The 64,758-nt window shown below is 39.3% G+C and overlaps 1 protein-coding gene and 1 long non-coding RNA gene across 2 annotated transcripts in view; one reads left to right on the forward strand and one right to left on the reverse strand.

Annotated features, from left to right (window-relative positions):
• LOC138167214 (large ribosomal subunit protein uL4-like) overlaps positions 1 to 429 on the forward strand; it is a 1,956-nt gene extending 1,527 nt beyond the window's left edge. The window contains exon 2 of the mRNA XM_069095978.1: positions 1 to 429. This exon is cut by the window's left edge and continues 104 nt beyond it. Within this exon, the coding sequence (XP_068952079.1) occupies positions 1 to 359 (359 nt within the window). The 3' untranslated portion in view covers positions 360 to 429.
• A 25,502-nt stretch (positions 430 to 25,931) lies between these two features.
• On the reverse strand, positions 25,932 to 54,725 carry LOC138167360 (uncharacterized). The gene is made up of 3 exons (XR_011169870.1): positions 54,454 to 54,725; positions 28,014 to 28,122; positions 25,932 to 26,907 (listed from the first exon to the last, which is right to left on the reverse strand). It is a non-coding gene; the product is annotated as an uncharacterized lncRNA (long non-coding RNA).
• Between the last annotated feature and the right edge of the window lie 10,033 nt (positions 54,726 to 64,758).

The following is a 64,758-nucleotide window of genomic DNA, read 5'->3' on the forward strand; positions in this document are numbered from 1 at the left end:
AAAAGATTCATAGACAAGTACTCAAGAAGAACCCACTGAGGAACTTGAGAATCAGGGTGAAACTGAACCCATATGCCAAGACAATGCTCCGGAATTGGAGAATCAGAGAAAACAAAAGAGCTGCTGCACTAAAGAAGATTATGGAGACAAAGAAAGCAGCTGAGAAGAAGAAGCTTGCAGGTAATAAGAAGGTTGCAGGAGCAAAGAAGGTTCCAGCGCAAAAGAAACCAGAAGAAAAGAAGCCTCCAGAAGTAAAGAAGCCTATGGAAAAGAAACCTGCAGCTGAAAAGAAACCTGCTGCACAAAAGAAGCCAGCAGCTGAAAAGAAGCCTGTCCCTGAAAAGAAGCCTGCTGCATAAATTCAGCATATCAGTTTATCCATTGGGCCACAATCCATTATGGCAATATTGTGAATTTCTAAAGAATAAATATTCAAAGTGGCTTTGGGGAAAAAAAAAAGAATGTCCCAGTAAAATATTCATGATTATTTTAAATTAGAATGATCAAAATTATAGGTAGAATTAAGTTTATATATTATAATTATATGATATAAAATTTAAATTGGAGCTTTTGTGGGGCAAAAATTATCATTGTAAATGTTCAGTGAATAAATCTAAAAGAATATTATGAGCAATATATTAAATTACCCAGGGGTTCATAATATGTTTTTAGTTATTGGTGAAAGGACGTCATGAAACAAAAAACATTGAGAACCACTACATGATGCTATCTAGATGCTTCTAGGCATTCAAGAGACATTCAATACATATTTGTTGAACAAATAAATGAATGTTTGGAAATTAACCTAGAATACTGCGGGTATATTTGAGATTTTTAGATCAATTCATGTTTTTAAAATGTTTAAGAAAATATATAATCCACAATTACAATTTATATTCATTTCATTGTTATCAATTAGGATCTGTCCTATAGAAACATCTGGAACTGAATCTGAGCAACAAATATTTGTGGAGCATGTGCCCTGTAGGAAGGCATTATGCTGAAACGCCTTTGAATATGAAGTTTCCTGTGCTGAATCTCAGGACAGGGTTGGCTGACGTGAGAAGAGATTTGAATTGACCTACTTGTGAACCTTTCAGTTATATCTGTGGTATCTGACTGAAGAAAAATGAGTTTCCTATTTCATCATTGAACTGTGACTTGAATTCTAGACGGTGAATCATATAAACTTAATTAGATGGCTAGCAGTTAAAATTCCAATTAAAGGGCTTTAAGATACTGAGGCTCCTTTTTTTTTAGGGATCGGATTTGAGGTAAGATCTAGACATGAGAGAAGTGTTTATACTCTCCATGACCCCAATTCTACAATTTCTAAAGTGATCAAGGGACACCACAAAGATAGAGGATAGTTTTCCCCGATTAAGCTGACTATAAAAATATATCGTCTCTCTTGTGAAGGTTAAAACAAAACAGATTTGCACATATAAAGTACAATGTCAACCTGTAAGTGCTAATGACAGAAAGCTCATCAGGTGTCTCACCTATGGGGCAATTAGAGGGTGACTCAGGAGAATATTTTTTGTTCTGCATTCATTATAGGAAGCAAAGTAAATTCCCAAACAGAAACTAAAAAATCCCTGCTAGAGAAGGGCTGGCAAGGATGTAGCATTCAATCAATGTTTGTTTCTTGACTCAAGGTAGGGTAGTGTGTAGTGAATAGGGTGTAAAGACCCGGGTTCCAAATAATCTCCTAGATACTTAACCCTAGGCAATTCACTTAATTTCTCTGTGCCTCAGTTTCCTCATGTGTAAAATGGAGGTAATAATAACACCTTATTCCCAGAGTTGTTGTAAGGATTGAATAATTGTAAAGTCTTTAGCACATAATACATGCAATATAAAGGTTACTTACTATTATTGCTAATTATCTGTGTATATATTTTTTTGAACTGACTCCACAACTTGCACTCACAGGTCAGGTCCTCAGAGGGTGATTCCTAGTGCTCTCCTCAGGTTACCCCCTGAGGTTTCTGGTACTGTTATGCTCCTCCTGCCTTTACATACAAAATTGGGGGCTGGACCCATTGTCTTCTAAGTTTCTTTCTGCTTCTAAATCTATGATTATATGATCAAATGGTGATATTAATAGCTGAAATTTATAGAAAATAAATATTATGATTCCCATTTTATAATTGAGGAAACTGAGGTTCAAGTTCACAAAGAGGTGGGATTCAGATTCAGGTCTTTGGGATTCTAAGCCCAACACTCTGTCATGCCACACTGTACTTTTTAGGTGAAATCTTCCATGGCCTCGGGTCAGATGCCATTTAGAGGATAGAATGTTGTAAAAACAAAACAAAACAAAACAAGAAATTCTGAGAATGTGCCTTCAAAGGTGAGGAGAATTTTTAAAATAAATTATGGTAAAAAATGGCAGTTCCCTGACCACTACCACCCCACCATCTGCTTTTCAGCTTTATTTTATGTGTTGCCTTCCCCATCAAAACGTAAGCTCAATGAGGGCAAGGATTGTCTTTCTTTTTGCTTATTTTTAAAATTACCACATTCAGCACAGTGCCTGACACATAATAAGCACTTAGTAAATGTTTCTTGCCTTGCCCTAAAGCGCAAGATTTGGAGGCTCTTTCCATTGCTGCAGAGACTGATGGAGGACTTGTAATTCAGGGAAGCACCCATTGGAAAGTGACACCTTCAATAGCTAAATCAAAAAAATGATCTGTTTCATCTACTTAGTCCACCAGAAAATTCCCTGACCCTAACCACTGTGGTCCCTCAGACTTTTAGAGTTCCTTGAGTCACTTTTTTCCCTTTTCAACTTGTTTTCTTGTTGTTTTTGTTCACTTTAACTTGATTTCACTTCTATCAGTATGTCTGAAGAAAAAGTATCAAAGACCTAACTCTATTGGCCCTGATACTGGGGTCAGCAGAAAGAGCTAACAGCCACATTAGAGGCTAAGCTAAGCAGTTGATGCAGGAAGGAGCCACAGACTGGCTCATCTGAAGGGAAGGGAGGGAGAAAGGTAGTCAGCCACCTCCATCTCCACCACTATCTCTTCCTTCCTCTGTCTTCTTTGCCTCAAGTTCTTTCTCTTCTATCTCCTTCTTCTGTTTCCTTTTTAGCCATATTTTCCTTCCCCTCCATTTATATTCTCCTTCAGCCCTTCTTCCTCAGTCTCAGTTCACATTTCCATCCTATCTCTTCTTCCACACTCCCATCTTCCAAATCGTTCTTTTTTTTTCATCTCCTTCTACCCTTCTTTCATCTCTTCCTTTCCTCATCCCATGAGGAAGCTGAAACAAAATCCATGACCATTTCCTTACTGTTTTGTCATTATAATTTAATATATGCTTATGTAGAGAACTCCAGGCATATCTTGGTCCACCTCCTTATCTCCATCTCTTCTCCTTCAATATATATCTCCCCCATTCCTACTTTATATCTCTTCATCTTCTTTACCTCCTCTACTTCTATGGGTTCACTTTCCATTTTCATATGGATATTTTATGTTATTTATCATTTTATATTAATTATTTAGCATTTAATTATATTTTCATATCATAACATCCTTTTTCTGATAATTGAGTACCTCTTTGGTCATGTCCTCTTTATTAATAAAGGTATTACTATACACATAAAATTATAATTAACAATATAAGATAGTTATTGTCTGGGCCAAGTGAGTGGTATAAAAAATAGAGGAATCCAGATGCTCTTACTATGGTCTGGGGTGGTCAGATAATGCCCTCTGTAGAAGCAGGAACTTGATCTGGGCCTTGGAAGAGGCATAGCGTCCAGATAAATAGAGAGAAGATAGAATAGAGTTTCAGGTGGCAATATAGTGAGAGCAAAGGCATGTTTGGGCAAATAGTGAATAAAACAGTCTGTCCAGGACAGAAGGTGCATTTAAAGACTAATAAGAGATTTTTAAAAATACATATGTGTGTATGCATACATACATATATAAGGGCCATATATAAGATTTTGGAGGGCTTGGAATGCCATATTAAGGAGAACCATTGCATATTTTGAGTAAGAAAAGGTTATGATGAAAATGGTCTCTTAGGAAGATTAATCTGGTAGGGTGTGCATGATGTACATAATGAATTCAAGTAAGGAGTAAGGAGGGAGCAGTGGCAAGGAGACCAGTTACTTGTTGGCTGTAGCAAGAGTTCAAGCATCTGGTTGGCTGTGATCAATCTGGCTACCATCCTCCAGAAAAACAGACAGGTCAACAAGTACAACTTCCATATTTGGTCATGAGAAGAGGTATAATTTCTTGCTTCTTCAAAGCTCAGGGCAGGGACCCCAGCCAAACCAGAGCTGTTTGCTAATGTACATGGGCCACTGCCATTTTTATGCTGGTCAGTCTACACTCTGTGGCTGCCCAGCATCCTGTTTTCTGCTTTAGAACCTAACTCTGGATAGTCTCAATTAATAGCAAAGGGCAATAAAATGAAATACAGCACCACTCTGTCTTTCTCTACCCACTATGGAGACTTTTTGAGCTAGGACCAATTTTTTTTTTCCCCTCTGCAGTCAGTCTAAAGTCTGGTTTATGTAATCTGTGGCTAGTTAATTCAGTTTCATAGTGTAGTGGAAAATACCTGGAATTCAGAGTTAGATGTCTTAGATTTAGATTCCTCCATTTTTAGTTCTATGCAACCCAGAAAAAATAATTCAATCTTGCTGAAACTCAATCTCCATACCTATAAATGGGATATAAAACTACTTGCCCTACTTAATTCACAGATTGTTATACGAATGAGATCATGCGTGTAAATGCTTTGTAATGAATAGCATGTTTCAATGTTGGTCCTCTGGAATCATGTTTGGTTATTGTACGTCAGAGTTCATGACAGAGAGTTAATGGATGTAGGGTTCAAAATGAGACAAATATATATGTGTATAAGTGTATACATGTATGCATACATGTTATATATACACATGTGGACTGTGTATATATATATTTGTATACAGCCATTGAAGGTAATTATTTTTTCTTGACTTTGTATGTATGTCTGTTACAAGAAATTTGTAGGGGGCAGGAGTTCCAATAGGGTGGAGGATATGAAGGAGAGAAAATAGATTCCTATTGGGTTGTTTTGTTTTGTTTTTAAAAGAGAGATGAAGAGGTACTGCAGAGGTGAAATGTTGCAGGAATTATTGAATGAAGTCATTGCATTATTAATTTTATTTGACCATTTTCTTTGTTACAAGAGACTTCTCATAACATGGGAGTAATCTGTAAATATATGTAATATAAAATATGACAGTTTTAAAATAAAGGACTTTATAACAGTAAAGTATTATATGCATATAAGCACTTACTTTTACTGCTGGTTAGCAAATTGTGCTAATGAAATCAGTGTCATTTGAGCCTTCTCCCACATAACCCAGTCAGCTTTTTTCCCCCTCTGGCCAGAAACTGCATCCTAGACCCAACCATCATCTTGTTTCATTTGGTGACAAGAGAAGCTGATTTGAGTGCATAACACTGTAAATTCATCCCCATTGCTAGAAAAAGAACTCAAAGTTGGTTTTGGTAGGGTTGGCCATCTTCATATGTGCCAAAAGAGTAATTGATAAATTTCGGTGAAATACAGACACATATTTTTTCACCATTCCATAACTAACATAGGTTTAAAGAATTTTCTACTTTTTGTTTCACTGAATCTATGTAATATCAGTGGTTAAAAGATGACTCTTTCACTCTTTATTTTTGTCAAATCTTCAAAAGAAAAATTCATAAGTCTAAACTTCAATGAAAATTCCAGTCTATTTTTAATCTCTCATAAGCTCCTTAATCATTTACAATCTATTCTTTTAAGTCAAAAATGAATTTTCCCCTTTCACTCCCACCCTTACCCCACAGAAAATAAGGGTGCTTTTGTTTATTCTTAAGAGATAATAATGTGTCAGATTCTTTAGAATTTTGAACTTCTTTAAGACCCTTTTTCCTCACTTCCCAATCTATCTTCATATTTTATTGTTTCCCTATCAACTAAATAATCAATAAATATTTATTAAGTGCCTACTATGTGCCAGGCATTGTGTTAAGTGCTAGAGATATAGAAAGAGGAAAAAACAAACAGTCCCTGCCTCAAGGAGCTTTCAGTCAATGCAAAGAAACATATACAAAGCAAGCCATATGCAGCATAAATGGGAAATAATTAACAGAGGGAAGGCACTGGAATTAAGAGCGGGTGGGAAAGACTTAAAGTAAAAGATGGGATTTTACTTAGATCTTAAAGGAAGCCGGGGTGGTCAGTAGTCAGAGTATAGGAGGTAGAGCATTCTTAGCATGGGGGATAGCCAGAGAAAGTACAGAGCCAAGAGATGGAGTTATCTTGTTCCTGGAAAAGCCAAGAGATCAGTGTGGCAGGATTGTAGAGTGCATGTAAGGTGTAAGAAGACTGGAAAGGTAAGAGGAGGCTGAGTAATAAAGGGCTTTGATGGCCAAACAGAGCATTTTGTATTTGCTCCTACAAGCAATAGAAAACCCCTAAAGTTTATTGGAGGGCAGGGAAGCGGATGACATGTAAGATATTAACATCTCTATCACCTCGCAAAATTTCTCTTTACCTAATCATTCAACACACATGTATTAAGTTCCTATTATGTGTCAGACACTGTGCTAGGCTCTAGGGATACAAATGAAATAATTCCTACTTTTAAGTCTATCTAAGATTGATTTCCCTTTTCAGATAAACTCTACTTGAGACTCAAGTGAATTTAGATATTGTCATATATCTTCATCGCATTCAATTTTCATCCTCCAAGCCTTCTGCTTTGTCTTTGTGATAGGGACACTTTTTTTTCATATATCTCCTACATCTTTAAAAGAGGTTAGAAATGACCTTTGAACCCACGAAGCCTCATAAGGAACTAAACAGTAAAATACAGTGCTACTCTTATCAGTGCTGGTTAGGGTATATCCAGAGTATCATCTTCAGTTCAGGCTGCTACATTTTAAGAGGGACATTGACAAATATGGAATACTGAACACTGACCAAATTAGATATCCTTGAAGCACTGATAAGCTGCTTCTAACCCAAACTCAAGAGGCAGTATGATCTAATTTCAAAAAATACACAAGTTAGGGGGCAGCTAGATGGTGCAGTGAGTAGAGCACAGGCCCTGGAGTCAGGAGGACCCGAGTTCAGATCCGGCCTCAGACACTTAACACAAAAACTAGCCGTGTGACCTTGGGCAAGTCACTTAACCCCAATTGCCCTCCAAAAAGCAAAAAAAAAAAATACACAAGTTAAATCTGAGTCAGAGAGCCTGGGTTCAAAAGCAGACCTTGCCACTTGCTACTTGTGTCATATTGGGTAAATCATTCAATCTTTCTGGACCTCGGTCTTCTTATCTATAAAATGAAAGGGGACTGACTGAATAACTGTTATGGTCCCCTTCATATTTAATCTACAGTACTATAAGTTTGAGCTGGAACCAGTCCGGTGTTAATATTGTTGCCAGCCAAATGCTTTTTTGACCCATGACATCAGACACTATGGCCATCTCTATGTATTTAGGCTTCTTGCCAGTCAGCAGGGAAGTTCTTACCCTATCTCAGATAACTATCCCTTTTCTCCATACTCTCCAGAAAAGAGAGTTTCACAAGCTCTTCTAAGAGCAGTGATTCTAGGTCTTTTGGGTAGTTGCTGCCTCTCCCCCATCAGTGTCTGACTTTGTGATATCATTATCACTATTTACCTCCTCCTAAAGCATGTGCATATGACTATATATAATGGTATAAGATTATTATAATTATAATATAATATTATACATATTATATATATATTTAAACTCAGTGGCTTTGGAATGCTCTCTTTGCCCAGAAGAACCCCCAGCTCCATTCAAAGTCCAGTTCAGGAGCCACTTCTATTCAAGGTTCTTACTGCCCCAACCCCACAGTTCTTACTGTTCTACCCACCAAAATAATTTTGTATGTGCTTTGCATATACTTCATATTTAAGTATAAATGTACATATCCAAGTTACCTGTTCCTTCTAGTTTAGCCTTAAGTTTAAAGAATTATAGAATAATTCCAGTGGAAAATGACCTCAGGGTCCATCTAATCTATCTTCCTGGCCAATTCAGTAATCTTTTCTACAGCAAACTTAATAGATGACCATTCATCCACTTCTCCTTAAATGGTTTGCCTCCTGGATTCATGGTATGTGTGATAGGATTATAGGATTTAGAGCTAAAAATACCCAGGACATCATCTAGCCCAGGGTTCTTAACCTGGAGTCCACAGATCTAAAGGTCCATGGATAGATTTCAAGGTGTCTATGAACTTGTAATGGAAACAAATACCCACATCTTTATTTTCACTAAACTCTAACTGAAATTTAGCATTTTCTTGAATTATGATTGTAGGCAATGAGCATTCATCTGAAAAGAGGCACATAATTGGCTTCACCAGACTACCAAAGGGATCCATAACATATAAAAGGTTAAGGATTCCTGATCTAATTCAAGCATCTCACTTTCTATAGATAAGGAAACCAACATGACTTCCCCAAGGTCAAAGTAGATGTAATAGACCCAAATTTAAAATTCATATCCTTAGACCAAATCCTATGCTCTACCTGAATGTCCTTTCTTCCTATATTAACTAACCCTCAGTTCTGAATTCTTTATCGATGATATATGGCACTATTTGCCTCACCTGAAGGCTGAGTTCCCAATCCTGATCTCTTCCAGACTGCCCTGTCCCACTGCCTAGTCATGCCCTGGTACTGCAAGTCAGTGAGATTCAGTAGGAAACTCTCTACCTTACACATCTCTCCTGGCAAACCTAACCAGTCTGCCACTGATCAGGACTCCTCATGCTAGGTCACTTACCCCTGGCTTAGAAACTGGCAGAATCTGGTTTGATAAATTACAGCTCAATTAACCTCATGTGTCTTTGTCAGTTTTACAAACTAACTTGAACTGCTTTTTTCTTGGCTAACCACTACTTGATCTCAGGAAATGTGCTTCTTAGAGATGAACTTGGGCAGTTTTGCAGCATGTGATAAGTCATTTGAAGGTAACAATTGGAATGATGTTTTGCTTGAATATTTTGTAACCAAATGAGTACGGGAAATAACTCCCTGAAAAGATTCTTACATTCACCAGAAAGGTCTGGGTTAAGATGATTTCATGGGTTGTTTCACCTCTAATTTCTAGATTGCAGGATAATTTCAATAAAGACTAAGCTGTGTAATTACCGAGTCAGTCCCACATGTTAGTTACTGACTTTGAGCTACTTTTACAGCAGAGGGAATAGGTGAGTCACATTTTATTACCAAGTATTTATGTCTTGGAGAGCTTCATTCCATCAGGAAAGAAAGAGAAAAAGGCATTAAGAGGGAAAAAAAATATATACAAGAAAATCACAGTGGGTTTGGGCAAGGCGAGAGATATAAAAGACTGGGAAAGATTCACAGCTATCCTCCAGTGATGTATTTTTGCTAAACTAATCAAAACCCTAAAATATGAATGGCTGAGAGGCCAAAGATTCTTCTCTAATTAGGAGTGTGTTGCTGTTCTTTAAAGGAAGAGACAAAAGCTAGTTATTTCTAGTTCACAAGGAAAGCATTGCCTTGTGTTTATACCATCTCAAGGATATAAAAATGGTTTTCTATTCTATAGTTAGGTCCAAACCCATTAATGAGAGTAAAGAAATAAGATTAGATGTTGGGACTGAAATGGGCTTTCTTTGCTACATAAGTATAGTGACTGAGACCTTGAAAGAATGCTTACGGGACACTCTAGAGGGCAAAGCGGTTTGGATTTAAAGTAAAAAAAAAGCTGGATTCAGGGGTGGCTAGGTGGTACAGTGAATAGAGCACTGGCCCTGAAGTCAGGAGGACCTGAGTTCAAATCCAGTCTCAGACACATAACACTTACTAGCCAAGTAACCTTGGGTAAGTTACTTAACCCCAATTGCACTGCATTCCCTTCGAAAAAGAAAAAAAAAGTTGGGTTCAAATTCTGATTCTTTTATTCTATTCTATGATCTGGGAAAATTACATCACCTTCTCAGCCTCAAGATCTTCATGTGTAAAATCCAAATGAATGAATTGGACTTCCTGGGTCCCTTCTAGCCCTAAATCTATGATTCCATGGGCCCTTTCCCATTCACAGGGGCACACTCTCAAACTTCCCCTCCAAAGAGAATTCTCACTATTATGTTTGGTAGGGGGAAAAAAATCACTGAATTTTCAAGAACTGAGTTTAAATCTTGACTCTGCACTTACTGTCTATATGACCTTAGACAACTCAGTCCTCTCCAGGCCTCAGTTTCCTCATCTGTAAAATGAGGGTTCTATATTAAATGATTCCCTCAAGTTTTAAATCTTAAACATAAGCTAAAAGGAGTTTGTTCCCAACATATAAGCCAAAAAAACAGAAACAAACAAAAAAACTAATCTGAACAACGTCCTTCCAATTATATTAGGAAGAGAGCTTCTTGGAGGTGCTATTCCCTCTTTAACACTTCATAGGCTCCAACAGCTTGCAACAAAGGAGTGATGACAACATCCTCTTTAAAGGAGACTGCAGAATATAATGGAAAGAATTCTAGAGCAAGAGTCAGAAGACTTGCCACTAATGAGCCCTGTCATTCACTCATTACCTCCCCTTTCTGGAGTTCAGGCTGTCTACAAAATGAGTGATTTGGACTTAAATGTTCCCTAAAGTCCCTGTCACCTCTAATGGGCTTTGATGACTTCCCTAAAGAGGGTGGCTTGGGACACCTCCATTCATAGCAATAGCAAGGCAGCCTAGCCAGGGAGACCAGTAGGTGGTTAAAACTTCAGTGGTGAGAGGGTGCAGGACAGAGCTGAACCTAAAGTGGGTTCACAGGCAAACAGTTATGGATAATTGCAAAACTCCAGGGTTACTTTTGTTCCATTCAGATCACAAAGATATCCTTTAATTTCATCAATAAACATGAAAAAATTCTATCATTCAGGAAGGCTTGTCATCTAAAAATAAACCTAAAGTATGTGGTTAGGCGTTTCCCTTTCTACTGTATAAGAGCAGTCTTTCATTAGCACAGCCTTCTGATACACCTTGACTAGGTATTACAAGAACAAAGGGAGAAAGAAAGTCAGAGAAAAAGGCCAAGAATGAGCATAGAGAATGAAGTGCAATGAAAGAAAGACACCAAGAGAATTCCACAAAGTTGAAGGAAAAATTAGAGATATTGCTACGGTGGTGAAAGAGGAGAGTTTTCCAAAAGGAATCTTTAAAAAACAGAGAGAATTAATGAGATGAGAGAGGAACCAAGGGCACGGGGGCAGATGGAAGACAGGAATTAGAGAGAAAAAGAAGAGAATGATGTGCCACATGACTAATAATAAATGATTGACAAACGTTTAGCACATTTTTAAAAGAATGAGCCTTTGTGCCATGGGAATTCTAAAACTGCAGCCTTCTAAAGGTTACAGCCTGTGGCAACTCTGTGTATGAACATAAACCATGGGCTCAAACTGCTGGATGTGGGGGAAGAAAACCTATCGGCATAATAGAATTTAATGTCTCTGCCTGATGCATGTGTTCCTGAATACCCATTTTATAACCCTCAGGGAACAGTCCATCTCCAGAGGAGTGATTTAGACATCGCAAATATGTTTATTAGAAATCTTTTGTGTGTTTAATAATAGTGTTTCACATTGCTGATATCATTCTTTTTTATCAAACCTATTGTGTGAAAACAAAATTTTAGAGCTTTTCAATGTAAAAAAAAAAAGAAAGAAACAACAGCAGAAGATTCCTATGATTGGTTGAGCTAAGAAAACCCAGCTTTGTGTTTTGAAATAATTTATCTGTATTCTCCCCTTTATTGATTTTTTTTTTCAGAAGCCTAGACTTCAACGGAATAAGGACATAAGGAAAGGCTCCCTGGAGAGAAATCTGATTCAAGGATAGATTTGTGGTTCATGGGGGTTGGTGTTTGCAAAAGGAACACCAGCTTGGCCTGAAAATTTCCTTTCCCAAGGAAGTGATCATTTGGAACACCATTCTGAATGACCAGAGCTGGCAATCCATACTATCATTCTGTGTAGTGACACCCTGTTATTTAAGGGGATGGCAAGCAGCAGGAAAAATGAAGACAAAATTACAGCTGGAAAAAAAAATCAAACAAACCAATAATTACTAGCTGTTGGGATGTGGAGCAGAAAGGAAGCCTCCTTTTATATTTTTACTAGCACACATTTTAATCAGCTCCATTTCCTGAAATCTCAGATTCAGCACATTATACTCCTACTGTTGGGTGTGGAGACTTATGGCAATTAGAGTTGAATCAAATATTTGGTTGATATCTTGGCTGCTCTGCGCTTGGGATAATATTTCTGACCATGCTGGTTGCCTAGACTACAAGGCTGTAAGAATCCCCAACCCCACCCCCACCCCATCCGGATGACTCTCCTTGGTCCTATCAGTCCCACACAGATCCAAAGGAAGGAAAGGGCCTCTTCTTGTTATCAGACACACACTCAAGTGGGGCACCATTGTTGGCTGTCAGCATGATTTCCAAGGAAAGGAAACTCAGAAATTGTTTTTACATGTAATTAGGGGAGGGGGGGGGTAAATATTATTTTTAAAAGGGGGAACCCAGAGAAAGCAGCAGCCGTTTTTGACAGCCTGGAGCCAAGGATGCAATCTGAAAGCAGTCAGATAAACGGTTATTAGACCTACTATCTACCTGGCAAGCTCACTTTAGATGTTAGGTTAGATAGGCAGCAGGAAGATAGGTCCTAAGCCTGAAGGGGATTAGGTAGCAGTTCTGGGCTGTTTGCCTTCCTCCAGATTTCCAAAGCAAGACAGTAACCACAGGCTGACCTAACAAGCCTCCTTTCTGAGGTGTACTGGTCCCTGCCCTTAGGCAGTTGAAACTGACCGTAAAACTCCCTCCTTAGCTCTTATCACTGCCCCTTAACCATGAGGAAGTAATGTATGAGTCTGTCAGTTTGGTTAGGGTCCTCATGGAGGCTGAAAGGATCTCTCCCAAATGGCATTCAGTTTAAACTGGGGGGAAGGCAAGAGGGAGAGAGAGGGAGAAAAAATAATAATAACTTTTACACTGGCAACCAGCTGAGGCATTTTATCTGTAATCATACTGTATTTACAAATTTAAAATGTCCCTCAACATTAAACTTAACAATGGCTACATTGTCAAAGCTTGTTGCCATTGTCTGCAACTGGTGTGAGGTATGTTATGTGAATGGGAATCTAAGATCTTCCTTGCCCCTAGGCTAGACTCAAAGAACCTTCCTTGATTTGAAAATGTACTCTGCCCCCTAATTGGGTGAATATGGTCACACAGAGCCTGTGGCAGGAGGTTTGGTTTTCAGGAATGCCCACACCTTGATGCTGTGTGATTGGCCAGTGGGTCTAGAGGGCTGTGACATTCTCTGATCTAGGAGAAGGCTATATATACCCTGATGTGAGGCTTTGCTTTGGGGCTCACTTTGAGAAGAGTTGTATGATTTGACCAAACAAGATACTAGGCAGCCATTGAGCCCCCTGGCTTTGAAAGCCCAGATGTTGATGCTTCCATCTCTGGTAACTGACTAGGTATGGATGTAATGGTCAGATAGTTGGAAGCCTATCTGCTGATGCTTCTCTGTATTTGTTGTCTGCTTGTAACTTGTTTGTATTCTCTGAATTCGGGGTGCTGATCTTTTTCCCCTAAACTAGGTAATGACATGTTTGATTAAAGCAAGATTGTTTTTTGTTTGTTTGTTTTTGTTTTTGGAAGGGGAGGAAAGACAGTTGGGGTTAAGTGACTTGCCCAAGGTCACATGACTAGTTTTTTGTGTATTAAGTGTCTGAGGCCAGATTTGAACTCAGGTCCTCCTGATTCCAGGGATGGTACTCTATTCACTGCACCACCTAGCCTCCCCTAAAGCAAGATTGTTAACCCATTTTGAGTTGTTCTCCTTTAGAAAAACAGATCTAAGAACCTGTGTTGGCAGCCGCCTTGGATATGCTAGGGTGCTTGCTGCTACGAGGTAGCAGAAAGAACACTGGGCTTGGAGGCCTGGTTGGACTCCTGAGTTAAATTAGTGTGACTGTGGCCAAGTCACTGGACCTCTCTGAGCCTCAGTTTTCTGATCTGTAAATGGGGGTCATAACTCTATTCATATCTCAACATAGGATTGCTGTAGGGAAAGCACATTATTATTCACTGTGAGGTACAGAGGGTGGTGAGCTGAGTTCATTTGTGCCATATGAGTGAGGTCTGGAAATGTCAGTGTTCATGTCACATCCCTGTTACTCTGCTTTAGAAGGAAAGGTCATAAAAATCTCTAACAAAGATGCAATGCTTGGGGGCGGCCAGGTAGCACAGCGAGTAAGAGCACCGGCTCCAGTGTTGGGATGACCTGGGGATCAAATCTGGGCTCTGACACTTAGCACCCACCAGAAACACCTGGCCATGTAACCTTGAGCAAGTTACTTAACCCCAATTGCTTAGGGGCGGCCAGGTGGCTCAGCAAGTAAGAGCACCGCTCCAGTGTTGGGATGACCTGGGGATCAAATCTGGGCTCAGACACTCAGCACCACACCCAGAAATAACTGGCCGTGTAACCTTGAGCAAGTTATTTAACACCGATTGCTTTAAAAAAAAAAAAAGATGCAATGCTTGTCAGGGTGGATGTAGGTTAAGTCCCGACTATTAATTAATTTATTTTTTAACTACAATATTTACTGCAATAAACAGTGCTGTGTGAATAATACTAAACCCCAGTAGACAATAAATTAGGAGGCACTACATCCCAGTCTGCCAGTCTGGCAACCTAGGTGTCATCCTCCACTCTTCATTCTGTCTTCACCAATGGTGGTAATAAGGGTTTGTATCAGGCATGGAGGATATACATCCCCACACTCGGATATTGCAATAGCTTCCTGGTATGTCGGCCTGCCACAAGTCTCTTTCCACTCCAATTCATTCTCCATTAAGGAGGATGTCAAATTAAGCTTCCTGAAGAACAAATCTGACATGTTAGTTTCCACTACCTAGTTAATGTGGCTCCCAATCATTTCCAGGTCCAAATATCTGTTTGGTTTTTAAAGCCCTAGCCCCTCCTACCTTTTCAGTCTTTTTCTACCTTACTCACCCACACACACCCTGCAATCCAATGATGCTGGTCTCCTTGCTGTTCTCGTACAAGCGACTCTAATGGCTGGCTATCCTCCATGCCTGGTACAAGTTCTCATTACCCCCACACACCTAGCCTATTGCAGCAGCCTGCTGGTTGGTCTTCCTGCTTCAAGTCCTTTTCCCACTCTAGTCCATTCTCCACTCAACTATCAAAGTGATCTTCCTGAAACCCAGGTCTGACATATCACTCCTCTATTCAATAAACATGTCACTCTTTATTGCCCTCAAGATCAAATATAAAATCCTTTGTTTAGATTTTGAAACCCTTTGTAATCCCTCCCTTCTTTACCTTGCCATTCTTCTCACATCTTACTTCTGTGCACTTGCAATCCAATGACACCGGCTGCTCCTAGAGCAAGACATTTCCAACCTCTCCACATTTTCACTGCCTAACGAATGGGGATTCCTGCAATCCTGTCCCTTCTCATCTCTGCCTCCTGGCTTCCCTCAAGTCTCAGAGAAAGTCCCACCTCCTTTAAAACCCTTTCCCAGGGCTCCTTAATCTTAATGCCTTCCTTCTAACATCATCTCCAATGTTTCCTGTATTTGTGTGATGTTCTTTGTGTGGTTTTCCTCCCCACCTCCCATCAGACTGTGAGCTCCTTCAGGGAAGCCACTGCCTTTTACCATTCTTTGTATCCCCAGAGGTTACAGTATGCCCAGCACATAGTAGACACTTAATACATATTTGATTTGACAACTAAATAAATGTTTTTTAATTTGTTTTTCTTAAGTAAGCTTTCATGTTTTGTTAGAGTGATGCAATGGGTTAAGCATTGAACTTAGAACCAAGTAACTTGGGTCTAAATCCCACCTCCAATATTTACTAGACATGACCACAAGCAGGTTACTTAGACTTTAAGCCTCAGTTTCATCTAGAAAATGGAAATTGAGATACTTGCACTAACAACTTCACCGCTGTAGTGAGAAAAGCACTAAATAAATCTTAAAGTTGAATTTAAAATTTATTTAATTTAAAAGAATGCTAATTGCTCCTGTATTTCACTATTATTTAAATCTTTGAGAGAGAGAGAGAGATGTCAAATGCCAGTTTCCTCTGTATCTGCTATCCAAGGGCATATAGTATAGCCTCTCTTCTAGAATCTGCCACCACATCCCTTCAAAAAATATAGGTCAATTAATTGTTGGGAAACTGGAAAGCAATGTGGCAGAAATTGAGCATACATCAATATCTTACACCATTTACCAAGATAGGGTCAAAATGGATACATGACCCAGATATAAAGAAAGATTTTTACAAGAAAATTAGCAGAGCATGGTACATATTACTTATCAGACTTATGGATGGATGAATAATTTATGAATAAACAAAAGATAGAGAACAAAGTTAGGTATAAAATGGAAAATTTCAATTATATTAAATTAAAAGGTTTTGTGCAAATAAAACAAATGTAGCCAAACAGAAAACTGGGAGGGGGGGTGATTTTTATAGAAAGTTTATCAGATAAAAGTCTCATATCTAACATATATAAAGAAATTTGTCAAATCTATAAGAATATGAGTCATTTCCCAATTGATAAATGATCAGAGGACATGAACAGGCAGTTTTCCAGTGAAGAAATCAAAACAACTTATAGTTAAATGAAAAAAATGCTCTAAATCATTAATGATTAGAGAAATGCACATTAAAACTACTTTGAGACATCATTTTATACCTACCAGATTGGTTAAAAAGATAGACGGGGGAAGTAACAAATGTTGGAGGGGATGTGGAAAAATTGAGACACTAATTCCTTGGTGGAACTGATTCAATCATTTTGGAGAGCTATACGGAATTATGTCCAAGAAGTTACTAAAGTACCTATACCTTTTAACCCAGCAACACCAGTATTTGGTCTATTTCCAAAGATAATTAGGGAAAAAGAAAAAGAACCTATATGTTCTAAAATGTTTATAGTAGCTCTCTTTGTGGTGGCAAAGAACTGGAAATTGTAGGAATGCCCATCAATTGGGGAATGGCTGAACAAGTTGTGATATATGATTATGATGGAATGCTATTATACTATAAGAAATAATGATCTCAATATTTTAGAAAAAAACATAGAAAGACTTGTGCAAAATAATGAAGAGTGAAATGAGCACAACCAAAGAATACTGAATAGTAACAGCAATATTATTTTAAGAATGACAGAGCAAATAAGTTATTTTCACTATTATAAACACCCAAATTAACTATAAAGAACATATGAAGAAAGATTCTATCTGAATCCAGAGAAAGAACTGATAAATAGAAGTATGTATATAATAATTTACAGATGTAAACCTATTTGTGTTCAATGGTAACCATCTCTAGGACAGAGGGGGGAAAAATAAATTTACATGATAATTTTGTTGTATATTTGAAAGGAATAGCAAGTTGTGCATATCAGATTTGCAGTTTCATGTGCAATCATTTTTTTTATTTTATTATCTTATGGAAATGATTATTTTATTCCATAAGTGAAAAATAAAATTGAATATTAAAAAAGTATAGGTCAAATTCCATTACAATAAATGTAATTGTAAATAATAGGATTGTAGAATTTAGATTTGCAAGTGAACTTTGAGGTTATTTATTCCAACCAACTCATTTTCAGTACACTGAAATGATTGCCAAGTCCTAATAAATGGCCTTCCTTACTACAAACTGCATTCAATAAAGCAAAATAGCTTGAATGAACCCTTGGGGATCCTTAAAATGGACTCTCACCTGTGTTAGCATAGTACAGTGTAGCATCAATATGATATTCACAGTACCTATGGTGTCTATGAATATGCAGGCATAATGCTGAATTGCAAGATATAACAGACTTTCTACATGGAAGACAGAAACAAAACATTTATTCAAACACCAGAAAGCCAAATCCCAATACCAGAAAACCAAATCCATCATAGCAACAAAGAAATCTATACACAACAACAATGTAGGTGGCACTGCCATCCCCAAGCCTTCCCCCTGCTAGGGCCTTCCCACAAACATACACTCACAGCTCACTGCCTGCTTCCTCTCTCTCTTTCAACTCTAACTACTCCGACCAATTTCCTCTGGGGTCTGCTCCAGCCTTCCTGCTCCACCCTTACTGTTCCACCCCTCAGAAAGCTCCTCCCACCACAACTCATGTGATTTAGGCTTCCATGTGACTTAAGCAGGTCACATGGGCCTATTAATGAATGGGAAAGAGCCTCCCATTTACATTACTATTACATACAGTTTTTAAAAACACACAGAAAATTGACTTCAGAGTCAGAGGAGCTTTGTTTGAAGCAGAGCTCTACAACTTAATACCTGTGTGACCCTAAGTTAGTCACTTAACCTCTATGGGCCTCAGTTTCCTCCTTTGTAGAAAGTGGGGTTGACTAAATTGCCTCTTCAGTTTTTGTCCTCTCTAAATCTATGATCCAATATTATCCTGAGATATTCTTCCTACATTAAATCCTGGATTTTACACCCTACACTTATGTTTAGATGAACAAGAAAAGTCACCACTTCAGTGATCTGTTGACAAGCTTGACCTAAGCAGCTGACCTGGAGCTTTATTTATTTCAGCAATATCTATTAGGCATCTATTGCCTAATCTATGCTCCTAATTTGTGAGCTACCTAAAAGCCACTTTGGGTTCGAGGTATACTTTGGGTCATATCCACTCACATCCAAAGATAATAAAACCCCACCACTGTTTCTTTTACTAGACCAGAAGGTACATTACTTCAGAGCAAAAGTCATTTACTCAAACTAGAAAGTAAAGTAAGCAATAAAGAATTCAATAAAGCAGTAGCATGCCTGACACCTATTCCCAAAATGGTTGGCTCTTACTAACATGTGCCTACCAAGAGTAGGGTGGAGTCTTAGTCTTAGCTATGAGCAGCAGCAGCAGCATCATATTACAAGGACCTAACATTAGGGTATTAGATAAGTATGCACGGATACTTGGATGTATTGTGTCTTGGTTCTAGATTAGATAAAGAAATGGATAGAAATTAGATAAATACATAAACAAATAGGTAGATAGAGGAATTATTAAGTAGTTACTATAAACCAGGTACTGTGCTAAGCTATGAGGATAAAAATACAAGCAAACAAGAAAGTCCATGCCCTCAAAAAGCTTACATTCTAATGGGAGAAAACAATCCATAGAACTGCGTTTAAAAGGTGGGGAGGAGTATTAGCAGAAGAAGATATAATGGAGCAGGTGAGTAAAAGGAGAAGTCTAGAGAGAGTTCAGGTAAAAGTGAAATGAATCATGACCAGTGTCTTTCCTAAAATAATGATCAAGGGAGGGAGTCAGAGAGGGGAGGATCTCAGCTCAGCTATTTCTCAGAGTGGCCTTGTAGGAGGAAAGGAAAAGGAGGAAGAGACCAGAGAGAGGGCAAATAAAAGATTAATCAGCCTTGGCTTTTACTGACAACTTCATGCACAAACAGTGAGAAAGGAGCACAGTTGGCTAATTCATGAGCAGGGGTATGCTAGTTTAGATGCTTTTCACTTTTATTTAACCCAACAGGACAAATAACACAGAACTGATCACCAAAAGTCAAGAACCCAAGTTGCCATCTTTTCTTCTACCTGTTCAATCTTTCCATCACTTGTACAAGGTTCAACTCACATATATGCTATAGGTTAGAGGAGCATGGAACTTGACAGTATGGTGCTTTAGAATGAAGACTGGAAAATCAATCTGGCAACACTGGGAAAACTAGATCGGTGGTGGAGAAAGTAAAAGGACATAGGTTTGTTTCCCAGATGTACATTTACTTCTTCAGCAAGACATATAATCTCTCTGGGCCTTTTTATTTAAAATCAAAGGATTAGACTTAACTGGGGTAGGGAGCCTGTGGCCTCAAGGCAACATGTGGCCCTGTAGATCCTCAAGTGTGGCCCTTTAACTGAATCCAAACTTCACAGAACAAATCCCCTTAACAAAATGATTTGTTCTATAAAACTTAGACTCAGTCAAAAGACGGCACCCAAGGAACTAAAAGGCCACATGTAGCCTCAAGGCTGCAGGTTCCCTACCCCTGGACTAGTAGATGAGTGCTAAGATTTCTTTCAATTCTAAATCTATGATCCAAAGTAATCTAAGGGTTAGGAAACAACAGTTCTCCAAAGAACTGAAAACTGTTTATCAATAACCATATGAAGGAATGCTTCAAGTAACTAAAAATAGACAGATCAAAACAACTCTGAAGTTTCATCTTACCCCCCAATAAATAGTAAAGTGACAAAAGAAATGAAGAATTAATTTTTGAACTGCTGTGGAATGACAGGTACAATAATAGGATGTTGGTGGATTTCTGAATTGGTTTGACTTCTTTAGAAAGAAATTTGGAACTTTACTAAGAAAGTGACTAAAACTTCCATGTGCTCTGACCCAGAGAGTCTACTACTAGGCATGTATTTCCAAGCAGGTCAAAGGCAGAAAGAAAAATTTCATATACATCCAAATATTCAAAGCAACTTTTTTTGTATTAGCAAAGAACTGGAAACAAAGTAGATGCAGCAGTTGGGACAGGTAGGTGGTACAGGGAATAGAGTACCAGCCCTGGATTCAGGAGGACCTGAGTTCAAATCTGGATTCAGACACTTTACACAAAAATTAGCCGTGTGACCTTGGGCAAGTCACTTACTCCAATTGCCCTCCAAAATAAAAAAATTCAGCTTTTGGGGGTAGAGTCAAGATGGCGGAGTAGAAACAGGACGTCCTTGGAGCTCCGGCTCCCACCACCTCCAATTCATGTAAAAGGGGACTCTGAACAAACTTTGGAGTTACAGAACCCACAAAATGACATAGAGAAGATAGCCTCCCCCTGAGGACAGCCCAGCAGGCCGGCAGGAATTGGCTAGCCCAGCACTCTGGGAGCTGAGCCCAGGCACACCAGGCACACGTGAGCCAGAGATTTTAGCCCCAGGGCGGGCCTGACCAACCACCAACTGGAGGGACTCCAGATCACCAGCAGTGTGGAGGTCCAGAATTATCAACACATAGATGCTAAGGACAAAGTGAGAGGTCAATGCAGTGTGGACTTTGGGACCCAGTAGCTGGGAGTGTGTCGGCTTTTGCCCCTGAGGTGAGAAGCTGCTGAGGGCTGTGGTGCAGCTGCCGCCACATGGCAGCTTCAGCTCCTGGCCTGCAGAGTTTAGGGGGACCAAACAACCAGTCTTAGGGGTAATTGCTCTTGCTTTAACCTGCTTGGATCTGGATTGCAGTCTAGGGTGGAGATCCTGGGGTATGTGTCCAGCTTCCCAGAGCATGTGGAGGCTTCAGAGAGAGCACCCAACTAATACCTCTGGTATCTGAGAAAACCCCAGCATTTGGAATGAAGCTCCCCTATCTGGTGGCACAGTCCTACTGTGGCAAAAAGCTCAAAAGTCAAGTAATTGAGTGGCAACAAGACCAGGCAAAGGAAGCAAAGCAAACAGAAGAATCCAACATTAGCCTTCTACTTTGGGGACAAAAAGTATCAAAGCATGGAACAGGAGGAAGACAGTGAAGTCAGAACTCCTGCACCAAAAGCCTCCAAGAAAAATATGAGCTGCTGACAGGCCATAGAGGACCATAAGAAGCAGATAAAAGAGGGGGGCAGAGTCAAGATGGCAGAGTAGAAACACGATCTCCCCACAGCTCTGGCTCTCACCACCTCCAATCCATGTAAAAGGGGACTCTGAACAAACTTTGGAGCTACAGATCCCACAAAACGACACAGAGAAGATAATCTCCCACTGAGGACATCCTGGTAGGCCCGCAACAAGTGGCCAGTGCAGTGCTCTGGGAGCCGAGCCCAGCCCCATGCCTAGGTTTTAGCCCCAGAGCAATCCTGACCAGCCACAGGCTGGAGGGATTCCAGATCACCAGCAGCTATGGCGGTTCAAAATTATCAACACATAGATGCTAAGGACAAAGTGAGAGATCAGTGCAGTGTGGATTTGGGGACCCATTAGTTGGGAGTGCATCGGCTTTTGTCCCCAGGACGAGATGCCACTGAGGGCTGTGGCAGCTGCTGCCATGTGGCAGCTTCAGCTCCTGACCTGCAGAGTGTAGGGGACCAAGTGTCCAGTCTGAGGGGTAATTGCTCTTGCTTTAACCTGCTTGGATCTGGATTTCAGTATAGGGTGGAGGTCCTGGGGTGTGTGACCAGCTTGCCAGAGCATGTGGAGGCTTCAAAGAGGGCACCCAACTAATACCTTGTGATAGTAATGGCAATTAAAGATTCCCCTGTATTGGCTTGGTTTTCAAATTGATTGTGTTAAAACCCAGAGCTTGTTAATCTCACCTGTGGGATGGACTTGTTGATGTGAAAAGAAAGTCCTGAACTGGGAGGAGCTGGTGACGTAGATTTGGAGAGACACTAGAGAGAGGCGGAAGATCTTTTTGGAAGCAGCACCTCGTGGAGAGAGAGAGACTAAGAGAATTGCTAGTGGCCGCTTTGAATTGCCCTGGATTTTTGAGACCTGCCCCCTGAGCTGCCAAGGACTGAGGAGACATGGCTGTTTTGCTGGTACTTTGTCTGTCTGTTTTGATGTTGTTTTGCCAGAGCATGTGGAGGCTTCAAAGAGGGCACCCAACTAATACCTACAGCAGCAGAGAAAACCCCAGCATTTGGTATGAAGCTCCCCTTTCTGATAGCAGAGTCCTACTGTGGCAAAAAGCCCAAAATTCAAGTAATTGAATGGCAATGTGACCAGGCAAAGGAAGCAAAGCAAACAGAAGAATCCAACATTAGACTCCTATTTTGGGGACAAAAAGGAGCAAAGCATGGAACAGGAGGAATACAGTGAAGTCAGAACTCCTGCACCAAAAACTTGAAAGGAAAATACAAGCTGGTTACAGGCCATAGAGGACCTTAAGAAGCAGATAAGAGAAGTGGAGGAAAAATTGGGAAAAGAAAGGAGAATGATGTAAGAAAATTACAAAATAAGAGTCAACAGCCTGACTGAGGAAAATGCACCTTAAAAATAGACTAACTCAAATGGCAAAAGAGATTCAAAAAGACAGTAAGGAGAAGAATGCCTTAAAAAGCCAAATTTGCCAGATGGAAAAAGAATCTCAAAAGCTCACTGAGGAGAATCATTGCTTCAGAATTAGATTGGAGTAAATGGAAGCTAATGACTTTATGAGACATCAAGATGCTGTTAAACAGATACAAACAAATGAAAGAATAGAAGGAAATGTGAAATATCTCATGGGAAAAACCACTGACCTGGAAAATAGATCCAGGAGAGATAATTTTAAAATTATAGGAGAACCTGAAAGCCATGATCAAAGAAAGAACCTAGAAATCATCCTCCCAAGAAATTCTCAAGGAAAACTTACCTGATGTTTTAAAACCACAGGGCAAAAAAGATGTTGAAAGAATCCACTGATCACCTCCTGAAAAAGATCCCCAAAAGAAAACTCTTAGGAATATTATAGCCAGGTTCTGCAATTCCCAGATTAAGGAGAAAATATTACAAGCAGCCAGGAAGAAACAATTTGAATATTGTGGAAACACAATCAGGATAACTCAGGATCTGGCAGCTTCTACACTGAGGGATCGAAGGGCTTAGAATATGATATTCCGGAGGTCAAGGGAGCTGGGATTAAAACCAAGAATCACCTACCCAGCAAAACTGAGTATCATGTTTCAGGGGAAAATAGGGTCATTCAGTGGAATAGAGGACTTTCAAGCATTCTTGATGAAAAGACCAGAGTTGAAGAGAAAATTTGACAAGAAGCAAGAGAAGCATGAGAAGGTAAACAGGGAAAAGAAATCATAAGGAACTTATCAAAGTTGAACTATTAACATTCCTACATGGAAAAACAATAATTGTAACTGATGAAACTTTTCTCAGTATGAAAATAGTTGAAGGGAATAGAAATATATATATATATACACATATATATGTATGTGTGTATATACATGTCTATATAGGAGAGTATATGCGCATATGAATACAAATGTGAATGTGTATATATATGTTTACAGGTATACATAGATAGAGGGCACAGGACCAATTTAATAGGAAGGGAGGATACTTAAAAGGTGATATTAAGAGATGAGAGAGAAATATAATGAGAGGAGATGGGGAGAGACTGAATGGGGTAAACTATCTCATATAGAAGAGGCAAGGGAAAATGGTTACAATGGAGGGGAAGAATAGGAAGGCAAAAGGAAATGGGTCAACTTTATTCTCATTGAATTTGGCTCGGGGAGGGAATGACACACCCACTAAATAGAGTATCTCACCCTACAGGAGAGTAGGGGGGAAGGGCTTTAGAGGGGGGATGATGGAAGGGAGGGCAGGCTGGAGAGGGGAGGGAAGTTGGAAGCACCCACTTTTGAAAAGGGATGGGATCAAAGTAGAGAATAGAACAAGTGGGAGGTGGGATAAGAGGAAGGGAAATATAGTCAGTCTTTTGCAATATATCTACTATGGTAATGTTTTGTATTAGCTACACATGTTCAACCTATACTGAATTGCTAATCTTTCCAGTAAGGGTGGGTGGCAAGGGAGGAAGAGAATGAATCTGGAATTCAAAGTTTTAAAATCAAATGTTTAAATACATATATATATATATGATTATTATTATTATTAATACTATTTTACATGTAATTGGTTAATAAGATATACAGCCACTGGGGCATAGAGATCCACCATGCCCTACTGGAAAAGTCAAAGGGGGTATGGGAGAAGATATGGAAGAGAGTAGATTGGAGGAGGGGATGTCCTGTGGGACTGCTCTTTTGGGGTGGTGGGTAGGGGAAAAACAGGGAGAAAATTTGTAACTCAAAATCTGGCGGAAATGAATGATGTAAATCAGAAGTTAATGAAGCATTTGAAAAATGAAAAAAAATTCATCTTTTGTTATCCTCAGAATGTTTTCCCTTCTTTAGTTAACTGTGATCTGTAATGATAGTATTCTGTCTTTTTCTTCTCAGTGATCTCATCAGTTCTTTTAGATTATTGTGTCAACTTCTATAGTACAATTTTAAGTCATACCTCCCTTTTCTCTGGACCATTTTAAACTTACTTTCCCAAAATTTAGGGCATTTGTCTGATGACAACCAGTAGCTTTTCTCTCCTTGTAAAGTTAAGATACCAAGTGATCACTTCAGTCCAAGGATGTTATCATTTCTAATTCAGCATGGAGCTCCTCCATGTTGATCCAAATCAGGTCAAAGAAAAAGGGTTCCACATAGAACCAAACTGTAGCAGCACTTAGGGTAGTGAAGAACTAGAAGCAAAGTAAATGTTCATTAATTGGGGAATGGCTAAATGAAATGTGGGACACAAGTGCAATGGAATATTACTGTGTTGCAAGAAACAATAGCTCAGGTGAATAGAGTGCCAGCCCTGAAGTCAGGAAAGCTTATCTTCATGAGTTCAAATGTGACCTCAAACACTTCTAGTTGTGTGACCCTGGGAAAGTCCCTTAACTTTGTTGCCTCAGTCCGTCATCTGTAAAGTGAACTGGAGAAGGAAATGACAAACCACTCCAGTATTTTTGCCAAGAAAACCCCAAATGGAGTTACAAAGAGTCAGACATGACTAAAATGACTGCACAACAACAAAGAAATAATTAATATGAATGCATAGAAGCACAGAGGGACTTAGATGAACTAATGCAAAGTGAAGTTAATTAGAGTCAAGAAAACAACAACTGGAAAAGTGTCGATGGAAAGAATAACAAACAAGAGAAATTAAATGTTGTAAAAATATTAAGATGTCACCTCTACCTCTTCTCCCACCTCCTTTTCAAAGGTAGAGATGTATGCAGAATTTTTCTAACATCATAAATTACATATAATTTTTATAATGTATTGATACATTTTAATGATTTTCTCTTCCACTCTCTTTTTAATTTTTGATTAACTGATTAATTATTCATTCATTCATTCATGAAGAGGCTGGGTTTCCATATTTCTCCCAGGTTGGAAATGCAGGAATTGGTCACAGCCTAATCCCACTACTGATCAAGCACATGGGATTTGAACTTTCATTTTCAAACTACTACAGTCAACCCCTCCTCAGGCAACCTGTTGACCTCCCACTCCCAGAGGTATACCATGTCAATTCTGAACTTAGTGCAGACACCTTATAGACATGACCCATTGCAGCTCAAAACTAATGCACTCAAGAAAACTGCCATCCTCAGACTCTCCATCAGTAGTTGAGGTTACAGACATGGAGCACTAAGCCTAACTTTTTTTTTAAGTCTTTGTTATGAGGATGTCTCTCCAAGAGTGATACAGAGAGAAATCTAAGCAATCTGAAAACATAATATATGGCTATATAGTTAATATATTTATTTATACATTATATATATATATAGCATGTTAATTATCATTAATACATATCACAATCAGGTCTAGATGAGCAATTCCTCTTGTCCCTTCCTCTACCTTTTAAATAATGAAATTATCATTAAGGCATGTTAAGAGCTATCAGCACATTGAAAAATGAAGGAAGTAGAGACAAGAAAATAATACACACAATGGCTACCACAAGTAAATGGAATCACAAAATAATCAAAAGTGAATATTGCAAAATTACAAACACCAAGCAAAGAAGAGATATGAGAAGACCTTCCCTAACTCCTTTGTAGAGGTAGAATGTCCATAGGTATGACACATTGCATATATTTTAATATTTTTAGATATATTGATCAGTTTTTGCTAATGGATTTTTCCCTCTCCTTCCTTTCTTTTTTTCTTCCTTCTTTCTTCTCCTTCTCGTCCTCCTCTTCCTTCTTCAATAATCTTGGTTATATGGGATGGTCCCCTGGTAGTAGAGAGGGGGGAGAGATGTTGCAAGAAATTGTAAAAATCAAAAAATTATTTTTAAATAATGAAGAATAAAAATGAAATTATTAGTTATTTTGCTTTTGCCAGAGAAAAAGAACTCTGAATGACAGTCAGATAATGGTAATCTCTCATTACTACTCTATAATGCAGCCATGATATATAATCTATATCATGCCTCTCAGTCATGCCTCTATTTCCAGTTTGCATTTTATTTCTCAAGCTTTTTGCCTATTTCTTCTGAAGTGGGCTAAATTGTCACAGAAATATCATTCCTATTTTCCCCACTATTGATTCTCACTCAAATGCTTTTGACCCTGCTTCCTGCCTTGAACTCTTGGGTTTTTCTCATTGTAAGGGTACTGTAAATGGGAAGATCTTTCCCATCTATTAATAGGCCCATGTGACCTGCTTGAGTCACATGGAAGCCTGAGTGGTGAGAGGAACTTTCTGAGGGATGGAGCGGGAAAGGTGGAACAGAGCCCAGAGAAAATTGGTCAGAGCAATTAGAGCTGAGGGAGAGAGAGGAAGCAGCAGTGAGCTGTATTTGTTTGTAGGAAAGCTCTAGCAGAGGGAAGGCTTGGGGATGGTGGTGCCTCCTACATTGTTATGGTATATAGATTTCTTTGTTGCTATGATGGATTTGACTTCCTGGTGTTGGGATTCAACTTTCTGGTGTTTGAATAAATGTTTTGGTTCTGTCTTTAATGTGGAGACTCTGTTATATTTTGTAATTCAGAATTATGTCGGCAAATTCATAGCCACCATAAGGGCTATGAATATCACAGTGGCAACTACATGATATAGGACCATGCCTCTCAGTCATGTCTCTGTTTCCAGTTTGCATTCTATTTTTTGAGTATTTGCCTATTTTTTTCCCAAGGTGGTCTAAAGTGTCACAGCAATAACATTTCTATTTTCTCCTCTACTGATTCTCACACAAATGCTTTCTACCCTTCTTTCTGCCTTAAACTCTTGGATATTTCTCATCTATCTTTTAAATATGCAGTGCCTCTCTGTGCCTTCTCTCCACTCCCCATCCATTCTGTTCCATTTGAATTTGGCATACTTTCCATAGCCATATACCATTTCTGCAGAACAAACAACCCCTTCTTCATGGGCTTCTGTTCTTGATTTAAACATTTTCATGTTTGCATACTTTAATATTAGGTTTTCTGAAGAACAAGGAATACATCTGTAATGCATAAACCAAAAAAAAAGGGTTAATCACTCAAAGGTAAACAAAAGAGAGAAACATCTGTGAAGGTACATGCAAGATCCATATAATCTGGGTTTTTTCAAATACCATTGTTAATTTAAAGAGACAGGAACTGGCCAATCCCTGAGGGTATGAATACACCACAGATTACAGTGGGACTTTGGATATTATCTGGTAAATAAGATCAAGTCTCAAATTCTATTTCTTTTACTTGAATTATTTGGGAGTGGTTGTCTGTTTCATACATTCATAAAATTATGAAAGGTTAGAAGTCCAGTTGGCTTTGAACTACATAGACACCCTCCATGAAAGAATACAACTATTTCCATAAGTGACAGCCTTTTAATGAAGCATCTGTGGAATCCAAAAAGATGTATCTTTGAAGTCATAACATGATGGAACTAGCATAAGATCTTCAAGACACCTGGGTTCTAGTTCCAGTTTTGTTTGTTGTTAATTAATGTGGCATTAGACAAATCACCTGACATTTCTGAGTCTTAGTTTTTCCCTCCATAAAATTTAAGGGTTGAAATGGATGCTATCATAATCAAATGTTCCTAATAATGCTAAAAGATGTATTCCTCTGCCTAATCCTAATTGGTTAGAAATTGGTTAATTAGGGGTGGCCAGGTGGCTCAGTGAGTAAGAGCACCGGCTCCAGTGTTGGGATGACCTGGAGATTGAATCCCAGGCTCAGACACTCAGCACCACACCCAGAAATAACTGGCCATGTAACCTTGAGCAAGTTACTTAACCCCAATTGCTTAAATAAAATAAAATAAAATAAAGAAATAACATTAAAAAAAAGAAATTGGTTAATTATTGGTCACAAAAAATATTGGGGGGGGGTAGAGTCGAGATGGTGGAGTTAAAGCAGGAACTTGCTTGAGCTCCCACTCCAACCACCTCCAATACTTGTAAAAAAAAAATTACACAAATTATAGAGCTACATAACCCATAAAGTGACAAAGAGAAGCAAATCTCCTGCTTAAGGCAGCCTGGCAGGCCAACAGGAAGGGTCTATCACACCAGACTGGGGCCTGAGCAGTCCCACATAAGCTGTGCTGGCTCAAACATGGGGGCATCCCAGACCAGCCAGAGCAGACTTCAGGAGAGTGAATCACCAGCAGCCATGGCAGTTTCCAGACTTCTAAACCTATAAACACCAAAGAGAAAGTAGGAACTCTGCTGGAACTGGGTAAGGGAAGAGTATGGTCTGGCCCCCACCCCAGGCAACAGAGGTGGCAGAAGCACAGCGGCTGCAGCTACTGTTGTGTGGATGCCTCTGGAGCTCCTGGCTTGCAGATCATAGGGTGAACAAGAGACAGTCAGAGGGTAATTGCTCTTGCTTTGACCTGCTTGGATCTGGGTTGTAGTCTTGGGTGGTGGTCCTGGGGTGAGGAACACTAGCTGCCAGAGCTTGTGGTGGCTGTAGAGAGGGTGCCCTCCTCATAGCTCTGACAACAGCTGTGAAAATCCCAGAAAATTGGGACACAGCTCTCTCCACTATGGAAGCAGAGTTCTACCATGGCAAAGAGCTCAAAAGTCAAGTAATTGGCTGGCCAAGAAGAGCAAACACAAAAAGCACAATCAGACCATAGAATCTTTTTTTGGGGACAAAGAGAATCAAAACATGGAACCAGAAGAAGACAACAAAGTCAAAACTCCTGCTTCAAAAGCTTCCAAGAAAAATATAAACTGATTACAGGCTATGGAGGAGCTCAAGAAGGATTTTGAAAGGCAAGTAAGAGGAAGTGGAGAAAAAATTGGGAGAGAAATGAGAATGATGCAAGAAAATAATGAAATGCAAGTCAACAGCTATAATAGTAATGGAATTTAAAGATCCCCCTGTATTGGCTTGGTTTTCAGATTGATTGTGTTAAAACCCAGAACTTGTGAATCCCACTTGTGGGATGGACTTGTTGACAAGAAAAGAGAGGGCTGAACTGGGAGGAGGTGGTGACGGGAATTTAAAGAGGCACAAGCAGAGAGAGAGGCAGAAGAATTTTTTGGAAGCAGCATCATGGAGGCAGAGAGACAGAGAGGATTGCTGAGGGCCAGTTCAAGCTGCCCAGGACTTTTGAGAGTTGCCACCCAGAGCTGCCAAGGACTGAGGAGACATGGCTGTTATGCTGGTACTTTGTCTGTCTGTTTTGATGTTGTTTTGCCAGATTCTTCCACTAGTGAAAGACAGTGCTGTTGTTGCAGAGTCAGAGCTCCTGAGATTGTTCTGCAGACAGAGAATGAATTCTGTCTACTGGTGAAGGACAGTGCTGTTGTTGCAGAGGTCCTGGAACCTTGCTGCTGGTTCAGGGGCCCAGAGACTGTTCTGCAGATAGAAAATGAATTGTGTACACTGGTGAAGGACAGTGCTGTTGTTGCAGAGGTCCTAGAACCTTGCTGTTGGTTTAGAAGCCCTGAAGAAGGATTTTCTTGTTGTATGTTTACAGAAATCCTGGAAGAGGTTTTGCTAATGTTTTCAGGGGTCCTAGGACTGTTTTGCAGACAGAGAATGAATTAATGAGGACATTGGGAACGTATCTTGTGGCCTTGCTAAGCTTTGTCTCCCCAGGAACAAAGATTGCTGAGAACTTGCCTCGGGTCAAGATGAAGAAAAGACCTCTCTTTGGGTATCAAATGCTGTGCTTAAGCTTGTTGTAACACTGGGGTAGATAGCCTTTTCAGTTGTGATCCAGGGGTGGGAAACTTTTGACTCTTTTGTGCTATGTGACTAACCAAATGAAGGTACTTTGTTTATGATTAGAAACTAATCTCCATTTGAGAAGAGGGGCTTTGTTATTGACTAAATGAATGTAATGTTCAGGGGTGGAGTAGTACTTGGAAATTATTGAATTACACATGGTGAATGCTGTATTTTGAATTATCCTATATTTTGATTTTCTCTGTTCTTAATTTGTCACTGAATAAAATGGAGAGCAGCTATGCTGATATTTTGAACCTTGGGAAGTTGCCTTTGCTTGGCATTACAACAGCCTGCTAAAGGATACCCAAAAAAATACTGAAGAAAATAACAACTTAAAAAATAGACTAACTGAAATGGCAAAAGAGGCCCAAAATATCACTGTGGAGAAGAATGCCTTAAAAAGTCGAATTGGCCAGGTGGAAAAGAAATTTCAAAAACTCCCTGGAGAGAATAATTCCTTCAAAATCAGATTAGAGCAAATAGAAGTTAATGACTTTATGAGAAATCAAGATACTATAAAAATGAAAAAAAAAAATAGGGGTGGCCAGGTGGTGCAATGAGTAAGAGCGCTGGTCCCAGAGTCGGGAGACCTGGGATTGGTTCCAGCCTGAGATACTTATCACCCACACAAAATAACTGACTGTGTAACCTTGAGCAAGTTACTTAATCCCAATTGCTTTAAAAAAAAATGAAAAAATGGAAGGTAATGTGAAATATCTCATTGGAAAAACCACCGGCCTGGAAAATAGATCCAGGAGAGATAATTTAAAAATTATTGGATTACCTGAAAGCCATGATCAAGAACCTAGAAAACATCCTTCAAGAATTTCTCAAGGAAAATTGCCCTGATATTCTAGAACCAGAGGGCAAAATAGAAATTGAAAGAATTCACCTATCACCTCTTGAAAAAGATCTCAAAAAGAAAACTCTGGAATATCATAGCCAAATTCCAGAGTTCCCAGGTCAAAGAGAAAATATTACAAGCATCCAGGAAGGAACAATTTTACTACTGTGGAAACACAATCAGGAAAACACAAGATATGGCAGCTTCAACATTGAGGGATTAAAGGGCTTGGAATATGATATTCCAGAGGTCAAAGGTGCTATGATTGAAACCAAGAATCACCTACCCAGCAAAACTGAATATAATACTTCAGGGGAAAATATGGACATTCAATGAAATAGAGGGCTTTTAAGCATTTTTTATGAAAAAAAACAAAGCTGAACAGAAAATTTGACTTTCAAATACAAGAATCAAGAGAAACATGAGAAGGTAAACAGGAAAAAGAAACCATAAGGAACTTATTAACGTTGAACTATTTACATTCCTACATGGAAAAACAATAATTGTAACTCATGAGACTTTTCTTAGTATGAGGATAGTTGAAGGGAATATATATGTTTATATATATATATGTGTGTGTGTGTGTGTGTGTGTGTGTGTATACACACATATGTAGCTATATAAGGGTGTATGTGTGTGTATATGTGTGTATGTACATGTATACATAGACAGAGGGCACAGGATGAGTTGAATATGAATAGATGATATCTAAAAAATAAAATTAAGAGGTGCAAGAGGAATATATTGGGAGAAGGAGAAAGGGAGTGATAAAAATAGGGTAAATTATTTCATAAAAGAGGCAAGAGAAAACTGTTACAATGGAGGGGAAGAGGGGGGAGGTTAAAGGGAATGAGTGAACATTATTCTCATTGAATTTGGCTTAAGGAGGGAATAAAATACACACTAAATTGGGTATCTTACCTTACAGGAAAGTGGGGGGAGGGTATAAGAAGGGGAATGATAGAAGAGAGGGCAGATTGGGGGAGAGGGGAGTTAGAAACAAACATTTTTGAAAGGGGACATGATGAGGGATGTCTCCCAATAGGTTCAGCAGGAACTCTGATCTTTATCTTAAGACCAGAAAACCTTCAATTCAGTCTTGAAAGAATTCAGCCCAAGCCAACTTGGAGTCAGAGTTGTAAAAGTTTATTTTATGCTTTACAGAGGGCAAGGGTCCTTTAGGGGGACCTGTAAGTTTATTATTAGCTTGTACACGGGCAAGAGTCCTTTAGAGGACCTGCAACCTCAAAGAGGTAGAATTAAGATTTTTATAGGGTAATACATAGTAGAATCCATGCCAATTATGCTAACTAGGTGATTAAGGGTGGGATTGGGGAGGAGTTAAGGTGGGGCCAGTTTTTAAAAGAACATTCATTTTTAATATAACTGCCCAGGCGTATTGCCCATGATTCACTGGGAAAAAGCCCAAGGGGGGGGGGCTACCTGGAGGTGTGTTTTTAGGCTTGAAACGTCACTAAGTCAGCGAGCAGTCAAGGGCTGATGGAGAATTGCCCAGTCTGCCACCCATCAGTGTCATGTTTGACAAGATTGATGTCTGGGAACCAAGGCTCTTAAGGAGTTAACCCAGAGATAGGGTCCTGAAGGATTCATTGAGGCAGCCAAGGAGTCAACCTAGAGATAGGGTACCAAAGGATTCATGGGGGCAGTGGGACACTATACAAGGGGGAGATAATAGTTGCTTAAACTGGAATGTGTATAGATACTTTAGTGAAGGATTCATAAGAATAGCTTGTTATTGTTCCAAGCTGAAATAAACAATTCATGAGTTGTTGCTGGGCAGAGTTAATGCTCTGAAGCTGGGGGTGGGGGGGGTAGGGGCAGAGTTAATGCTCTGAGACTGGGGGGGGTGTATGATTTTACAAACTGGTTTTACAGACTGATGTTATAAAGTGGTATTACAAATTGATGTTACAAATATAGATCCCAAGCACCCCATCAGACAGAGTCAAAGGAGAAAATAGAATAAGTGGGGGGCGGGATAGGATGGAAGAAAATATAGTTAGTCTTTCACAATATAACTACTATGGAAATGGTTTGTTTAACTACACATGTACAACCTATATTGAATTGCATATCCTCCCAGTTGGGGTGGGTGAGGAGGGAAGAGAAGAAGGAATCAGGAACTCAAAGTTTTAAAAACAAATGTTAAAAAAAATTGTTACTTATATGCAACTGGGATATAAGATATACGGGCATGGGGTATAGAAATCCATCTTGCCCTACAAGAAAGTTAGGGGGGGGGGATGAGGGAGGATATAAGAGAGAACAGATTGGGGAAAGGGGTATTCAGTAGACTTGCTATCTTGGGGTGGGGGTAAGGGAGAAATGGGGAGAAAATTTGTAACTCAAAATCTTGTGGAAATGAATGTTGAAAACTAAAAATAATTTTTTTAAAAAGAAAACTAAAAATAAATTTTTTAAGAAACAAAACCAATATTAGATGAAACAATATTATAAAGTGAAGCTACTTCCATTGGAACAATATTTTAAGTATCCTAACTAAGCAATGAAATAAATAGCATTTCAAAGGGTTTTGTGACTTCACAGTGGGGTTTGGTTAATAATGTATTAATGATGTTATTGCAAAACAATGCTGGTCAGAGCAGTCTTATGTGGTGTAGGCCTGTAAAATATCCTGCCTCACTGGAACTTAAATGCTACTAGTAATAAAAATCAAAAAGAGTTATTTTGGAATTCTAAGTTTATGTAACATCCTGTCTTAAGTTGCCTCCAGATACTAGGCAAGAGCCAAAAAAATAGTGGTGAACTTTCAGCTGTGCTTAGAGTTAGTAAGCAAAAAAACAAAAATAAAAAAAAAAACTGTGAAAAAGACCCAGAATATTTGTTGATAGTGCTTAGCTGAGCAGCAATAGATGAAAGATACATCTGCACTTTGAAAAAAGCCAATCATTGCTCACATTATAATTTTTCACTAACAATTAACACTTATCATTTGACATTTTAAAACTTTCCAAAGTGATTTTCATCTTCCATATAACACACATTCATCATCCTTACTTTCACGGGACCTCAGGGAAGATTAACACAAGGGATTTTTGGTTAATAGATTGAAGACTTTCAAGAGGAAATGGAAGTTGAGGCACATTTTAAAAGACTAGTGGGACTGGCAGAAGAGAGGGGGTAGGCTTTCCAATGCAGTGGCAAAAAGAGGCTCATAATTTAATGTGTAAGATTTAGAGGATACTATATAATAGATGACTGTTCCATAGTGAGATTCTCTCTCTCTCTCTCTCTCTCTCTCTCTCTCTCTCTCTCTCTCTCTCTCTCTCACACACACACACACACACACACACAATTTTTCAAATTTCTGAGAGATAATAGAGATATGGTCTCTAAAATAACTATACAACTTATAACCTATAGGCACTACCTGATCAGGGGTCTTTCCCATCAGGGATATGGTTTTGATTACAATTTGGGCATGGTACATGAAGGATTGCTCAGAGTACAGGCTGCTAACTAAAGGATGGTCAGTTGGAAATCCCACAAATTGCACAAAGAGGGACAGCAGGAGAAGGGAAAGCAATACAATACCTCCATAGGAAGGAACACTTGCTCTGGAGTTAGAGACCTTAGGTTCTAATACAACAATAATAGTGAGCATTTATATAGCACTTTAAGATTCGCAAAGTGCTTTACAAATATTATTTCATTTGGTCCTCACAACAACTCTAGAGTATAGGTTCTATTATTACCCTCATTTTACAAATGAGGAAACTGAGGCAGACATCATTTAAGCAACTTTTGCAGGATCACATGGCAAATCTGAAGCTGGATTTGAACCACATCTTCCTGACTTCCCATCCAGCATTCTATCTACTATGCCATATCCCACTTCTTATGTTTACTACCTTTGGTAAATCACTACAAATTTCTCAATTATTTTATCTGTAAAATGAAGAGGTTGGGTTATGTGACCTAAGAAGTCCCATCCAACTCTAGGTAGCCCTATCTCCTATATGATATGTAGATTATAAAACAAGACTGACATATATTAAATCTTTGAAGACCTTGGGCACTGCCTAGACGGGTATTGCCTGTTTACCATGGCAGTATTAAGCAATCTATAAACAGAGATATACTAGCAACTTTACTTTTAAGTGATATGTTAGTGTTAATTCAGAATTAAAGTTTGCATGTTTACAACAACTTCTTCCTTGAAAGACTATAGTAATATAACCCAAGACGTAACTTGCAGTTTCTAATTTATTTTAAACACGCTTTGCCAAAATCATATTTTCACACAATCTCCTTAACTGGTAAAGTTACTATGACCCAAATTACTTATATCTTGATATGGGACAGTCAGCTGAGTACACAGAAAAAACAAATCAGTTCTCATAAGATACATATATTTGAGACTGGAAAGGAATTTAAAAGTCATCTAGTTCAACTCCTATAGTTTAAAGATAGGAAATTGAGGGTCAGAGAGGTTCTGTTACTTACTTAAAGTCACACAGCTACCAAGTGTGAGAAGTGAGTTTTTAATTAATCTCTTCCTCACCCCAAGTCCAGCACTCTATCTACTATACAATGTTGCTAAGCAATTATCATGTGTCTTTTAAAAACAACAATAGTTCTGTTCCACACTCAAAGATTTCACTTGCCATGGCCATTGAATCCAATGATTACTAGAAAGATCAGACAAGAAATTGAGAATGACTTAGTGAAGGTCTATCCCCAGTGCTAGAGCAACACACTTTGGACAGCACAATCATCAGCAATATTTCAACATATTTGCTGAATTTAATCAGACTTTTTCATTGTTTCACCTTAACTGAGGTAGCCAGGTGGATCAATGGATAGAGCTGTGCATAGAGTCAGGAAGATATACCTGAGTTCACATCTGGCCTCTGATACTTACTAGCTGTATTACCTGAGGCAAATCACTTAACCTTTGTCTTCCTTCAGTTTCCTCAACTGTAAAATGAATATAATAATAGCACCAACTCCCCAGAGATACTGCGAGGATCACATGAGATAACATTTGTAAAGTGAGCCCAATCTCAGGCACATAGTCGATGCTATTAATAAATACTTGTTCCTTTCTCTCCTCCTGCCTTCTTAATGCAACAAAATTGTTAACTACCCTCCTTCCTTCTTCAAAACCTCTCAGGATCATCTCTCATTGTCCCCTACTTCTCTCCTATTTCAGTGGAAATATTCTTTATGAAGACTAAGCACTCTGCCTGTGCCCTTGATTCCATCCATTTCCACTGCCTCCAGAGACCTTGTTCTAGCATCACCTCTTCTCTTTTCTATAGCTCCTTAATTTCTTCTTTCCATCTGTTGCCTTCATATCTGCCTGTTGCTGCTGTCGTTGTTTAGTCTTTTCAGTTCTATCCAACTCTTTGTGACCCTCATTGGGGTTTTCTTGGAGAAGATACTGGAGTGGTTTGCCATTTCCTTCTCCAGCTCATTTTAAAGATGAGAAACTGAGACAAACAGGGTTAAGCAACTTGCCCAGGGTCATATAGCCAGTAAGCATCTGAGGCCAGATTTGAACTCTGGAAGATGAGTCTGTCTGATTCCAGGCCCAACACTTATCTACTTCACCACCTAGCTGCCTGATATACAAACATATAAATGCCCCCCTCATTCAGATAAATCCAGAATCCATCCCACTGACCCAAGTTTGCTACTGTCCCCTAATTCTCTCCTCCTTTTCCTTCCTAAACTTCCAGAAAAAGCACTCTTCTACCATGTTTTCCTCACCACCTGTATCTCCTTCTGGCTTCACTATATCTATTAGTGTTATAAATTACTCAGTCTCGTTTTGGAAACCTTGGTGTCAACCTTAGATTTTTTCTCTCCCTTAACTCCCATATCCATTCAGCTCCCGAGGGCTATTGATTTCACCTCTCTGACATGGTTCTCATCCAATCTCCTCTCTAGCTCCAGTGCCACCACCCTACTACAAATAATCATTACCACCCTCTTAGACTAATGCAATAACTCCTCAAAAGGTCTATGCACCTCTGGCCTCTTCCACATCCCAAACCGTATTTCACAGTGCTGCCAAATCTTCTTTATGTGCAGATTTGGTCAGAGGATCATATAATAATAGATTTAGTGCTGGAAGGAACCTTAGGGAACATCTGGTTCCACCCCATTCATTTTACCCATCAGGAAACCAAAGACCAGAGAAGTTAAATAATTTGCCCATAGTCACACAGGGAGTAAGCTGTAGACTTAGTTATCTCCTCCTTCCATCCATGTAATTTACGCTCCAGCCAAACGATTTCCCCCTTATATGTTCGGTGCCTTACCACCTCTGTGACTTTGTCTCAGCTTGAAATAGCAGCTAACCCTTTCTGCCCACTTGAAATGCCACTTTCTTTAGAAAACCTTCCCGAATTCCCCCCAAGGCAATTACTTTTAACTAGGCAGATATAAAAATAACAGTTTAATACTATGCACTCATTATGCATTGTCTGTATTATAGTTATTTGTGTGTATATGTCCTGTTCTCTTACTAGACTGAAAGCTTCATAAAGGAAGAAACAGTACATTGTATTATCTAAACTTTTTATTTTTCCCCAGTGTCTAAATCAGTGTTCTGTACATAATAGATACCTATAATTGATTGATAAATAAAATGAAAAGATGGAAACTTTTAGAGAAAGAACTAAAAGAAAAAACTGTTTTTTCTCAATCAGGAAATACTGTCAATCTGAAACCCAAAGGAAACTCAGAAACATCCAAATTCAGCATGGTGGTGAGTCTAGACTCTCTCTCATCTTTCTGTTCCTTTGATATTTCTTAACATAAATTGGCATCATTCTTTACATTGAAATTTTCACCAGAGAAACGAAACATTCCAGGTTGTCACTGATCTTTAGCAGAATTTGGATAGGACTGCCTCCATTTGTGGGCAAGATTCAAATAAAATGTCCCAGCTCTACCCTTGTTTCTTTGTTTGCTACATGTTTGGTTATAATTAAGAGCTTCATTCTTGAGGTTTCTTATCCAAAGTGTCTCACTCTAGGAGAAGATTACATGAGGTTTATATCTGCCGTTGCTAACAGAGAAGAGGTCCCTCAGTTCTGTCATTAAATCACAGACACCAGGAGCTTGGACCCTGCCCCACTTTCCAATTCTTTGATATTTGCTCCAATAGTCTAGTTCCTAAGACATGAAAATCATGAAAACTTTTTTTAAAATGAATAGTTGTTCATTGTTTATTTAATCGATACTGAAAAAGATTCATTTTTAGAGCTTCTTTCTTTCTAAGTTTGAATTTCCCCTTCTGGTTTGTGTCAATCCATGAAAGGTAAAGCATATAAGTGTGGGGGAGGTAGGATTACTGAAGAAACAAATGGGGGCCCTAACTTTCATGGGGAGGGGGGGCCGTTGAAGAGTAAGCAGCTTTCAGATCAGTTCTACAAGCACTTATTGGATCTCTCAATGATATGCAATGCCTAATAATTGAACATAAAATCAGAAAAATAGCTAAATTTTAGAATATTAAATATTCTCTCATATTGAGAACAACAAATTTCTTCTCTAACACAGATTGTATCTTTATGACCATAATAAACTGGATTTGGGGTTGTAAAACATGGTTGAGTTAGCCTAGAGCAGTTGGGCCATGTAGCCAGCCTGACCCACTCCTAGGCAGCCTTAGGGATCTTCAGAGTAGAGAGTGACATTTGGGGCATGCCAGGAAGACCCTGTAACTTTGAAAATACACCCTGCAAAAATGCCTCTTCCTAAAGGCCTCTTGAAGGCTGACATTGTCAATCTGTTCCTTTCTTAAGCTAAACAGGTCTAAGAAAGCAGAGATTTGTCATCTGCTAAACACAAATACCCTTCTAAGAGATAACATAGTAAGCCTTTTTGGGTCATTGGCAACTCAGTTCAGGAAGCCTGACCAGGTGGGAAAAATGTTAGGTTAAGATTCAGGAACATCTGAGTTTGGGTCTTCCTCAACATTTACTATTAAGCATTTAAATTCTTTGGGTCTCAGGAAGCTCTCTAAGACTTATTTACTAAACTAGAGATGGGTTGACAGTAACCAATTTATTAAATCTTTTTCCAAGAGGAAGTTTTGATTATAGAAATTGGGGAGGAAGTGGGAGAGAAGTGGGTACCTAGGAAGATGAGAAAAAAGGACATCATCACAGGGAAAGGAAGGTATATATAAAGAACCAAGATAACTCAACCTGCTTCACCAATTTGCTTGAGACTGACTCTATTCTCACTTTTATGGCATTAAAATAAGTGGAGACAATCTTAAGCATTTAGGTGGCAAGATATGAGAGACCCTGAAATACCTTCCATCCACCAGAAAACTCCCATACCAGGCTACTGATCTACCTGAAATCCCCTGGATGTTTCATTTCTTCTGTTAAAGCATCAAAGGCCATTGTGAAAATGTAAATGTTACTCAGGAGAGAATCACATGTTAATCCATTATCACCCATCATACAGAAACACCCATTTAGGAACCTTTGGGATCCTGAAGAAATAACACATAACATCAAGAAATTGGCAGGGGGGCGGGGGGGGCGGGGAGCTGCTGGAGAGGATAGGCCCAGTGTTTGGTTGCTTTAGTCTCTTCTTTCTGACAGCCATCTGTGCTATCTGGGAGAGGGGAGGGTCCTTGACAGAATCTAAGCTCCTTGAGTACAAGGATAGTTTTTGTCTTTATCTTGGTAACCACAGTACCTAACACAGTACCTGGTCCATGGTAAACACTTAATAAATGCTTGTCGATTGATATTTCATAATCTTTGCTTTAGGTCTAATCTTGAGAATAATTATTGCCCCAGGAACTAAAATGCCCAATTAGAGTTTTGGTTAGAAAAGCCATTTGCAAACTCTAAAGCATTATAGGAATAAAAGTAAGTTATTATTTCTGATAATGATGATAGTGATTATGTTGTTGTTTAGTCATTTTAGTCACATCCGAGTCCAACTCTCTGTGACTGTTTGGGCCTTTCTTTGCAAAGATACAGAAATGGTTTGCCATTTCCTTTTCCAGCTCATTTTGCAGATAAGGAAACTGAATCAAACAGGATTAAGTGACTTGCCTAGGGTCATATAGCTAATAAGTGTCTGAGGCCAGATTTGAACTCATGAAGAGAAGTCTTGCTGATTCCAAGCCCCGGTGCTCTATCTACTGTGCCACCTAGCTGCCCATAATGAAAGTAACAATCACAATCATAATCTGTATGTAGATACAACCACTATCTGAAAAAAGTGATTCAATTTTCCAATTAAGGAACTGGATGAATTAAACAAATTCCTTAGCAAATAAGCAGGATCACAAATCTAGAGCGAGGAGGCTCTCAGAGGCATCTCTTCTGATCTCCTCATTTTTATAAGGAAGGCATCTGAGGCACAGAGAGGTTAAGTGATTTGCCCAACGTCATACAGGTAGGAAGTACAGAAGCAGGATTTTAATCGACAGTGCCCTAGTTCTTTTGGCTGAAAAAGGACGATTTCCTAGGTGTTTGGTAACACCAATAACCACAAGAAATATGCAGCAATATGAGCTGTTTGGGTTTGAATAGGAAAAGGAAATTGATTTACAAATCAGGAATGGAATTGAAACCCTAAAAAAAGAACAGAGTATCTTTCCCTGCCTTACATATAAATATGTAATGGAATCCGGCACTGGGGAGCTGCTCAGCTTCTCACAGCATCGAACATGAGGCCACAACCAAAATACCAAATGATTTAACAGTGGTTGCAGAAAAATGTGGATAAAACTTGGAGGTTTCACTTTAAAGAAGTTGAGAAATTTTCCAGTCCCGAGTTACCCTCCAGCTACATTGTTTTTGTATGTTCAGTAAATTTGTGGTGTTTAACAGAGGCAAAAGAATAAATAGAAACTTCCAGTTACCAAAATATGTGCCTTCAAAACACTTGCAGCGTATAACTACTTTGTAGTCTTCTAAAATAGCTTTTCCAAACCAACAGGCCATCTGAATGATTGGCAACCCCAGCAGAAAGAGAAAGTGTTCAGATGGTTAAATGAAGCCCTCAGCATCATGCATTTAGGCCTTTAAGATTAGAGGTCAGCTAGTTTAATCCCCTCATTTGCAAAGGAGGTACCTTCCCCCCAAAGGCTAAATGACTTTCACATGGTCACACAGATAGGCAAGGTCAGAGAAAAGACTGAACCCAGGTCCCCCGTGACTCCAAATCCAGCATTCTCTGCACTACATCATCCTCAGCTTCTTCCTGCAATTATTTTTGAAATATAAGTGCTCATAAGTCATGAGTGTCTACGCTTCATGGAAAGACAAAAACACAGTCCACACTTGAAGGAATTCCTATCCAAAAGATGAGTAGGACAAGAGTAATTATATCTGCTAATTCTTTTAACACCCCATGATGTTGTTCATCTGCAGCTGGTGGTTTGAACTCCTTCCTGATGATAATTCAGTGTTGTCCCATCTTCATTTTCTGGTCCTATCCTTCCTACTCCACAGAGCTGGAAAGACCTGAGTTCAGATCTTGTCTCAGACACTTACTAGCTGGGATAAGGGGTGAGTCATTTAACCTCTGTCTGACTCAATTTCTTCCTCTGTAAAATGGGAATAATAATATTGCCTATCCCCAGGGTTCTTAAGAGAACAACATGATGTAACATTTTAAGAATGCTTTGCAGATCTTAAAGCACCATGTAAATGCTAGTTAATTCTTCTTCTTAAAGAAAACAGAATCAGAGTAAGAGTTGAATGACTCTCATGCAATGGAAAGCGCACAGATTCTGAAATGTAAGGACTGGGATTCCAATTCCACCTCTGATATTTACTCTTTACTACTTGTGTGAACTTGGACAAGTCACTTAACTTCTCTAGGCCTCAGTTTCCTCATCTGTAAAATAAAGAATGTGGATTAGATGGACCTTTCAGCCCCTTCTAACTCTAGCTCTATGTTCAAAAGAGAATTCTTGCCTCATAATCATGAAAAGCTTAGATTGGAATCTGTCATGGATATTGATTAGCTACATGACTACAGGAAAGTAAGCCTCTCTGAGCCTTCATTTCCACATGTACAAAATGGAGATAACACTAGTAGTACACACCACCCCAACTGGGTTCTTGACAATGTGCCAAGTTGTTGACTCTATCAAAGGTCACCTTATTAGCATGCTCCCATTCCTTAATCTTTCTCTAGCCATCAATATTATAAAAAGAAAACAATGTAATTGTCCTTGCTTCCACGTTTTATATATGTCTTCTTCAAAATCTAATTTGGTCAGTGATTTGGGCCCATTAAACCAGGGTTCACTACCCAAAGGAAGACAGTACCTTCTATGTAGTTGGACTTAATAAGTGAATTCTACTAACACCTCTGGTTAGCCTTATCTGACCTATTCATAATTAATTGATGGACTTATGACAGGTTTCTTTTCCTTTCATCTGCTTCAGTGTATCACCCATCTCAAAGTCCATGGGTATAGGACACTTTCCTTACTGGCAAAGATGAAGGCCCTACCCTGTGGGAGGGGCAGGCCTCCTCCCTTCCAGAGAGAAGATGGAAGAGGCCAACCTCCCTTCAGGTTGATGAAGGAAGATGTGAGAGGATCAGGTGGTTGCCCATCATATCCCTATTTCTAGTTTGTTACTCTAGAAACCTGAGGTGAGATCCAGGATACTCTCTCTTGGTAAAGCTGAGTTACCTCATTCCCCATGGGATGACTCCACTCTGTATTGATCTGTGTATGTTTTCCTATGGATACCTTCTCTAATTTCTGTTTTGCTATGATTTGGATAAACAAACTTCTTTGCTATTTGCTATGCATGGTCATTGTGGCCATGGTATTAGGTAGGGCATTGTAAAGTGATATGTAAAAATCAGTTATTGTTGTAGTTAATATAATAGTAATAAGCAGAAGTGAGGCACCTAGGTGGCTCAGAGAACAGAGTATTGGGCCTGGAGTCAGAAAGACCTCAGTGTGAATCTGGCTTCAGACACTAGCTAGCTATGTGACCCCAGGCAAGTCACTTAACCTCCCTTCACCTTAATCCATCGGAGAAGGAAATGGAAAACCACTCCAGTATCTTTAGCAAGAAAACTCCATCCAGGGTCACAAAGAGTCAGACATGATTAACAACTGAACAATACAGGAAAGGGATCAAGCCTTGGATCTAAAGCCTGGTGTCCCTCTTCCTCACAAAGCGATCAGAAACTAGATGGCACCTGATCATATCCACTGGATGAACAACATTTAAGGGAACAAAGAGATACACTTCTGAGAAGAGCAGAGTGGTGGCCTCTGGCCCCAACATCCTGCTTCCCCTCCTGGCAGGAATGTGTTTCCTTGGAGAAGGGCTGGAGGCTAGAGATATCTATTCTCCTCCCTAGGAGCCACACAAGGACAGCCCTTTGTCGCAGGTGGCCTCTCTGCACATGTGGGGTCCACACTAATTTACTACATCAGTATAAAACCCCACCCCTCCTCCCTCCTCACAGCTGTGGGCTAGCCAGCATTTGGACAGAGCTGATGTCCTGGGAACAGTGACTTAAGCAGCCATTTTCCTGAGCTACAGCTGATACAGCTGTGCTCCCATCGCCTTGTAGTCTTCCTCTTATATGTGTAACCTAGTATTCCAGTAGATTATTTAGAATCAACAAACTCATGATCAACTGAGTGGTCAGTTCCTTGAAATAAGAACCTGGGCTACCCAGTCAATGATTCCCATAGGCATTCATTCAAGCCTCTTTAAATATCTCTCCTTCATCCTCACTGGAATTGTGAATGTGTTGAGTCTATAAAATCTGTCATTTCCTTCTTGTTATTGTTTTTGTTATTTACTCATTCCTACCTGATTCTACATGATCCCATGGATTTTGTCCATGGGACTTTCTTGTCAAAGATACTAGAGTGGTTTGCCATTTCCTTCTGTAGTGTGTCCCCATTTTATAGGTGAGGAACCGAGACAAATAGGGGTTAAATGACTTACCCAGGGTCACACAGCTAGTAAGTGTCTGAGGCCAGATTTGAGCTTAGGTCTTCCTAACAGTGCTTTATCCACTGAGACCCCTAGCTGCCTCCTGTTATCTCCTTAGCTTTGCACCCTTTTAGAGGCAGCTAGGGGACTTGGGGATAGACGTCAGGATCCATAGTCAAAAAGACATGAGTTCAAATCAGGCATCAGATGCTTACCAGCTGAGCAATCTCAGGGCGTCACTTAAACCCTTGTTTGTCTATTTTCTTAGGTGTAAAATGGGGATAGAAACACCTACTTTGCCAAGTTGTTGTGAGGATCAAACGAAATAATACACATGAAGCACTTAGCACAGGGCCCAGCACATAGTAGGTACTATATGAATGCTCATTCCCTTCCACTCCTCTTTCCAGCCTGTGTTTTCCTATGACCGTACTTGAGTTTAAGAACCCAGTAAAAATAGGGATGAATCTGATGATCAGTAATTTTCACCTGTGGCCTGGTGAACTGATTACAATTTAACTAAAACTCATCTTAAAAATGATACTTCAACCAGTTTTTTTTTTATGTCTTAAGCATTGTGTGTCCAATGATAGAATGAAAGGATTTTTCCTGATTTAGGAATTACAAGTATCAGTGATCAAGTTGGGAAATACTTTGTGAGGAGGAAGGGAGGGAATGGAGGGAGAGAGGTGCTCCTAAAGTTAAATTATTCCTACTCTGCTTCCCCTGAAGATTAACCTCTTCTAATCTTTGTGTGACATTTTGTGGGGAAGGAGGCAGGGGGAGATAGATGTACCTAGTCCCTGAATGTCTTAAGCAGTCAACAAGAACCTATTAATTGCCTACTATGTGCCAGGTACAGTGATAAGGGCAGAAACAGTCGACCTCAAGGAGCTTACATTCAATTGGTAGTAATAGCATGTATACCTACCTATAAGCAGATGAAAAATAAATATGAAGAAATTCATGGAGGGAAACACTAGCAACAGGGAGTGAGAGATCAGAAAAGGATAGATTTAGGTGACACATCTGAACTTTGAAGTTGTTGAAGTGGGAAATCAGGAAATGTCTCATGTAGAAGATGGCGCTTTGAGATAAGTTTTGAATTGGGTTTGGTTTGGGTTTTGGTTTAGTTTTTTTTTTTTTAGTCTTTCCATTCTTTGTTGTTTGCATTCAAGAGTTAGTTGAGTTTTGAAGGAAATTATAGATTCTAAGAGGCAGACTTGAGGAGGGAGAGCTTGGGGAATAGTCATGTCAAAAGCACAGAAATGGAAGATGAAGTATTTTCTATAAGGAAGAGGAAGAAGGCCAGTCTAGTTAGACCATAGACCTCATAAAGGGGAACAAAGTATAAGACTGGAAAGGTAGGTAGGAGTTAGGTTGAGAAGAGCTTTAAATGTCAAACAAAGGAATTTATATTTGTCCCTAGAGATAAAAGGAAACCCTTGGAATTTATTGAGTAAGAGAATGATGTGGTTAAAAGTATGCTTTTAGGAAAATCCAGAGATAGTTCCCTGCTCCCCTGGGTAGGCTGCTGAGTCTGCTAGAGACCTAGTTCTGGGAGCTACTGGGGATGAAGGAGTCTGTATTCCTTCATCTCTGGCTTCCTCCTGGACCTAGAGGTATCCTGCCCCAGGCATCAGGCCTGCCTGCTCACATTCCCTCTCCCTATAAAACCTGCTCACACAAACAAAGGTTGGAACCCCTCCTACCCGACTCACTTGATACATACCTCTGTTTTCCAGTAAATCAGATATTACTTTACTTAGTACTTAGTGATTCTTTTGAAACATGATCTCATTCTCTGATGTACTAGAATACATCTCTATGCTTCCTATATTATCTATCCTTATGACAAAGAAATATGTCATCAGAGGAGAGAGATCACAACATGAGACTTGTTTCTTTTTCTCAAGGAATTCACAATCTACTTGGGGAGATGAGACCAACATATTAAACACTTAGAGAATAAGATAGCATAGAATCAATAAACAAGTTACTATTAGCACTTAATAAATCTTTAAAATATTATGAGGACCCATATATACAAAAATTTAGGACCCATATTGCAAAAATATTTATAGCAGCTCTTTTAATGATGGCAAAGAATTAGGAATTGAGAGGATACCAATCTATTAGGGATTGGCTGAACAAGTTATGGCATATGAAGGTGATGGAATACTATTATGCTGTAGGAAATGATGAAGATATTTTCAAAAAACCTGGGAAAACTTTTATGAACTGGTACAGAATGAATTGAGTCAAACCTAGGGAACTGATTATGCAGTAATAGCAATACTGAGATGCACAGATTTAGACTTTCCATTCCAAATGTTTATTTGGACTATTTGTACCCAACCTGTGGTAAAGCCTTCTGATCCCATATTGGTCTGACCAGCTACAGTCAGACACATTATATCTTGACAGAAACATAGTGATATCATTTTGGTCCTCTTTAAGAATGAAGGACAACAAGGGGTGGCTAGGTGGCGCAGTGAGTAAAGCGCTGGCCCCGGAGTCAGGAGGTCCTGAGTTCTGTTCCAGCCTCAGACACTTAACACCCACCCACACACACACAAAAAAACTAGCCGTGTAACCTTGGGCAATTTACTTAACCCCAATTGCCGTCCAAAAAGGCAAAAAAAAAAAAAAAGAAATAAGGAAGAGGATGTGTTTAAGAGAAGCCTCAAAAGACTGGTATGAACTTGTAGGGGTGGCCAGGTGGCTCAGTGAGTAAGAGCACTGGCTCCAGTGTCTGGATGACCTGGATCAAATCCGGGCTCAGATACTCAGCACCACACCCAGAAATAACTGGCCTGGCCGTGTAAACTTGAGCAAGTTACTTAACCCCTATTGCTTATAAAAAAAAAAAAAGAATGAAGGACAACAACCAACCAACCAAGTAACAACAATATTTTAAAGATAACTTTGAAAGATTTAGGAGTTCTAATCAATACAATGACCAGCCACGATTTCAAAGGACTCATGATGATGCATGTTATTTACCTCCAAATAGAAAAATGATGGACTTCAGATTAGAGATCTGAGATTCCAGATCAGAGAATGTTTTCTTTCTTTGTTTCTTTTTTTTTATAGCTAGTAAGGGAATTTGCTTTGCTTGAACATATATGTGTGTGTGTATATGTATGTAACAGGTTTTGTTTTTCTTGCCTTCTCAATGGCTAGGGGAGGAGGAGATAGGAGGAAGAGAATTTGGAACTGAAAACAAAAAATTTAAAATAATATTATGAGTAGTATATTAAATTACCCTGGGGATTTGCAGCATATTTTTTGTTGTTTTTGTTGTTGAAAGGAATTCACAGAACTAAAAATATCAGAAACCACATGGTAAATACGAAGTTGCCTCAGAGCCAGTAAGACCTGAGTTCAAGTATCACCTATGACACATACTGGCTATGGGACCTTTAGCAAATCACTTAACCTAGGGCCCTAGGTCACTCTCTAAGACAAAACTGCAGAGTAGGAGCTACACTAGAAGAGGCTTCCTCATTGGCTGCTCCCTATGCTAATGAAGTCACAGGTCTAGTCCCATTCAAACATTAAATTTGGCATGTTAGAAAAACTATCCTGTTTGTGTCTCCTTTTGAAGTTTCTTCTGCTCTCTTTGGTATGTTTTTTAATCAATTAATCAATTGACAAATATTTATAAAGCACTCACTATGTGCCAGATATTTGTAGCCCAGGTTTCTCTGAGCAAGCCTAGTCTTAACACAGAGCCAGCCTTAAGGGGACCTTTGAGCAGTCTCCATGTTAGACAAACTGGATATGCTCAAAGGCCCTTCAAGGCTGGCTCCAAGGCAAGACTAGGCATGCTCAGAGAAGCCTGGGCCACATGTGTTAAAGTTTCATTGGTATTCTTCTTTCTTTTCTTCTCTTTTTCTCTTTGCATATCTGTAACTATCCACCAACACCTTCCCTAAGGAAAACTTATCCCCCTCCCCCCATCTCTATAGAAGTCCTTCCCTGTTTAACAAATAAGTGGAGCTAAGCTAAGCAAATTCACTGATTGGCAGTGTCTGAAAATGTGTGCCACTTCTCATTCATCACCTCTCTGCCAAGATGCAGGCAGCATGCTTCATCATCTGTCTTCTAGAGTTATGGTTAGTCATTGCATTGCTCTTAAGTCTTTCATAGTTGCATTCGAATCAAAGCCCTTTTGTCTAAAATTTGTTCCCCATCCCCCCCCCCATTGGACCAAAAAAAGACAGGATTTTTTGTGTTTGTTTTATTCTGCTTTATTTTGCATTTAACATCAGCTGTGAATTGTTGCATATTAAAGCCTCAAGGGCTATCTTATACACTGAATCTGTAAGTGTTTGTGGAAGAGACAGTTTGTAGAAGTGGAAAATGATGAACTGGGAGTCAGAAAATCAGGATATTTGCTTGTAGCCCTAGCTTTGATTATAGTTAGCTGTGTGACCTTGGGCATAGTACTTAACCTCTTTCTGGGTCTGTTTCCTCATTTGTTAAATATGGATGTTAGATTAGTCATTTTCAATTTTTTTAAATTATTTTATTCTGAACTTTAAAAATAAAGCATGCATTTCCATAACATTATAGTATAGAAAAAAAAAAGATTGTACATGAAACTACAAATCTATTTGGTACAAATATATAATAAAGTTATCATACAACTTTTTCTTTTTCTTATTCCCTTCCCTCCACCCTTTCCTTGCCCTAGAGATGGCCATCATTAGACACAAATATGTATATGTGTGTATACGTATGTAAAACCATTCTATACATTTATCTATTTATCTTTCTCTGGATGTAGATAGCACCTTCCTTCATATGTCCTTTTTAGTTAATTTGGACATTTATAATAATCAGAATGACTAAGTCACTGAAAGTCATTGTTAAAACAATATTGTTGTTACTGTATACTACATTCTCTTGGATTAGGCATTTTCTAAGAATTTTTTCAGTTATGAAATTCTATGTGTGTGTAAAAGAATCATCATCTTAACATTAAGAGCACTGTTGGTAGGGGCATCTAGGTGGCACAGCTGAGTAGAGCACCGGCCCTGGAGTCAGGAGGACCTGGGTTCGGATCCAGCCTCAGACACTTCACACACACACACACACACACACACACACACACACACACACACACACAAAAGCTAGCCATGTGACCTTGAGCAAATCACTTAACCCCAATTGCCCTACCCTCCCCCCTTCAAAAAGTAAAAAAAAAAAAAAGAGCACTGTTGGTATTAAGAAATAATTCCAAATATATGGGAAAAATATTGGAGTAAAATATCTCTAATATGACTCTGACATATATATTGTGTATGTGTATAGAACTAACACAGATGTATAGGATGTCCCAAAAGTGTTAATGCATACCCAGTACATGACTAAAAGCCATTGCACAATGGATAAGTAATCAAAGGATATGCCTGTATGCCTCTATTCATCTAAAAACATTTTTTCAAATGCTGTAATAAATGCAAATTATTTGGTGCTTCTTTATATTAATCTACAACTTTCATATCTATGAGCAGCCTTCTTTTGCTCATCTTTTAGTTACAAAGAACATTATACTCTGTTTCTCCACTCAGTGACAATATGGAACTAGAATTAGTGGCTAGGTGATACAGTGGATAGAGTGCCATGCCTAGAGTCAGAAAGATTCCTCTTCCTGAGTTCAAATCCTCAGATTCCTCTTCCTGAGTTCAACCTCAGATACCTACTGGCTGTATGACCTTAGACAAGTCACTTAACCCTGTTTGCCTCAGTTTTCTCATCTGTAAAATGAGCTGGAGAAGGAAATGGCAGGTTACTCCAGTAACTTCGCCAAGAAGACTCCAAATGAAGTCATGAAAAGTTGAACACAACTGAAAAGCAAGTCAACAACAAAATATATTATAAGAAATGTTTTCTCTGGCAGAGATTCATATTCAGGTCAAGGAGCTATCTTAGTCTAGACCTCAAGGTCATACCTATATCATACCTAATAATTAATGTAGAAGACAAGTGAATGCTCTTTTTGGTGAAAGTGATGGGGTATGAGCCCAATGGAAGAAGAGAGACCAACTGAAAGCATACAAAGACTCTTGATTGGTGGAAAGAGAAAATGGCGAGCTTCCTAGGCAACTAGATAGGATGTATCTTCCTTAGTGGAATTTCTCAGTCTGAAGAGAATGATAACCCACAGAGAAAAGAAGGGACAGGGCTAACCTGTCATCGTCATAGTCACAAAAGATCAGTGACTGGAATGGGGAGGACTCAGCAGACCAAGTTTCCACCCTGGGGCCCCTTTCTCAGAAATTCTATTTCATGTAACCTAGCTAGGTTTCACTTCACTGCTTTCTCTTTGGCCACTTTCTTCACACTCTTTTATTGTGGAGTCAGGGACCCAGGGAAAATTCTTGAGCAGGAGAGAGACATGAAGCCTATTCATAAGGAAGATTATTTTGGCACCTATGTGGGAAATGGATTGGAGAGGGAAGAAACTAGAAGCTGAGATGCCAATTAGAAGGATACTGAAATAATGGGCGTCATATTTCTTGTCTTCTCAATGGCTGAGAGAATATTGAAGTAACAAGTATGAGTTAGAATAACAAGAACCTGAATTAAGGTGATGGCTGTGCAAGGAAAGAGAAGGGATGGACACGAGATATTATAGAGATCAAATAGACAATATTTGGCAATTGACTAGATCTGGAAGGTGATAGAGAAGAAATCGTTGAGGACAGCCATTATACCAGGAAATGTGAATGTGTATGCCAACATTCCCTCAAATATCCTGACATCCCAATTACTCAATGTCTTCAACTTCTGTGACCTGTTCCTCCACCAACTTGATCCACACATAAAGATTTTCACATGTTGATCTCCCATCACCCACCAGCATTCCACTTCACGATCAGGAGTTCAGAAATTCCTTTGTCCAGTCATAACCTCCCATCATTTCATCTCTCCTAGTGTCTTTAAACTTAACCTAGTGTCTTTAAACTTAAGTGTCCCTTAAACTTAACCTATGAAAATCCTTGCTAGACCCCACCACTCCCTGAAGTTATCATCCTATATTTATTCCCCTTCTCATAGCCAATTTTTTTTTAAAAATGTCTACCCTTTTGTAATGTTAATGGATATAAGATATGTAGATCTTCAGTTTGGTGGGCAGTTTAATACCTTTTCTCCCCTACACTTTCCTTCAGAGCCTCCCAAATACTAAGCTAGCTCTGGCAATGCAACATCAGCTTCATCAACTATGTATACATCCCTGGAAAGTATACTGCCAAGGTAAGTGAACTCATCCACAGCATTCAGTATGGTTGGTTGGATGGCATGGTACTGACTGATGGAGAACTTCTGTTTTCTTGGTGTTAATTGTTAGGCCAAAATTAGCATAAACAGCAGAGAATCAATCCATACTTTGATGCATCTCAACTTCAGAGGCTGCTCTGAGTGCACAAATCATCTGCTAACAAAAAAGTCACACACCAACTCTTCTCCACTTTAGTCTTGGCTTGTAGCCTTTTGAAATTAAATACTTTACCATCAGTGTTGTTGTAGCTAATATTAATGCCATTTTCATCCTCATTGAGGGAGTCTGACAACATCACAGAAACCATCATGCTGAAAAGCATGGGAGCAAGCACACACCCCCAATTCACTCCACTGGTGATTCAAAAAGCCTGAGAACAGGTCCATTTTCTGGGACTTGAGCAACCATGCCATCATGAAATTGATGTACAATACTGATAAACTTCTCTGAGCAGCCCAATTTTGCCATAATTTCCATAAGCCCTCGTGACTGACAGTAAAGTAGCAAAGGCCTTGGCCAGATCCACAAAGTTGTGTACAGATGTGTGTTTTGCTTCTTGCATTTCTCCTGGAATTATCCTGAAGTATTCTGGTAGCTGTGTTGCCTTCAGGCTGCCACTTTTGTTGAATATCAATGCTTAGGAGTATTAAGAGGATAGCCTATGAAGAGGATAAGTCTATGATTGGTCTAGCACCCTGTCCCACACATCGCCTTTGTCACTCTCACACCTTGTCTATCTCTGCTTACAATGACAGAGTCTATTAAATGCCAGTGTTTGCTGTAAGGGTGTATCCATGAAGTATGATTGCATTTACATAAATAAAAAACAGTGTTGGCGATGAGAAGGCCATGAGTTGCACAAGTCTTCAGTAATAGGTGACTGTTGCTGTTTCTGCTGTTTCCATTCTCCCAAGGACTCCCTGCCACTTTGGATAGTCTGTGCCTAGTTGTAGGGTTAATGGAATATATGATCTTCCATCTATTAATAGGCCTATATGACCACCCGTGTTCCTTTTTCCCTTGGAACATGGGCTCTGTTCCCAGGTCTAAAGATACACAGGTATTTCAATCATGGATGTCTTGCTTCTTTAAGCTCCAGCCCAGTTCACAGCTGTGACACATTCTGAGTGACACAGAGCCCATCAGGTGATTCAGGGAGATTTATATTGCCTTGGGGGAGGAACTTGACTAAGGGGGAAGCTTGCTTATGGGAGGTTTGCTTGCAGGAGGCTTTCACACCTTTTGGTACTGGGTCAATTAGGCACTGAGTCAGTAGGTTGTGGTGCCTCCTGGCTCTGAGCCTATTAGTTGAAAACTATATATACTGGGAGGTTGGTATTTTACTTGGGGCTTACTCATGGGAAGAATGTTTCTTTGTGATTTGGGCAGAGGAGACTCTGGGTAGCTGTTGTTAAGGATCTCCCTGGCTTTGTGAACCTAGATGTTGGCGTTCCTGGGTCTGGTGATTAGGCATCTATTACTCTGTTTAGATAGTTGGAGCCCTGTCTATTGGATTATTTTTTGGATATTCACTTCTTTCTACTTATCTGTTTGCATTGTTTAATTAAAATAAGATCATTAGAAAAGCAAATCAAAGAACCTGTACTAGCAGACCACCCTGTGCAATAGTGTGGTTGTTACTATACTAGTCTGGCATTAAAGTCATCCAGACAGTTTGAGACCCCTTGGTTAACCCTCAATCTGGGTTAGCCTGTCTGCCAAAATGGTTTATCAGGGTGTGGCTGCTGCACATGGTATAGTTTCTTGCAGCCATGGGTGAGATTTAAGTGATGCACACCAAAGGTAGAAAGCAGCCCTCCCACCAGAGGTACTCATCAGTCCCAGGGATTCAATTATCATCTGTACATAATGATTCTCAAATCTACCTGTCCAGCCCTAACCCCACTGACCTCCACTCTCACATCTCCAACTGCCTTTCAGATATCTCAAACTAGATGTCTAAGTAGATATCTTAAACCTTTGTCCAAAATCAAATTTATTATTATTTCTTCTAAATACTTCCCCCTTCCAAACTTTCCTATTACTATCTAGGACACCATCATCATTCCAGTCCCTTAACTTGCAACCCAGGTGACATACTCAATTCATCAAAGTCTCTCATTCCCCTCAGATCCAACCTGTTGCCCATGCCTGTCAGTTTCACTTTTGCAACCTCTTCTGAATACACCCCTTCTTTACTCTGATTCTGCCACCACCCTGGAGCACACCCTCAGCACCTCCCACCTGGACTACTGCAATAGACTACTGGTTGGTCTGCCTGCCATGAGTCTCTCTACATTCTCATCCATCTTCCATTCATCCACCAAAGTGATTTTCCTAAAGTACAGTTCCAACCATGTTCACACACACACACACACACACACACACCAAGCTCCAGTGACTCCCTATCACCTCCAGAATCAAATACAAAATTCTCTTTTTGGTGTTCAAATCCCTTTATAACCTACAAGCCTCTCTGCTCTCTCCCCCCCCTCCCCCTTTCCAATTATACCTTATCTATTGTCCAAGCCACATCTTCCTTCCAGGGACAACAGCCTCCTTGAAGTTCCATGAACAAGACTCTTATCTCTTGGCTCCAGGCATTTTCTCTAGCTGTCTTCCATGCCTGGAATGCTCTCCCTCCTCTTCTGCCTGCTGGCTTCTCTGGATTCCTTCAAGTCTCAACTAAAATCCCACCTTCTACAGGAAACCTTTTGTAATCTCTCATAATTCTAGTGCCTTCCCTCTATTGATTATTTCCTGTTTTTCCTGGGGTTGCTAGGTGGCGCAGTGGACATAGTGCTAGGCGTGGAGTCAGAAAAACTCATCTTCCTGAGCTCAAATCTGGCCTCAGAGACTTATTAGCTGCGTGGTCCTGGGCAAGTCACTTACCCCTCTTTGCCTCAGTTCCTCATCTATAATATGAGCTGGAGAAGGAAATGGCAAATCACTCCAGTATCTTTGCCAAGAAAACCCCAAATGAGATCACAGAGTCAGATACAACTAAAAAATTATCCAACAATAAAAGGTTTTTTTATACATAGTTTGCTTGAACACACTTGTTAGCTTGTCTCCTTCATTAGACTGAATGGTCATTTTCCTTCCTTTTGTATCGCCAGAACCTCCCCCTGTCATTGGCACAAAATAGGTGCTTAAAATATGCCTGCTAACTGGCTGATGAATTGATAACTTTGTACAGAGCAGCTTTTCAGAAATCTACAATCTGGCTTCTGATCTCCTTACTGAAGAATGCTGATCCACGCAATGACAAACCACAACTGAAAAAGACCAACGATGCATATTGGTTACTTCAAGACAAAGAGAATAATGGACTCAAAATGCAGAATAAGACATGTATTGTTTTGGCACGACCAAAGCCAAAATGAAAATTTGTTTTGTTTGTGTACATGTACTTAAGACAAAAGTTGTTGTTTTTTTTCTTTTTCCCAATGCAGAACGAGGGAGAGAAAAATAAGACTTGTTAAACAAAAAACAAATAAAACCAATAAACTTTTTTTAAGGAAAACATTCATTTTATCAGAGTCTTCCTGTAACATGTAATGAGTCTTTCATAAGGTAAGACCTATAATAGCAGAAATTATTACATTTTTTGTGCTTATATGGTTGCTAATCCATAGTAGGTACTTAATAAATGCTTATTGGTTTGTTGTGGCATTCAATACAGGGAGGACCAAGTTTGAGGTGATAATAACAGATAACATTTATTGAGTACTTTAAAATTGCAAAGTGCTTTGCATTTATTATCCCATTTTTTCCTCACAGAAAAGGAAGGAGTTGGTCTGGGGGAGGGGACAGTATTGTCATCTTTTTAAAATTTCATGTAAAGTAACTTAGGCTGATGATTAGCCCAGGATCATACAGTTATTATATATCTGAAGATTTGGAGCTCAGTTCTTCCTGACTTCAAGTCTAGGACTCTAGTCACTATACCAAACTGCCTCATCTTCAAGTAATAGAGGAAGTTTTCATTAAAAAGTTTATTATAAATATTATTTAACCTCAGATACTCACCTGTGGTCTGGTCCCAATGTATATATGCAGCATGCTTAAACATATAAAAGTTGCTTATTTCTACTTCATTTTTCACCCCTATTGTTTCTAATGTCTTAAAAGATACTAGGATTCTTTTTAAGACATAACCTTACTGGCAAAATGGTTAGCCCATGTATTCCTAAAATTTAGAGCTACAATAAATCATTTACTGTCTTCCATCACTGGTTATCTTTTCATGTTTATATGATATCCTCTTTCTCCTCCCCCCCCGCCCAAATTTACAAGTTTTGTTGTTTTGGTTTTTTTTAGGCAGGGGCTATCTTTAATATATTTCTAAGCCTAACTTTCTTTCTTTGTTTTTAATTTTAGACTCAAACACCAGAACCCAAATACAGAATAGAGAAAAGAAAAAGAAACATATCATATAAACTTAAATATTGAAACTTAAATACAAAGTAAGAAAAGAAAAAAAAAGCATGACATGGGACTGCAGAGCCTAAGAGGGAATTCAAAATATGTACTGATAAATTTTCATTTCAAGAAAGCCTGTATGGGGGCAGCTAGGTGGCACAGTGAATAGAGCACTGGCCCTGGAGTCAGGAGGACCTGAGTTCAAATCAAGCCTCAGACACTTAACACTTACTAGCCCTGTGACCTTGGGCAATTCACTTAAACCAAATTACCCTGCCTCCTTCCCTCCAAAAAAAGGCAAAAGAAAAGAAAGCAAGCCTGTATGATAAATACTACACATTGTATTGAGAACTATCTATCTTATTGCCTGCCATCATACTAAACACAGAATAGGCAATTGGTATTTGTCGACTGCATGAATTAAAATTTAGCTTACAGAACACAGAAGTACAGAGCTAGTAGGTCTTCAGCAACCATTAAGTGATGGGAAGGAAGTAGAAGGCTAGTGATGGCAGGGAATAGAGTAGGGTAACGTTAAAGCAAGTAATGTACTTGTGTTATAAACAAGCCCATGACTAAGCTATGAGGATGGTGGGGTAGGGCTAGTAGTGAAGGATGCAACCTTTCTACCTTTTTCTACACCTAATCCTATTTCAGGTATCGTGGGCAGTTCCCTGAAGGATAGTCATGTGACACTGCTTACTTATGTGGAGGGAGATGTGATTCCTGAATAACTGAAAGACCTTGGAGTCTATGAGAGAGAGATGAAGGAAATAAGAATTTGGTTACTCTGAATTAATAGAGAGACTTTGGAGAGAGAGAGAGAGAAATTTAGACCTAAATCTTCCTTGATTTCTTGTTAGTATTTGCTTAGATAAATGTGTTTGCTCCCTGTCTAAGATGGTCTTTTGTGTAACCAGTGCTTGATGACCTATAACTAAGATGGCAAGAGAAGACTATTCCTTCCCCTTTGGGAATGACCAGGGAAAGCAATTTTTATTCCAAGCCTTTTAAAGAGCACTGTACTTCTAATTTAAAAATACCTAAAGTGGGGTGGCTAGGTGGTGCAGTAAATAGACAACTGGCCCTGGGAGGACCTGAGTTCAAATCTGGCCTCAGACACTTAACACAAAAACTAGCCATGTGACTTGGGCAAGTCACTTAACCCCAACTACCCTCCAAAAAGGGGAAAAAAATACCTAAAGTACAGTAGAGATAATAATTCTAGCCTAATACCCTCTTGAAGTTATAAGAGCAAAGGAATAATTGCCCAGCTGGACCCCCATTTCTCCTCTGCTAGGCTATTTCTGAAACTGAATTCTGTTTCCAGGAAATACTTATAATGCTAGATCTGGAAGTATCTTCAATGTTCGAATCCTCTCATTTGACAGATGAGGAACCAGAGACCTAGGGAATCTAAGTGCCCTGCCCAAAGTCATATATGTAGTAAACATCAGATAAGAAATTTAAATCCAGATTCTCTGACTTCAGAGCTCTTTTTACTACCATCCTTCCTTCCCCTCCAACAGTGTTCATAATGTCATCTCTTCCTGCTCACCTTAGCCATGTACTTCTTTTCCCCACCAGTCCCCAATATCTCAGTGAGGTTTAAGAAGTATCTTCATATTTCCCCAACTATGTCTATTTGTTTGAATCACTGAAACCCATCTTTCATCATCGCAGTAAATGCAATCCAAACCATTCCCATAGTAATCTGTTTTATCATAAAATATTGCTGATGGGAAGAAGTTTGAAATAAATATACTGGGATAAGGGGTGGCTAGGTGGTGCAGTGAATAGATCACTGGCTCTGGAGTCAGGAGGACCTCAGTTCAAATCCAGCCTCAGATACTTAACACAAAAAAACTAGTCATGTGACCTTGGGCAAGTCACTTAACCTCAATTGCCCTACTTCCCCCCCCCCCAAAAGCAAAAAAAAAAAAAAAACAAAAAAAAAAAAAATTGAAATTCCAGGGCACCTGGGACAGCATCTTTCCATAAGGAGAATTTGGCAAATAAGCCTCCTTCTGGGAAAAGAATAATGATGCCATGAAAAGGAAGTCCCCTGGAGAGACAGAGTGTGGAACACATGTAAACATTCCATAACTGATTCCTGGAGTCTAATCATGTGTGAAGAGAAGGCTCTTTGATTGGCTTCTGAGGTATATTCATAACAGCCTAGCAGTTTATTTAATTTTCATTTGCATCATTCACTTCTGGGAGTTCTCAATGATTGTTGTTCTCCATAGCCTCTAGTGCAGAGAGAAGAGTCTCTAGCATCGGAAATTCCAAATGTCAGGAGGATGGGCTACAGGAATCTGGCAACTGGAGCCAAGGCCAAATGTAGTAGCCAACCCAGCAGGGGTATTGTAAAGAGCAAGGATTGATTTTTAGGAGGACATTCAGTTCCTCATACAGTTAAGAAGAGGATTCATCTGGCAGAGATGTCACCTCTGGGCATGAACTCGGTAGAATGAATACTACGTAGGAATCAAGGTAAGGCAAACCTCTCCAGAAACTAAAGTGATATTCAGGCAAGTATGGCTCAGAGAGGGTAATGAAAATGTTTATATGTTTGTATGGACTGTCTTTGAAGAAAATTTCCTTTTGTAAAAGCTGATGGATCTTAAATAGAATTGAGGTACCCCCTAATAATGGGGAAAATAAAGCCATTGGGGGCTCAAGTCAATAACAGCAGAGGAAAAGCCATGCCTACCTCCTCAGGTAACCCTGGAACAAGAGGAAATGTAGCCTACCTCGCCTTGACAGAGTGAGCTAGAGTGCACATACTGCATAAGATATGACTGTGAGGGGCAGCTGGGTGGCACAGTGAGTAAGAGCACCAGCCCTGGAGTCGGGAGGATCCGGGATTGGTTCCAGCCTCAGATACTTAACATCCACACACACACACACACACACACACACACAAAAACTGGCGGTGTAACCTTGGGCAAGTTACTTAACCCCAATTGCTTAAAAAAAAAACCAACAAGATATGACTGTGAGCAGAATGGACCCTCTCTGAAAATGAAGGACCCACAAATAACCAAAGAAGAATAGTGATTTCATACTAGAGTGGATGAATGTCAGCATGTAAGAGCTTCTCAAAGTGTATGCCTAAGTACAAAGTACAAGGTAGATCTAATGAAATAATGAGAAATAAGGAGAAGTTTGAATTCAGAAGTGTAGGAAATGTTAAGAGAAACTTATTTCCAAATTTAAAAAGCTAAAAGATAAGAAAGCCAAATGGTTCAAGGATTTTTTAAAATGGCTACAATAGGAAAAAAAAATACATTTTTAGTTCTTGTCCACTAGTAAAAAGTCTCTAAAAAATCAGTTTGAGGGGCAACTAGGGGGCGCAGTGAATAGAGCACTGGCCCTGGAGCCAGGAGGACCTGAGTTCCAATACAACCATAGACACTTGACATCTAGTTGTGTGACCTTGGCCAAGTCACAACCCCAAATTGCCTTTCCTTCCCCCCTCCAAAAAAAAAAAAGAGCTTGAATTCAAATTAGAAAATTCCGTTTTGCAAAAAACAACCTCTTTAGAACTTTTTAAAAAGAGAAAGGTAGGTTAGGCTAGAAAGAAGGGTAAATAAGCTATAGAAGCCAATTGTGTGTGAGACTTTGAACAATATGAACAGGAAACCAGCCACAGGGAGCCAAGAAAAGAACCCATCAGCAGTATCATACAATCATGGATTTAAGATGGAAAAGGATACAACTGGCTGATTAGTTCAACCACCTCATTTTGCAGAAGAGGATATTGAGGCTGAGGATATAAAGTCCAAGGTCAAACAGGAAATAAGTGACAGAGCTAGGATTCAAACTCAGATTTTCTGACTATTAAATTTAACACTTTATATTGTATCATACACCTCTTTAGCATTATAGAAATTGATTATAAAAATGAGATCTGGAATGACCAAAAATAATTAAAATATCTGTTTTAAAAACTCTTGTAGTTTTGTTTGTTTAACCCAAAATCAAAACTTAAATACTCAGGTTTGGTACTATAATAGAAAAACAGTAATTCTCCTGGTAATGTATAATCAGCCAAGAAAAATGACATTTCATAACTACAAAATGCTACATTTTCAGTTAATGTGCTTTAAAAAGCCATCTATACCTAGCACATACACTTCATCTCCTCTCACTATGTTCCCAAACTTCTGCAATGTGGTTTCCTACCTCATTACTCAATTGAAACTGCTCTCTCCAGTCAAGACAGCCTACTGGCTGTCCAATAGGCATCTTGAACTCACAACATGCCTGAAACAGAATGCGTTATCTTTTCCCTGAACTCTCCTGAACTTCCTATTTTCCCATCACTCACCTCACATATTCAATGAGTTTCCAGTTCTTATTGTTTCTATATCGACAATGTCTCTCAAATCTTTCTCCTTCCTTTCACTCACACAGCCACTTTATCACTTCTCTCTGGGAATAATGGGATAGCCTCATAATTAGCATACTGCCTCAAGTCTGTCCCCATTCTAATCCATGGTCCCCATGGCCAAAGACCAAACTATATTACCCTCCTATTTAATAAACTCTAGTGGCTCCTTATCACCTCTAAGATCAAATGTAAATTCCTTTGTTTGACAACCCACAGCCTGGTCATTTCCTACCTTTATAGTCTTCTTAAATATTGTTCCTTTCTACTCGGGTAGTCTGTGGTTATGCCATATTGGTCCTCAAGTTGCTCATGACTTACTCTACGGTCACCTCATATGGTTACTGTTATGTATCTTATATGTGCAGTATGCGTGTGTGTGTGGTGTGTGTGTGTGTTTGTCTATACCATCAGCCTTGTACAGGCCTTCTTTACAGTCTGCCTGGACTATTGATGTCGATGGTTTAGACTATCTCTCCTGCTATAATGTAAGTTCCTAGGTAGTAGCGACTATTTAATTTTCTGTCTTCATATCCCCAGAACCCAGCATTGTGCCTAACACAAAGTATGCACTTAAATGCTTTTCAAGCATATTCTAATCCCAATTATACCAATTACTCTGTGTGACCTTGAATAGATCACTTGATCCCTCTGACCCTCAGGTTCTTTATCTGTAAAATGGACTTTGTTATTGTTTGTTATTCACTCATGTCTGACTCTTTGTGACTGCATTTGGGGTTTCCTTGGCAAGGATACTGGAGTGGTTTGCCATTTCCTTCTCTGGTTCATTTTATAGATGAGGCAACTGAGGCAAGCAGGGTTAAGTGTCTTGCCCAGGGTCACACAGCTAGGAAACCTCTGAGGCCACATTTGAACTAAGTAAGATGGGTCCTTGTCCTGACTTCAGGCTCAGCATTCTAGCCACTGTGCCACCTAACTGCTCATCTAAAATTGACAAGATGACTTCTAAGATGAGTTCCAATTCTAACTCTGTGATTTGTGATCCTAAGACCTCAGATCCTTGTACTCTAACTTCCTTCATCACTGCTTTACTGAAACTACCTGTCTTAACTATTGCCAGAGATCTTCCTCTCCACTAATCCAGGAGCCTTCTCTCAGGCCTCATCTTCTTAGGCCACTTGGCAGTTTTTGAGATTAGAGGCCACTCCCTCCTTTTCTATTCAAGCCAAAGAGGCCTCTCAAACTTTCCTTTCACCTTATTCTCCTCTTGTCTTCCAACTATTCCTTTTCTTCTTCCTTTTCTTTTTCCTTTTTCTTCCCCGACCTTTAGTATCTTGACTCCTCCAGTTTCTTTCCTTCATTCTCTTCCCTTTCTACACTGTTACCCTTGATAACCTCATTCATGTTCATAGTTTCAACTCTATCACTGCTGCAGATAGTTTCCATATCTTTAGCTCCAACCTGCCTTTTCCCCTAGCTCCAGACCATTATCTCAAACTGCCTACATGACTTCTCTACCTGGATATCCCAACAGCCCCTTTTTGTCCCTAAATCAGCTTTCTTCTGTCTTCAATATTCTACTGGGGCAGAAAATTGTGATCTTGTCTGCCATGTTCCCAAATTTATCTTTGTTGTTTCTCCTGCCTCCTATATCTAGTGATCACACACAAAATTGTAATTGTTATCTTTGCCGCAATTGCTGTTGTTGTTCATCCTTTGTTCTCTAAGAGGACCAATGACACCCCCTGATTTACGCATGAAGCTTAGTGAGCAGAGTGCTATATTTGGAATCAGGAGACATGGATATGAATTCTGTCTCAAACAGTTACTAGCTGTATGAACATGGTCAGATCTTTCAATCTTTCCCAGCCTCAGTTTCTATACTTATATGATGGTGATAATAATATTTGCACTGCCTCCCACCTAGGGTTTTTGTGAGGAAAGTGCTTTGCCAACCTTAAAGTGCCATTTGAGTGCCAGTTAATGTGATCTCTAACATCTGTCCCCCTCTTCAGTATTCTTGGTGTCATCACTGTAGTACAGACTTTCATTACAATCTACCTAGACCATTGCCATAGATATCTAACTAGTCTTGTGACCATTCCTCCTCCCAAACCATTCTTCCTATTGCTGCTACACTTAGCTTCATATGGATATGACCTTATCATGTCCTGTGTTGAGGACCCTTCAATAGTTCTCTATTGTCTTCGGAATAGAATTCAAGCTCCTTAATCTGGTATTCAAGCCCTTTTACAATGTGATACCATCTTACTGACTAGACTTCGCTATATTTTAGTGAAAGTGTACCACATATTGTCTAGTTTACATATGGCAGCCAGTCTATCCTTCATGCATTTTCTCAAGCAGTTCAATGTCATTGCCTCCTGTTTCTCCCCTTATAGAATCTTATCTCTTTTCTAAGGGTCAACTTAAATGTTGATTCCTTTATGGAGTCTTCTCTGATCTCCTCTGTAGTGAAAGGTCCTTTCTCCCTGAAACTTGCTCAATGGTAGCTTTGCTTCTTCCTTATGGATTTACACAAGCATCATTTTGTATTGTAGTTATTTGTACACTATCTACCTTAGGACTCTTATGAGGAAAGTATGTTGCAGACCTTAAAATGCTAAAGGAACAGTTATTATTACTTATCTCAATTCTTCAAGGATCTGTCATTTTGCTATTGTTAGTATTCTCTCTCCTTTTTGTTTCATTCTTTGTACTTGTATACCCAGAGCCTAACACAGTGTCTGGCACAATTTGCTTGGCTATTGGCTCAAATTGGTAATGAGCCTAAATGGCTGTAAAACTGTGCATACCCTTTAACACAGAAGTACCACTATTAGGTCTGTATCCCAAAGAGATCAAAGAAAAAGGAAAAGGGCTGATAGGTACAAAAATATTTATAGAGGTGTTTTTTGTGGTGGAAAGAGTTGGAAATTGAATGGTTGCCCATTAATTGAAGAACGGCTGAACAAGTTGTAGTATATGATTGTGATGCTATAGGATGACTGTGGTGCTATAGGAAATGATAAGAGGGATGGTTTCAGAAAAATCTGGGAAAGCTTATACAAACTGATGCAAAGTGAACAGAATCAAGAGAACATTATACACTGTGACAGCAATTATTTTTATTTTTAAAATTTGTTTTAGTTTTCAACATTCATTTCCACAAGATTTTGAATTCCAAATTTTCTCCCCATCTCTCTCCTCCCTCACTCTAAGATGGCATGAATTCTGATTACTCCTTCCCCCAGTCTGCCCTCCCTTCTATCATGCCTCCCCCCATCTCCTTCCCCCTTATTTTCTCTTAGGGCAAGAGATATTTCTATACCCCATTGTCTATATATATTATTTCCCAGAAGCATGTAAATTTTTTTTAACATTTGTTTTTACAACTTTGAGTTACAAATTCTCTCCCTTCTTCCCTCCCTACCCATCCTCATTGAGAAGGCAAGCAATTCAATATAGGTTATATATGTGTAGTTATGCAAAACATTTCCATAATAGTCATGTTGTGAAAGACTAACCATACTTCTCTCCATCCTATCCCTCCTCCCACTTATTTTCTCCTTTGACCCTGTCCCCTTTCAAAAGTGTTTGCTTCTGACTTCTCCCTCACCGAATCTGCCCTCCCTTCTATCATTCCCCCCTCCCCCTTCTCCCTTACTTTCCTGTAGGGTAAGATACCCAACTGAGTGTGTATGTTATTCCCTCCTTAAGCCAAATCCAATGAGAGTAAGGTTCACTCAGTCCCTCTCACCTCCACCCTCTTCCCCTCCATTGTGAAAACGTTTTCTTGTGTCTTTTATGTGAGATAATTTACCCCCATTCTATCTCTCCCTTTCTCCTTCTCCCAATATATTCCTCTCTCACCCCGTAATTTTATTTTTTAGATATCATTCCTTCATATTCAACTCACCCTGTCCTACCTATACACTCTCTCTCTCTCTCTCTGTCTCTCTCTCTGTCTCCCTTTCTGCTTCCCTCCCTCTCTCTCTCTCTCTCTCTCTCTCTCTCTCTCTCTGTCTCTCTCTC

The sequence above is a fragment of the Petaurus breviceps genome, unplaced genomic scaffold, assembly GCF_028583685.1.
Source record: "Petaurus breviceps papuanus isolate PSGF00001 unplaced genomic scaffold, PetGlider_PUasm1.0 229, whole genome shotgun sequence".
Taxonomy (NCBI): domain Eukaryota; kingdom Metazoa; phylum Chordata; class Mammalia; order Diprotodontia; family Petauridae; genus Petaurus; species Petaurus breviceps.